Below are 72089 nucleotides of genomic sequence, written 5' to 3'. Positions count from 1 at the left end.
ACACCTGGTTCCAATCCCATGTTGTGTATTTAACCCTCTGTTTCATCCCTCATATCCTTGTCGGTGATTGTTTGATTGTATGTTTGTGCAAGTTATGTGTTGGTGCGCGACGGGTTTTGTACCCACTTTGATTATTTTTATATATATTTTTTGGGGGTGTTTTGTTAACTTTTATTAAAACGACCAATTTCATTCTCCTAAGCCTGACTTCCCTGCCACCTACACGTACCCATTACACTGATAACTAAAATAACAGTGCAGATGGCACTATTTTGCTAAGTGCAGAGATGTATTATAAGTAATGAACATGTATGGGACTTCAGAAATACTACATATTGTGGTGCAGCAAAACAAAAAATCTATATACCTTGAAATCCAGAGGTTGTGAGTTCATATCCCAGGTATGAAATAATTAACTTTCAGTTTGAAGTGATCATGTCAAATGCGATCATATTTCAGCTAATGAAACATGGGACCAACACTACATGTTGCGTTTATATTTTTGTTTTGTGTACTTAGTTTAGTGTAATAATGAATGGGGGTGAGGATAGTGAAAATCATACATGTAAAACATTTGCTAATTTGTGAAATATTGTCATACCTTTTATTCACTTGCTGATCTCCATTGGCTACCTGTCCCTCAAAGGAAGTTGTTTAAAATTCTCCTTGTTTACGAGGCTCTTAATGGCATTGAACCAGCCTACCTGTCAGACCTACTCTCCCCTATGAACCTCCACACACCCTAAGTTCCAGCAATACCAAACTGTTCCATGCCCCCAGGACCTGGCTCCTAACAGCAGTTGGGAACCAGACTAAGGGCTGGAATACAGGACCCAGATTAAGACTTGTGCTAGAATAGAACATATTCTCAATGGAGAATCTCCATTGACAGTGTGGTTTAGTTCAGGAGTAGACTCTGGGTCCAGGAAACCGTCCCTTTGTCAGAGACTTGGATTGGTTTCACGGACCTATTTATTTATTGTACATGGTGCACAATACATAGCAAACAAACTCCTGCTAAAATGTTAGAGAGTGTCAGTAACCAAAAGGTTGCTGGTTTGAATCCCTGAGCCAACTAAGTGAGAATTCTGTTGATGTTCCCTTAGGCACTTAATCCTGATTACTCTGGATAAGAGTGTCTGCTAAATGACTAAAATGTGAAAATTATGTCACATACTTCTACAGTGTAGAGTACCAGGCTACATTGTTTTAACAAAAGCCACAGCCCTTGCAGAGCAAGGGAAACAACTACTTCCTTGGTCTCAGAGAGGGTAACGTCTCCGATTGAACGCAAGTGTTATGCAGGTGAATGAGGACCCAAAAGCGACTTGGCGAAAACAGAGTCTTTAATCCAGTTTAAGGAAATAGCAATACTCCTAGACAAATCGGAGCGGTAAATAAAGCATAAGAAACAATTTCACTCGTAATCACGAGAACTGACTGGAGACTCGATAATGAACTGCAGGTTGCCTCGGGAAGGCACTTGACCGTAGCAGACTCAGACACCTGCTCACCACGCAGCATCTGAGGGAAACACGACACGACAGGGCGATACAAAGACACAGCACGGTGAACAGTATACAAGGATCCGACAGGGCAGAAACGGAAAACAAGGGGAGAAATAGGGACTCTAATCAGGGGAAAAGATAGGGAACAGGTGTGGGAAGACTAAATGATTGATTAGGGGAATAGGAACAGCTGGGAGCAGGAACGGAACGATAGAGAGAAGAGAGAGAGAGGGAGAGAGAAAAAGGGGAACGAACCTAAAAAGACCAGCAGGGGGAAAACGAACAGAAGGAAAAGCAAAATGACAAGACAATATAAGACAAAACATGACAGCAAGTGTGAAACGCACACTAGCTAGCCATTTCACATCGTCTAGACATGCCCTGTTTAATATACTATTCTTTATGAATTACTGTATTAAGTAATTTAGCAGACGCTCCTATCCAGAGTGAGCAATTAGGATTAAGTGCCTTGCTGAAGGGCACATCAACAGATTTTCACCTAACTGGTTTAGGGATTAAAACCAGTAACCTTTCCGTTACTGGCCTTAAGCTCTTAACCACTAGGCTACCGGCCCCATGGAGGGCATGTGTTACAAAATGGTATCTGTTTTTCTCTATATGGTTTCCTTGACAGAGAATATCAAATTTTCCCCAGGTATTGGGGACTATTTGCATATCACACCATGTCAGGCACTTTTTTTTTCATCTCACAAATATAAGAATCAAGTGAGGAGCTGAGTTTCAGGAGTTCATCATGGATTAGAAATGAGCTGTCTAAACAGTACATGAATTTTATCAATATATTTTGCATTTTAATGCAATAAATAATGAGTGCAGAATAGAAAGTATAATATTGTTTGATTTAGGCTATGAATTATTTTATCCGGAGAATGAAAAGCCATCTACATTGGTGAGTACAGCAAAGGGAAACTTTATCACGATAACATGAACAGGTCAAGGTTATCAATTTAGGTTGTCTGGTCTTTGTGATTTCATTGTTTTAACTTATATTGAATTTACAGTACTATAGAGGATTTGCTCCTCTTCTTCAAACATTGACAGCACATCTTTACCAACTCCCAGGACCATGGAAAACTCTACTCACTATGAGGTCTTTAGGCTTGCTGCATACGGTGATATCGGACAATTGAAATATTTCTACTTTACTGTAGTGACTGTTTTATATCTTGTTATCATTCTTGCCAATGCTTTGCTTATTGGAGTTATCTGCATTGAAAGAAGCCTTCATGAACCCATGTATATGTTTCTATGTGCTTTGTTTGTTAATCAGTTGTATGGGAGCACTGGTTTGTTTCCTGCTCTCATGTTTTACTTGCTGTCTGACACACATGATATTTCCCTTCTTTATTGTTATCTCCAGATTTATGTGTTGTACACATATGCTATAACAGAATTTAGTAATTTATCAGTTATGTCCTATGACAGGTACATCTCTATTTGTTATCCTCTACAGTATAATAATATTATGACACCTAAAACCATTTGTGGCTTAATTCTACTGCCCCAAGTGTATTCTTTTTTCCTCAATGCCATCGTTATCTCCCTGAGTTTGCGACTGCAATTTTGTGGTAATGTTCTAGACAGAGTGTATTGTGACAACTACTCAGTAGTCAAGCTTGCCTGTTCAAATACTACACTGAATAACATATGGGGTCTTGTTGGCACTGTGCTTTCTTTTTCTTGTACTATATTTCCTACCATATACTCATATGTAAGAATTCTACAGATATGTTTAAAGTCTTCTAAAGAGACGAAACAGAAAGCATTTAACACCTGTACACCACATTTAGCCTCTTTGCTGAACTTCTTATTTGGCTGTTTATTTTTGATTCTACAAGGCAGATATGAAACTGCAGATCTTCCACCTATACTTCGCACTATTTTATTAGTTTATTTTCCAATATGTCCACCACTTTTCAATCCTATTATGTATGGCATTAGGATGGTTAATATCAGGCAGGCTTGTAAGAAGTTACTAGGCAGTTACCTTAAAACATAACCTGGTTGTAATTTTTTTGTAACTTTTAATTCTGTGTTTTATTACTTGTAATTGCTATTATTGACGGTATAGATATGTGTCATTTTGGAATAATTTCTCTGTAGCCCAAATATTATTGTAAAGTTTATAATGTATTTTAACAGAATGTTGTGTCATATTAGCTAGTTAACTGCATAACTATAGAGCATCAAGGGGAGTGGCCCTCCCTACCTTCAAGCTGTGCTCAAATAGATGCTAAGTGGGATCCTTGGGATGACCCTACACCCCAACCCGTTATGCCTCTTCTGGTCTCTTGGCCCTGGTCTCTTGGCCCAACGTACATAAACATTTCTGCAATATATATGTAACATTTGCGTACGTTATTCTAGCAGTAATGGCTTATGACAGGTATGTCTCCATTTTTAGGCCATTTCAATATCATAGCATTATGACTCCTTCTAAAGTGAATATGTAGTTAGCCTTGGTATACTTTACTCCCATAAATATTTTCAAATGTGTATCACTTCAAGGCTCCCTTTGTGCAGGAACAGCAGTTGTTAAACTCTCTCGTGTTGAAAGTGCGCTGATCAACCTGTGTGATATATGTATCATATCAAGTCTAGTGGTTTTACCTTTGGTGTTAGTTGTGCTCTCATATGGAAAGATATTGTTTGCTTGAAAGCCTCAAAGGAGTCACGAACGAAGGCTTTTAATGTGTGTTCTCCCCACTAGAACATATTCATCAACTTCTCTGCAAACCATCCTTTTTTGCTGTTGTTTACAACAGGCGCAGAGGTTAATGTATTAATATCAGTACAGTTCATTATTTTCCCACCACTGGTACACCCTATCATATATGGTATTAGGACCAAGAAGATCAGGACATGTATTACAAAAATTATAAGAAGAAAAATCTTTCCGAACTCTTGATTTTCCTCATCGAAAATCTGAACCTAAACTGGTACCAATTATGACTTTAGATATTACAGCAGCAGGGCAGGGTTGATGGTTTGAATCCCAGGTCTGACAGGATCATCTGCCAGAACTGAATGCTTATACATTTGTTTTGATCATCAACCTAATCTCTTGTTTCTCCTTTGTATTGCATACTATTTCTGTCAATTCTTCTGAATTTCTTTTAAATGTATTTTACTGTTGTAAAGTCAAATGAGTGATGCTGCTAGAAGAACAATGTTCTTTTAGCATGTCAGTGGACATGTACGTGTGTTTCAGGGGGTTGGGGACAGAGTAAAAGGATATAAGGATACAATAAGTTCTGTTTCCACAAATGGGCAAGAAAGTATTCTTCTAGACATGACGGATTTAGCAGATATTCTGAAGAAATGTGAATTACAAGTGAAAAACACAAATAATATCCTGTAAAATATTAAGGATGAATCCATTTTCTTGATCAAACAGTTGCATTTTTTCTTGCCAATTAAAATAATTTCAATGCATTTTTGAAAGAGCTTCATGCACAATGAGGAAGATCAGCCCAATCCCCCACTCAGCTACACTTAATCTAAAGACACCTCAGTCTGTCCCAATGGAGTACCACATAATACCCATGAAACCTGGCAGTCAAATAGGGAAATGGTTCCATAGGGGATTTTTTCGAAACAATTGGAACCATTTCTCTGTTTGATGGCTTGGTTTTATGGGTATTATGACACCTCCACTATGGGTCTCTATATGGAGTCTGTAGGATCACTGGAAGTTAAATTGAGGCCATTTCCAGTATGAAGTAGTCCATTTTCTTCTACTACTTCTATGAGTTTTCAAACATACTGGAAGGGTGCATACTGCCACCTAGAGAGTGTTGTTTGAACAGGTATGAAGCCAATGTTGGCGATTTACTGACACCAGCGGGTTATGGAATGTTTGCTCACAAGTATAATTCATTAGCTGATCCCTCATTGTGCCCTTTATGGAATTATGTGATCCTTCCTTAAACCATATGAAGTCCCACCCAGTTACTACTCTAGTGACTTTTGGCCACGCAAGTCCTCCGTCTATCTCTACGCTTGCAACTTTTTAGAATGACCACTGAGCTAAAGGAATGACCCATCTGGCATTTGCCCTAATTACTGGGCCGGTCTGATAAAGCTTAATTCTTAAAAATACAGTTCCAGTCAAAAGTTTGGACACACCTACTCATTCCAGGGTTTTTCTTTATTTGTTCTATTTTCTACATTGTATAATAATTGTGAAGATAGGGTTATATGAAATAATACATATGGAATCATGTGTTATCCAAAAAAAGTGTTAAACAAATCAGAATATATTTTATATTTGAGATTCTTCTAAGTAGCCACCCTTTTCTTTGAAAACAGCTTTGCACACACGTGGCATTCTCTCAACCAGATTCATGAGGTAGTCACCTGGAATGCATCTCAATTAACAGGTGTGCCTTGTTAAAAGTTAATTTGTGAAATGTCTTTCCTTCTTAATGCATTTGAGCCAATCAGTTGTGACAAGTTAGGGGTGGTATACAGAAGATTACCCTATTTGAGTAAAGACCAAGTCAATTCTGAAAAATGTCAAGAACTTTGAATGTTTATTCAAGTGCTGTGGAAAAACCCATCAAGCGCTATAATGAAACTGGCTCTCATTTGGACCGCCACTAGAAAGGAAGACCAAGAGTTACCGCTACTACAGAAGATAAGTTCATTAGAGTTACCAGCCTCAGAAATTGAAGCCCAAATAACTGCTTCACAGAGTTCAAGTAACAGACACATTTCAACATCAACTGTTCAGAGGAGACTGCGAGAATCAGGACTTCATTGTTGAGTTGCTGCAAAGAAACCACAACTAAAGGACACCAATAAGAAGAAGAGATGCCGGAGAAGAATGGCAGGGGAGAGGATGGCTGACATTTTAAATGCTCTTAACCAACTGTGATATTTTATTTGTTTTTTCTTGCGTTGTTTTGAACTTTAAAAAAAACTTATTTTGTACATACCGTTCCTGCTATTGGCTCTAATGACCAAAAATAACATCTGGACATCAGAACAGTGATTACTCACCACGAGTTGGAAGAGTTCCTTTAACGAGTCCCACGTGAAGGATATACTGCTTTCCCAATCAATCATTGAAAAATATAATCGGTGCCCTGTGAGCAAGATTAAACTACCAACAGGACATTAATATCTGTAATATCTTATGTTTCACCGAGTCGTGGCTGAACGACGACATGAAGAACATACAGTTGGTGGGTTTTACACTGTATCAGCAGGATAGAACAGCAGCCTCTAGTAAGATAAGGGGTGGCGGTCTATGTATATTTGTAAACAACAGCTGGTGCACGACATCTAAGGAAGTATCAAGGTTTTGTTTGCCTGAGGTAGAATATCTCATGATAAGCTGTAGACCACACTATCTACCTAGAGAGTTTTCATTTCTATTTTTCGTAGCTGTCTACATACCACCACAGACCGATGCTGCCACTTCTAGTGGCTGGGGACTAACTTCTGATGCACCCATCCCGTTAGCGGGATCATTTCGTCAACATCCGCTGAATTGCAGAGCGCCAAAAACTAGAAATATTTCATTTTCATAAAATCACAAGTGCAATATAGCAAAACACAGTTACACAGTTTAGCTTGTTAATCCACCTGGCGTGTCAGTTTTCAAAAAAGCTTTTTGGCGAAAGCATACCAAGTGTTTATGTAAGGACATCTCTCTCAGCAGACAAAACATTACAAACAGCTAGCAGCCAAGTAGATTGGTCACGAAAGTCAGAAAAGCAATAAAATGAATCACTTACCTTTGATGATCTTCGGCTGTTTTTGTTCAGAAATCCACACGCTCGAGCGGTCACGACGGGTCAGACGAAAATTCCAAATAGTATCTGTAAAGTTCGTAGAAACTTGTGTGAAATGCTTTTTATAATCAATCCTTAGGTTGTTTTTACAATATATAATCGATAATATTTCACCCGGACTGTAGCTTCTTCAATAGGAGAGAGAGGGAAAATGTCTGCTCCAAGCTGTTGCGCATTCAAAACGCTGCTGGCACCCAGCCATCCAATGACGCGATGTGATCTTTCTCGCTCATTTTTCAAAATAAAAGCCTGAAACTATGTCTAAAGACTGTTCACAACATGTGGAACCCATAGAAAAATGAATCTGGTTGGTTGATATCTCTTTAAATGGAGCGAAAGCAGGCAATGGAACAGAGAGCTTTCGGGAAAAACAGCACTTCCGGGTTGGATTTTCCTCAGGTTTCCGCCTACAATATCAGTTCTGTTATACTCATAGACGATATTTTGACAGTTTTGGAAACTTTAGAGTGTTTTCTATCCTAATCTAACAATTATATGCATATTCTAGATTCTGGGCCTGAGAAATAGGCAGTTTCATTTGGGTACATTTTTTATCCAAACATCAAAATACTGCCCCCTACAATCAGCAGGTTAATGCAGGGAAACTTAAATCTGTTTTACCAAATCTCTACCAGCATGTTAAGTGTGCAAACACAGGGAAAAAAACTCTAGACCACCTTTACTCCACACACAGAGACATGTATAAAGCTCTCCCTCACCCTCCATTTGGCAAATCTGACCATAATTATATCCTCCCGATTCCTGCTTACAAGCAAAGATTAAAGCAGGAAGCACCAGTGACTCGGTCAATAAAAAAAAATGGTTAGATGAAACAGATGCTAAGCTACAGGACAATTTTGCTAGCAGAGACTATATGTTCCGGGATTCTTCCGATGTCATTCAGGAGTACACCACATCAGTCACTGGCTTCGTCAATAAATGCATCGATGACGTTGTCCCCACAGTGACTGTACGTACATACCCCAACCAGAAGCCATGGATTACAGGCAACATCCGCACTGAGCTAAAGGGTAGAGCGGCAGCTTTCAAGGAGCGGGACTCTAACCCAGAAGCTTATAAGAAATCCCGCTATGCCCTCCGACGAACCATCAAACAGGCAAAGCGTCAATACAAGATCAAATCGTATTATGCTGACTCTGACGTTCGTCGGATGTGGCAGGGCTTGCAAACTATTACAGACTACAAAGGGAAGCACAGCCGAGAGCTACCCAGTAGGAGCTCAGATGAAAAAATGTAATTACCAATGTTTCGACAGCCAAGTTGTCTTCATCAGGGTATAGCCACAAACACTGCAGGATGACTCGTTTATGTAGTGTCAAAAGACACAGGAGTCTGTAATCATGGCCAAGAGTGGCCTAATATCATTGGTTAATTATCAAATATTAAAATGTCATACAAAGAACAGCATACAAACAACAAATGGATAAATAAATTATCAAGGTCACCCCTCTCCTAGGGAGGGTGACATGTTCGACACCAAATGGTGCTACGATGCTCTGAGATACGTACTTTTAATTCGCGCTTTGTTTTACCTACATAATTTTTACCACAAGGACAAGTTATAAGATGAATAACTGCCTTAGTGGAGCACGTAATAACACCTTTTATTGGGATTGATTTCCCTGTTTGAGGGTGTTTGAAGGATCTACATTTATAAGTGCCATTGCATTGAGCACAGCCATTACATTTGTAATTTCCAATCCAGTAGGGCGCAAATAGACGTTGTTCAGGAATATCTTGGGGTGGTAAATCAGATTGTACCAATTGGTCTCTGAGATTTCTGCCCCGGGGAATACGACCAAGGGAAGGTCCGAAAACACATTACCGAGACTATCATCGGATTTTAGGATGTGCCAATGTTTGTGAACAATTCCCTTACTTTGTTCAGAGCACTTTGAATAGCGGGTAGTTAGAACACAAGAATGCGTCTTTTTGCGAGACTGACCTTGAAAAAGGTCATGTCTCGTTTTGTTTTGAATTTTCTCAATGGCAATATTAATCTGATCATTCTTGTAGCCCCTCTCATTGAACTTTCTTTGCGTCTCAGCCATATTTCTGTCGAAATTTGATTGTTTTTTGCAAATTCTTTTGATTCGACAGAATTGGATGTAGGGCAAACATTTTTTCAAGGGAAGTGGGTGACAACTATCAGCCCTCAACAAACTTTCACGATCAGTAGGCTTCCTGTAAAGATCAGTGTGTAGAGCATTATATTCACACAAGATCAGAAGATCAAGAAAACTGATTTGATAATGTGTCAGATTGCAAAGTAAATCTCAAATGATCAGAACAGGAGTTAAGAAAAGCATGGAACGCCTGGAGCTGTTTTGCATCACCCCTCCATAGAACAAAAATATCATCAATATACCGTTTCCAAATAATGTGAGGCAAGAAAACATTTTTTGAGAGGATTGAAAATAGACTGTTTCTCCATGTAATCCACATGCATATTAGCATAGTTTAGGATCCATGGGGGATCCCATAGCAGTACCTTTCGTCTGAATGAAGAAATAATTTAGAAACATGAAATAGTTATGCGTGAGAACGATTTCAGCCACTGTTCATTAGGGTCACGTTGCAGAAGAAAATGTTCCATAGCTTCAATACCGCCCCTGAGTGGAATATTTGTGTATAACGACTCAACATCAAAAGTAACTAACAAGGTATTATCAGGGAGAGGATCAAGAGATTCAATGATAGAGATCATACTGCTGGTGTCCTTTACAAAGGAGGGGAGCTGTTCTGCGAGTGGTCTAATAAAAAAGTCAACAAAAGTAGATAGAGGGGCCATTACTGCATCAATGCCCTCTACAATAGGGGCTGTTCCTGCATCAATGCCCGCTACAATAGGGGCCGTTACTGCATCAATGCCCGCTACAATAGGGGCCGTTACTGCATCAATGCCCGCTACAATAGGGGCCGTTACTGCATCAATGCCCGCTACAATAGGGGCTGTTACTGCATCAATGCCCGCTACATCAATGGAGGCCATTACTGCATCAATGCCCGCTACAATAGGGGCCGTTACTGCATCAATGCCCGCTACAATAGGGGCCGTTACTGCATCAATGCCCGCTACAATAGGGGCCGTTACTGCATCAATGCCCGCTACAATAGGGGCCGTTACTGCATCAATGCCCGCTACAATAGGGGCCGTTACTGCATCAATGCCCGCTACAATAGGGGCCGTTACCGCATCAATGCCCGCTACAATAAGGGCCGTTACTGCATCAATGCCCGCTACAATAGGGGCCGTTACTGCATCAATGCCCGCTACAATAGGGGCCGTTACTGCATCAATGCCCGCTACAATAGGGGCCGTTACTGCATCAATGCCCGCTACAATAGGGGCCGTTACTGCATCAATGCCCGCTACAATAGGGGCCGTTACTGCATCAATGCCCGCTACAATAGGGGCCGTTACTGCATCAATGCCCGCTACAATAGGGGCCGTTACTGCATCAATGCCCGCTACAATAGGGGCCGTTACTGCATCAATGCCCGCTACAATAGGGGCCGTTACTGCATCAATGCCCGCTACAATAGGGGCTGTTACTGCATCAATGCCCGCTACAATAGGGTGCCCTGGGGGTTGTGTAACATTCTTGTGTAATTTCGACAAAGTATAGAAAGTGGCAATTTTAGGGTGTTTGAATCGCCAAAACATCATGTTCTTTTTTGGTCATCTGACCAGAACTTAAATACCCATCTAGGACAGTAAAGATAGTATTCTGAAATCAGGAAGTGGGGTCACTTCTGAGTTTCTTGTATAAGGTGTTGTCAAGCAGCTGTCTATGACACTCATGTACACAATGAATCTTCTCCTTTCCCCCTTCTGATGACCAGGTGGCGAATCGCATCTGTGCATGTCTGGCAGACATATCAGTGTGGATGACGGATCACCACCTCAAGCTGAACCTCGGCAAGACGGAGCTGCTCTTCCTCCCGGGGAAGGACTGCCCGTTCCATGATCTCGCCATCACGGTTGACAACTCCATTGTGTCCTCCTCCCAGAGCGCTAAGAACCTTGGCGTGATCCTGGACAACACCCTGTCGTTCTCAACTAACATCAAGGCGGTGGCCCGTTCCTGTAGGTTCATGCTCTACAAAATCTGCAGAGTACGACCCTGCCTCACACAGGAAGCGGCGCAGGTCCTAATCCAGGCACTTGTCATCTCCCGTCTGGATTACTGCAACTCGCTGTTGGCTGGGCTCCCTGCCTGTGCCATTAAAACCCTACAACTCATCCAGAACGCCGCAGCCCGTCTGGTGTTCAACCTTCCCAAGTTCTCTCACGTCACCCCGCTCCTCCGCTCTCTCCACTGGCTTCCAGTTGAAGCTCGCATCCACTACAAGACCATGGTGCTTGCCTACGGAGCTGTGAGGGGAACGGCACCTCAGTACCTCCAGGCTCTGATCAGGCCCTACACCCAAACAAGGGCACTGCGTTCATCCACCTCTGGCCTGCTCGCCTCCCTACCACTGAGGAAGTACAGCTCCCGCTCAGCCCAGTCAAAACTGTTCGCTGCTCTGGCCCCCCAATGGTGGAACAAACTCCCTCACGACGCCAGGACAGCGGAGTCAATCACCACCTTCCGGAGACACCTGAAACCCCACCTCTTTAAGGAATACCTAGGATAGGATAAGTAATCCCTCTCACCCCCCCCCCTTTAAGATTTAGATGCACTATTGTAAAGTGACTGTTCCACTGGATGTCATAAGGTGAATGCACCAATTTGTAAGTCGCTCTGGATAAGAGCGTCTGCTAAATGACTTAAATGTAAATGTAAATGTACATAAACTGTCCTATCCATGAGTACAAACCACCCTTATCAGCATTACGAATAAGGACTGACGTCTCGGATTGTAAATCAAGCAAAGCTTGTTTTTCATCCTTAGGTAAATTATGGAAAGATTTGGACCCATGTTTATTCTTAAGGAGAACAAGTCTGCAATATGTCTCGATAGAGTGATTGCGATTGGCTGGAGGTATAAAATAACTCTTGCTTCTAAAATGAGTAGGAGTATGTGCAGGAAAGCAACCTACTGGTTCAATAGAAGTGTCAGAATTAGGGGAGCTAAAGTATTCCCTTCAACGGATATTTCTAAAGAACTTAAACATGTCTACCTTAACATCAAAATCATTGCACTGGGTTGTAGGCACAAAAGATAACCCTTTATTAAGCAAGGAGACATGGGCAGGGCTAAATATTGTGGCAAAGAAGGGGGTCAAGTGATAAGTGGCAGATATGTGAGAGCAGAACTAATAAACGGGCTCTGCCCGATCACTAAAATGGCCACCCCTGTCAGAACTACAGATCACAAAATGGCCGACCGCCAAAACTACAAGTCCCAGAAGCGAGGGGAACCCTCAGAAGGTGGAGCCGACTCACAGATAAAGGGTCAAGACAAACCAGGAAGAGGAAGAGAGGGTGCTGGAAGGATCTATGAACAATAGAGAAAGAGACTATAGAGATTGGCTGGATTTACCGTGTATGAGACATGGTCCTGTGTAGCTCAGTTGGTAGAGCATGGCGCTTGTAACGCCAGGGTAGTGGGTTTGATCCCCGGGACCACCCATACGTAGAATGTATGCACACATGACTGTAAGTCGCTTTGGATAAAAGCGTCTGCTAAATGGCATATATTATTATTATTATTATTATTATTATTATGAGCTGGATTGTGTTGGACTTACCTGTTGGCGTTTGGACCTGGACCTACCGACAACCCGATTCGTGTACCGAACCCTGCTATCCTTGACCTCGCCTACGGCCTGGTTGGACCAGGACGGAGAAACAAACAAACAGGTACTGTCCTGTTCGAAAGAACTCTCATACTTGGGTGATTTGGTGACAGTTTACCACTTAGTTTGTGACAAACGCTCCTAACCTTGAAGAGGTTTGCCACACGTGGTGGAGGATGCAGGCATGGACTAACATACCACTGGTTAGGTAGAAGAAGAAAAAAAAATGTTCAGTTAGCACTCCAAAGGGGAGTCAGTTTTTTTTCTGTTGTTTTGGCTTTGTTTGGTTAGGACAGTTTTTCAGGAAAATGAGTATGGAGGGAGCCATACAGGCCCTGTTACAAGCGGCGGCCGCCCAACAAGAGGCAACTAGAGCTCAACAAATAGCTCATCAGGATGCAATGCGAATGTATCAGGACACGTTACAGGTCCAGCACCGCACCAACCAGCTGCTCAGAGAAGAGCAAGATAGAAACACCCGGGAGTTAAGAGAAGGCCTAAAGGGGCTAGCGGACCAAATTGGGGCTCAATTACCAGCTGCAAATACCCAGAGGAGGGCCAATCATTTTCTTCAAAAAATGACAGCGCAGGATGATGTGGAAGCATATCTTACCACCTTCGAAAGGACGGCAGAGAGGGAGAAGTTGCCGAAAGAAGAATGGGCAGGGCTTCTGGCACCATACCTGGCAGGGGACGCTCAAAAAGCAAATTTCGACCTGGAGTTGAAAGATGCACAGGATTACGATAAACTAAAGGGAGAGATCCTGACTAGACTGGGAGTGACCGATACCGTGAGGGCACACCGCTTCCACCAGTGGTCCTACCGACCGGGACAACCCCCACGAACACAGATGTTCGACTTGATTCACCTGGCACGGAAATGGTTGCGACCAGAGACCCAGTCATCCGCCGAGATCGTCGAGACCATCGTTCTCAACCAGTTTCAGCGAGGTCTACCCCAAGAAGTGAGACAATGGGTTGGCCAGAACGAGGTACTTTCCGCCGACCATCTCGTGGGCCTGGTTGAACGGTATTGTACAGCAGGAACAGCTGAGCAGGCACAGGAGGAAAGATTCCCGTTCCCCAGGCATGGGCGAACCATCGGACAGGGTAAGGCTGTCCCAACATATAGAGGGGGAAGAGAGCAGTGTGGGGCCATGAGGAAAGAATCCGAATCAGGCCGAGACACTAAGGGAAAAAACGGAAACCGGGAATGGGTGTCGGGGGGGTCTCCCCCCCGAACCCATATTATCTGTTAAAATTGTAATCAACCAGGACATATTGCAGCCTACTGCCCTATTAAAGAAGAGCCAATGCAATGTAACCTTGGTGAAAATTAAGATTATATACGGTATGCATGTCCTGTTGTAACCACTGTACTTGAAAGATCAAGAAACAATCATATGTGCAGGGTGAAGGTTGAAGGGAAAGAGGTTGAAGCACTGCTGGATTCCGGCAGTATGCTAACCCTGGTCGTTGCAGGCCTAGTGCCGACTCATAAACTGGATACAAGACAGGATATCAGTGTTACATGCATTCATGGGGATACCCGTCTGTACCCCACGGCCTTAGTGAGCATACAAACAGAGGACGGTCTGCTGGATTTTGAGGTCGGCGTGGTCCCAAAGATGCCATATGATGTAATATTGGGTAGAGACTTTCCTAACTTTGCGAAGTTAGGCCACAAGAATGGCATATTTGAGAAGCCAACAACCCTGACCAAGCAAGAAGAAGCATGGGGCCTTCAACCAAAGCCAAGAAAAGAGGTCTCCCAGGGGACAACATCACAGGTGCTAGTAGGGGAGGAGGAGGATGAAGTGGCAAACCTCGCTGATAACGAACAGCCCGGTACTAATGGGGCTGGGGTCGATCTGAATCCAGAGGACGACGATCTAGAACCAGCAGACCTGGCAGAGTCCTTGACTAATTTTGGGACGGCTCAAAACCAGGATCCAACCCTGCAACAAGCAAGAGCAGATGTGCAGGTCGTAGATGGTACTCCCATAAATGGTGGGATGATGCCTAATAGTTTTCCCCACTTCATCATGAAAAGGGGTTTGGTGTACAGAGTCTCGAAAATAGGGGTTGATGTGGTGGAACAGTTGTTGGTTCCCACTCGGTACCGGAGGACAGTACTGGATCTAGCTCATGGGCACATTCTGGGTGGACACCTTGGTATCGATAAAACCCGAGACCGGATTGTAAGGAGGTTTTACTGGCCAGGAATTCAAGCTGAAGTGGCTCGGCATTGTGGAGAGTGCCCGGAGTGCCAGTTAACAGCTCCCCGACCAGCTTTTAGAAGCCCGTTAGTGCCACTCCCCATAATCGAAACGCCATTTGAGAGGATAGCGATGGATTTAGTGGGCCCACTGCCCAAATCCGCCAGAGGGCACCAATACATTCTGGTCATTCTAGATTATGTCACTCGCTACCCAGAAGCCATTTCCCTTCGGACGATGACTTCCAAAAATATTGCAAAGGAATTAGTGCTCTTGTTAACCAGGGTAGGGGTTCCAAAGGAGATCCTTACCGACCAGGGGACCCCCTTTATGTCCCGCCTTATGGCGGACCTTTGTAAACTGTGGCAGGTGAAACAGTTGAGGACATCGGTTTACCATCCTCAGACGGACGGGCTGGTTGAGAGATTCAACCGAACCCGAAGTCAATGCTCAGGAAGGTAATCGATAAGGATGTGAAAAACTGGGATTGCATGTTGCCGTATCTGATGTTTGCCATTAGAGAGGTTCCTCAAGCCTCGCTGGGGTTTTCTCCCTTTGAGCTGGTATGTGGGAGGCATCCCCGGGGAATCTTAGACATCGCCCGGGAAACCTGGGAGCACCAATCCACCCCGTATACTAGTGTCATAGAGCATGTCACGGCAATGCAAGACAGGATAGCCACAGTCATGCCCATCGTCAGAGAGCACATGAGACAAACACAAGAACACCAGAGGCACACTTATAACCGGCAGGCTACCCTGAGGGAATTTCAACCGGGAGATAAGGTGTTAGTGCTGATCCCCACAGTAGAGTGTAAACTACTAGCCACATGGAAAGGGCCATATGAAGTACTGGAGAGAATAGGAGAAGTCAATTATCGGATCCGACAGCCAGGTCGACGGCCCCAGGAACAGATTTATCACATAAACCTGTTAAAAGCATGGAGAGAGAGAGAAACACTAATGGTCACATACCCCACACACATTCAGGAGACAGCCGAAGTAAATATGTCACCCACTCTGTCCCCAGCGCAAGTACAGGAAGTAAAGACCCTGATCCAGAAAAACAGAGATGTGTTTTCAGAGGTACCTGGCCGAACTGAGGTTACGGCTCATGATATTGTTTCCCTACCAGGGAGAAAAGTGAGTATGAGGCCATATCGGGTACCCGAGGCTCGACGGGCCGCGATTAGAGCAGAGACTGAGAAAATGTTGACAGCTGGAGTGGTCGAAGAGTCACATAGTGAGTGGTCTAGCCCAATTGTGATGGTCTCCAAGCCCGATGGGTCGTTGCGGTTCTGTAACGACTTTCAGAAAGGTAAATGAAATCTCGAAGTTTGATGCCTACCCCATGCCCCGAGTAGATGAACTACTGGAGAAAATTGGTCATGCTCGGTACATTACGACCCTTGATCTGACAAAAGGGTACTGGCAAATTCCTCTGACCACAGGGCCAAAGAAAAGACAGCCTTTGCAACACCTGACGGTTTGTTTCAATACACCGTCATGCCATTCGGCTTACACGGGGCCCCAGCCACCTTTCAACGGCTCATGGACAAAGTCCTAAAACCGCACAAAGCATAGGCCGCAGCTTATTTAGATGACGTGGGGATCTACAGCCCAGATTGAGAATCCCACTTACCCCGGGTACAGGCAGTGTTAGATGCCCTTAGAAAGGCAGGGCTCACGGCAAACCCTGCCAAGTGTTATGTGGGGTTAGAGGAAACAGAGTATCTGGGATACACTGTGGGAAGAGGGTTAATCAAACCCCAACATAAGAAGGTGAAGGCAATTAGAGAATGGCCGAAACCAGTAAATAAGAAGCAGGTCCGAGCCTTCCTAGGGCTGACCGGTTACTACCGGAAGTTCATCCCAAGTTATGCCACAGTGGCCGCCCCACTTACCGACATGACTAGAGCCAGAGGGCCAAACATGGTCAAATGGGATGAAAGGGCCACCAAAGCATTTAGGACATTACAGGAGGCTCTCTGCTGTAACCCAGTGCTGGTGGTACCAGACTTCGAGAAAGAGTTTGTGGTTCAGACGGATGCCTCAGAGGTCGGCTTGGGAGCAGTGCTATCCCAAGAGATAGAAGGGGTGGAACACCCCATCCTGTTTTTAAGCAGGAAGCTGGAACCACGGGAAACCAACTACTCAGTCGTTGAGAAAGAGGCGCTGGCAGTAAAGTGGGCTCTAGAAAGCCTGAAGTACTACCTGCTGGGGCGCCACTTCACCCTCATCAGTGACCATGCCCCACTCACCTGGATGCATAGGGCTAAAGAGAAGAACGCTCGGGTGATGCGGTGGTTTTTGAGTCTCCAACCGTTTCATTTTGACTTGAAACACAGAGCAGGGAAGGAAATGGGAAACGTGGATGGGTTATCCCGCATGCACGCATATTTTGCTGCGGTAGCCCAACCTAGGGGGTCGGATCTAGGGGGAGAGATATGTGGCAAAGAAGGGGGTCGAGTGATAAGTGGCAGATATGTGAGAGCAGAACTAATAAACGGGCTCTGCCCGATCACTAAAATGGCCACCCCTGTCAGAACTACAGATCACAAAATGGCCGACCGCCAAAACTACAAGTCCCAGAAGCAAGGGGAACCCTCAGAAGGTGGAGCCGACTCACAGATAAAGGGTCAAGAAAAACCAGGAAGAGGAAGAGAGGGTGCTGGAAGGATCTATGAACAATAGAGAAAGAGACTATAGAGATTGGCTGGATTTACCGTGTATGAGCTGGATTGTTTTGGACTTACCTGTTGGCGTTTGGACCTGGACCTACCGAGAACCCGATTCGTGTACCGAACCCTGCTATCCTTGACCTCGCCTACGGCCTGGTTGGACCAGGACGGAGAAACAAACAAACAGGTACTGTCCTGTTCGAAAGAACTCTCATACTTGGGTGATTTGGTGACAGTTTACCACTTAGTTTGTGACAAACGCTCCTAACCTTGAAGAGGTTTGCCACAATATCTTGCTTGATAAATTAAAGACACTCAGTCCCGTGAGTTCTGGGACCGTGTGAACGGTCTCCTCTGCCTCTGATAGACGTTTCTTCTTTCCCCTTCGGGTGCGGCATATCATCGATGCGCGTGCCTGCGGCCACTTCCGCCTTTCCGCCTGTCCAGTCTCTCGTTGAATAAAAAACTACCCCTGGAAGCCGATGAGGCGCTGGTTGTAGAGCGTTGATCAGACAAGGGTGGATCGAAGTAAGCGGCATCCCTCCAGCGTCTGTCATGGAGAGGGGGAGCAGGACCTCTTTTGTCAGGGTTTCTCCAGAAGTCGACTTTACCATCGGCCTTGTCTTTTTTGTCTTGGTTGAATTTCTTGATTTTACGTTCCTTTATTTCTGTAGACAACTTGTCCTGGAGCGCTGTGACACGAGCCTACCAGACCAGCTCAATTACTTCTATGCTCGCTTTGAGGCAAGTAGCACTGAAACATGCATGAGAGTATCCTCTGTTCTGGACGACTGTGTGATCATGTTCTCCACAGCCGATGTGAGTAAGACCTTTAAACAGGTCCACATTCACAGGGCAGTAGTGTCAGATGAATTACCAGGACATGTACTCTGAGCATGCGCTGACCAACTGGCAAGTGTATACACTGACATTTTCAACCTCCCTGTCTGAGTCTGTAATACCAACATGTCTCAAGCATACCACCATCGTCCCTGTGCAAAAGAACACGAAGCTAACCTGCCTAAATGACTACCGACCTGTAGTACTCATGTCTGTAGCCATGAAATGCTTTGAAAGGCTGGTCATGCCTCACAACAACACCATTATCACAGAAACCGTAGACCCACTCCAATTTTTATACAAACCTAACATATACACAGATGATATAATCTCTATTGCATTCCACACTGCCCTTTCCCATCTGGACAAAAGGAACACCTATGTAAGAATGTTGTTCATTGACTACAGCTCAACGTTCAACACCATAGTGCCCTCAAAGCTCATCACTAAGCTAAGGACTATGGGACTAAACACTTCCCTCTGCAACTGGATCTTCCTGACGGACCGGCCCCAGGGTTAAGGGTAGGTAACAACACATCCGCCACTCTGATCCTCAACACGGGGAACCCTCAGGGGTGCTTGCTCAGTCACTTCCTGTACTCCCTGTTCACTCATGACTGCACGGTCAGGAACGACTCCAACACCGTCATCAAGTCTGCCGATACCGGTAGTAGGCCTGATCACCGACAACGATGAAGCAGCCTCGAGGGAGGAGGTCAGAGACCTGGCCGTGTGGTGCCAGGACAACAACCTCCCTCAACGTGATCAAGACTAAGGAGATGATGATTGTGGACTACAAGAAAAAGAGGACCGAACATGCCCCCATTCTCATCGACAGGGCTGTAGTGGAGAAGGTTGAGAGCTTCAAGTACCTTGGTGTCCACATCACCAACAAGTAACATGGTCCTAGCACACCAAGACACCCGTGAAGAGGGCAAGACAAAACCTATTCCCCTCAGGGGACTGAAAAGATTTGGCATGTGTCCTCAGATCCTCAAAAGGATCTACAACTGCACCATCAATAGCCTCCTGACTGGTTACATCACTGCCTGGTATGGCAACTGCTCGGCCTCTGACCGCAAGGCAATACAAAGGGTAGTGGGTATGGCCCAGTACATCACTTGGGCCAAGCTTCCTGCCATCGAGGACCTCTATACCAGGCGGTGTCAGAGGAAGGCCCTAAAAATTGTCAAAGACTCCAGCCACCCTAGTCATAGACTGTTCTCTCTGCCTCCGACCGCAAGGCACTACAAAGGGTAGTGTGTACGGCCCAGTACATCACTTGGGCCAAGCTTCCTGCCATCGAGGACCTCTATACCAGGTGGTGTCAGAGGAAGGCCTAAAAATTGTCAAAGACTCCAGCCCCCCTAGTCATAGACTGTTCTCTCTGCTACTGCACTGCAAGCGGTAACGGAGCGCCAAGTCCAGGTCCAAAAGGCTTCTTCACTGCTTCTTCCCCCAAGCCATAATACTCCTGAACAGCTTATCAAAGGGCTACCCAGACCCCTCTTTTACGCTGCTGCTACTCTGTTTATTACCTATGCATAGTCAATGTAACTCTCCCTACATGTACATTTTACCTCAATTACCTCGACTAATCGGTCCCCCCGCAAATTGACTCTGTACCAGCTAGACATGCCCTGTTTAATATACTATTCTCTATGAATTGTTGTATTTCTATAGAATTTAAGAAAGGATTTGAACTCCTTGAAATTGTATCTGTTTTTCTCAATATGGTTTCCTTGACTCTGAAACGATAAAATTTTCCCCAGGTATTGGTGCTTATTTGCATATCACACCATGACACCCCCCCCAAGTATAATAATCAAGTGAGGAGCTGAGTTTAAGCAGTTCAACATGGATTAGAAATGGTCGGTATAAATTTAGTACTTGGCATACATTAAATGTAATAATTTTATTTAGCATTTTAATGTAATAAGTAATACGAGTGCAAGATACAAAGTGTAATATTGTTTGATTTAGGCTATGAATTATGTTATCAGGAGAATGAAAAAGCACCTATATTGGTGAGTATAGATGTGGGAAAATCTATCACAGTAAGAAGAACAGGTCAATGAATGTTCCATTTAGGTTGTCTGGTCCTTGTGATTTCATTGTTTCAATTTATATTTAAGCTACAGTACTATAGAGGATTATCTACTTTTCATCTAAATTTGACAACACACCTTTACCATCTACCAGGACCATGGAAAACTCTACTCACTTTAAGGTCTTCAAGCTTGCTGCATACGGTGATATCGGACAAATGAAGTATTTCTACTTTGCTGTAGTAACTGTTTTATATTTTGTCATCATTCTTGTCAATGCTTTACTTATTGGAGTTATCTGCATTGAAAGAAGCCTTCATGAACCCATGTATCTGTTTCTATGTGCTTTGTTTGTTAATCAGTTGTATGGGAGCACTGGTTTGTTTCCTGCTCTCATGTTTTACTTGCTGTCTGACACACATGATATTTCCCTTCTTTATTGTTATCTCCAGATTTATGTGTTGTACACATACGGTTTAACGGAATTTTGCAATTTATCAGTTATGCCATATGACAGGTACATTTGTATTTGTTATCCTCTACAGTATAACAATATTATGACACCTAAAATAGTTTTGGGCTTAATTCTGCTGTCCTGGGTGTATTCTTTTTTCCTCAATGCCATCGTTATCTCCCTGAGTTTGCGACTGCAATTTTGTGGTAATGTTCTAGACAGAGTGTATTGTGACAACTACTCAGTCGTCAAGCTTGCCTGTTCAAATACTACACTGAATAACATATGGGGTCTTGTTGGCACTGTGCTTTCTTTTTCTTGTACTATATTTCCTACCATATACTCATATGTAATAATTCTACACATTTGTTTAAAGTCTTCAAAAGAGACAAAACAGAAAGCATTTAACACCTGTTTGCCACATATAGCCTCTTTGCTGAACTTCTCCTCTGGCTGGTTATTTGTGATTCTACAAGGCAGATATGATACTGCACATCTTCCACCTATACTTCGCACTATTTTATTAGTTTATTTTCTAATATGTCCACCACTTTTCAATCCTATTATGTATGGTGTTAGGATGACTAAAATCAGGCAGGCTTGTAAAAAGGTATTGAGGCTTTGACCTAAAACATAATCTGATTGTAATTTTTTTGGTAATAATTAATTGTGTGTTGCTGCTTCTTTTTACTTCTTTAGACTGTACAAATACATTGTAATTTGGCAAATTATTTAAGAAATCGTATCTTTTATTATTTATTTTTACCTAGAGTGTTGTCATTTTAGGTATCTGATATTTTATAATTAACCAATTAAATAAGGTGACCCCCAAGCCTCTGTTTTAAAACATTTCTGGTTTTCTACATTTTTCAATATTAGGGCGAAAATGTATTTTCTGCTGGCAGATGTTTGGGTTTGTTAATAAATAGACTGAGTGAATAGAATAAAACGAGTTGCTACTTGCTCGTCAAAAACTCAACATATAGTGCCAATGGTGAATGTTTATCAACTCACATTTGATTTGTCACAAACACGTGTTTATCAGATGTTATTGCGGGTGTAGTGAAATGCTTGTGTTTCTAGCTCCAACAGTGCAGCAATATCTAACCAGTAACATCTAACAATTTCACAACAAATGCCTAATAAACACAAATTTAAGTAAAGTACTGGAATTAAGAATATATAAACATATGGACAAGCAATGTCAGAGCGGCATAGACTGAGATACAGTAGATAGTACAGAATACAGTATACACATCTGAGATGAGTAATGCAAGATATGTAAACATTATTAAAGTGACATTATTAATTAAAGTGACTAGTGTTCCGTTTATTAAAGTGGCCAATGATTTCAAGTCTGTGTATGTAGGCTGTAGCCTCTCTGTGCTAGTGAAGGCTATTTAACTGTCTGATGTCCTTGAGATAGAATCTGTTTTTCAGTCTCTCGGTTCCAGCTTTGAAGCACCTGTACCGACTTTGCCTTCTGGATGATAGCTGGGTGAACAGGCAGAGGCTTGGGTGGTTGTTGTCCTTGATGATCTTTTTGGTATTCATGTGACATTGGGTGCTGTAGGTGTCCTGGAGGGCAGATAGTTTGCCCCCAGTTATACATTGTGCAGACCGCACCACCCTCTGGAGAGACATTTACATTTACATTTAAGTCATTTAGCAGACGCTCTTATCCAGAGCGACTTACAAATTGGTGCATTCACCTTATGACATCCAGTGGGACAGTCACTTAACAATAGTGCATCTAAAACTTAGGGGGGGTGGGGTGAGAGGGATTACTTAACCTATCCTAGGTATTCCTTAAAGAGGTGGGGTTTCAGGTGTCTCCGGAAGGTGGTGATTGACTCCGCTGTCCTGGCGTCGTGAGGGAGTTTGTTCCACCATTGGGGGGCCAGGGCAGCGAACAGTTTTGACTGGGCTGAGCGGGAGCTGTACTTCCTCAGTGGTAGGGAGGCGAGCAGGCCAGAGGTGGATGAACGCAGTGCCCTTGTTTGGGTGTAGGGCCTGATCAGAGCCTGGAGGTACTGAGGTGCCGTTCCCCTCACAGCTCCGTAGGCAAGCACCATGGTCTTGTAGCGGATGCGAGCTTCAACTGGAAGCCAGTGGAGAGAACGGAGGAGCGGGGTGACGTGAGAGAACTTGGGAAGGTTGAACACCAGACGGGCTGCGGCGTTCTGGATGAGTTGAAGGGGTTTAATGGCACAGGCAGGGAGCCCAGCCAACAGCGAGTTGCAGTAATCCAGACGGGAGATGACAAGTGCCTGGATTAGGACCTGCGCCGCTTCCTGTGTGAGGCAGGGTCGTACTCTGCGGATGTTGTAGAGCATGAACCTACAGGAACGGGCCACCGCCTTGATGTTAGTAGAGAACGACAGGGTGTTGTCCAGGATCACGCCAAGGTTCTTGGCGCTCTGGGAGGAGGACACAATGGAGTTGTCGACCGTGATGGCGAGATCATGGAACGGGCAGTCCTTCCCCGGGAGGAAGAGCAGCTCCGTCTTGCCGAGGTTCAGCTTGAGGTGGTGATCCGTCATCCACACTGATATGTCTGCCAGACATGCAGAGATGCGATTCGCCACCTGGTCATCAGAAGGGGGAAAGGAGAAGATTAATTGTGTGTCGTCTGCATAGCAATGATAAGAGAGACCATGTGAGGTTATGACAGAGCCAAGTGACTTGGTGTATAGCGAGAATAGGAGAGGGCCAAGAACAGAGCCCTGGGGGACACCAGTGGTGAGAGCGCGTGGTGAGGAGACAGATTCTCGCCACGCCACCTGGTAGGAGCGACCTGTCAGGTAGGACGCAATCCAAGCGTGGCCGCGCCGGAGATGCCCAACTCGGAGAGGGTGGAGAGGAGGATCTGATGGTTCACAGTATCGAAGGCAGCCGATAGGTCTAGAAGGATGAGAGCAGAGGAGAGAGAGTTAGCTTTAGCAGTGCGGAGCGCCTCCGTGATACAGAGGAGAGCAGTCTCAGTTGAATGACTAGTCTTGAAACCTGACTGATTTGGATCAAGAAGGTCATTCAGAGAGAGATAGCGGGAGAGCTGGCCAAGGACGGCACGTTCAAGAGTTTTGGAGAGAAAAGAAAGAAGGGATACTGGTCTGTAATTGTTGACATCGGAGGGATCGAGTGTAGGTTTTTTCAGAAGGGGTGCAACTCTCGCTCTCTTGAAGACGGAAGGGACGTAGCCAACGGTCAGGGATGAGTTGATGAGCGAGGTGAGGTAAGGGAGAAGGTCTCCGGAAATGGTCTGGAGAAGAGAGGAGGGGATAGGGTCAAGCGGGCAGGTTGTTGGGCGGCCGGCCGTCACAAGACGCGAGATTTCATCTGGAGAGAGAGGGAGAAAGAGGTCAGAGCACAGGGTAGGGCAGTGTGAGCAGAACCAGCGGTGTCGTTTGACTTAGCAAACGAGGATCGGATGTCGTCGACCTTCTTTTCAAAATGGTTGACGAAGTCATCTGCAGAGAGGGAGGAGGGGGGAGGGGCGGAGGATTCAGGAGGGAGGAGAAGGTGGCAAAGAGCTTCCTAGGGTTAGAGGCAGATGCTTGGAATTTAGCGTGGTAGAAAGTGGCTTTAGCAGCAGAGACAGAGGAGGAAAATGTAGAGAGGAGGGAGTGAAAGGATGCCAGGTCCGCAGGGAGGCGAGTTTTCCTCCATTTCCGCTCGGCTGCCCGGAGCCCTGTTCTGTGAGCTCGCAATGAGTCATCGAGCCACGGAGCGGGAGGGGAGGACCGAGCCGGCCTGGAGGATAGGGGACATAGAGAGTCAAGGGATGCAGAGAGGGAGGAGAGGAGGGTTGAGGAGGCAGAATCAGGAGATAGGTGGGAGAAGGTTTGAGCGGAGGGAAGAGATGATAGGATGGAAGAGGAGAGAGTAGCGGGGGAGAGAGAGCGAAGGTTGGGACGGCGCGATACCATCCGAGTAGGGGCAGTGTGGGAGGTGTTGGATGAGAGCGAGAGGGAAAAGGATACAAGGCAGTGGTCGGAGACTTGGAGGGGAGTTGCAGTGAGGTTAGTGGAAGAACAGCATCTAGTAAAGATGAGGTCGAGCGTATTGCCTGCCTTGTGAGTAGGGGGGAAGGTGAGAGGGTGAGGTCAAAAGAGGAGAGGAGTGGAAAGAAGGAGGCAGAGAGGAAAGAGTCAAAGGTAGACGTGGGGAGGTTAAAGTCGCCCAGAACTGTGAGAGGTGAGCCGTCCTCAGGAAAGGAGCTTATCAAGGCATCAAGCTCATTGATGAACTCTCCGAGGGAACCTGGAGGGCGATAAATGATAAGGATGTTAAGCTTGAAAGGGCTAGTAACTGTGACAGCATGGAATTCAAAGGAGGCTATAGACAGATGGGTAAGGGGAGAAAGAGAGAATGACCACTTGGGAGAGATGAGGATCCCGGTGCCACCACCCTGCTGACCAGACGCTCTCGGGGTGTGCGAGAACACGTGGGCGGACGAAGAGAGAGCAGTAGGAGTAGCAGTGTTGTCTGTGGTGATCCATGTTTCCGTCAGTGCCAAGAAGTCGAGGGACTGGAGGGAGGCATAGGCTGAGATGAACTCTGCCTTGTTGACCGCAGATTGGCAGTTCCAGAGGCTACCGGAGACCTGGAACTCCACGTGGGTCGTGCGCGCTGGGACCACCAGAGTAGGGTGGCCGCGGCCACGCGGTGTGGAGCGTTTGTATGGTCTGTGCAGAGAGGAGAGAACAGGGATAAACAGACACGTAGTTGACAGGCTACAGAAGAGGCTACGCTAATGCAAAGGAGATTGGAATGACAAGTGGACTAAACGTCTCGAATGTTCAGAAAGTTAAGCTACATAGCAAGAATCTTATTGACTAAAATGATTAAAATGATACAGTACTGCTGAAGTAGGCCAGCACTTCTGGGCAGTGCAGTTGCCGAACCAGGCGGTGATGCAGGCCGACAGGATGCTTCTTGTGCCTTCTTCGCAAACTGTCTGTGTGGGTGGACCATTTCAGTTTGTCGCTGATGTGTACGCAGAGGAACTTAATATGTTCCACCTTCTCCACCGGTGTCCCGTCGATGTAGATCGGGGAGTGCTCCCTCTGCTATTTCCTGAAGTCCACGACCATCTCCTTTATTTTGTTGATGTTGAGTGTGAGGTTATTTTCCTGACACCACCAGGTTGTTTTTACAATATATAATCGATGATATTTCACCCGGACTGTAGCTTCTTCAATAGGAGAGAGAGAGAAAATGTCTGCTCCAAGCTGTTGCACATTCAAAACGCTGCTGGCACCCAGCCAACCAATGACGCGATGTGACCTTTCTCGCTCATTTTTCAAAATAAAAGCCTGAAACTATGTCTAAAGACTGTTCACAACATGTGGAACCCATAGGAAAATTAATCTGGTTGGTTGATATCTCTCAAAATGGAGCGAATGTTATGCGGGTGAATGAGGACCCAAAAGCGACTTGGCGAAAACAGAGTCTTTATTCCAGTAAAGGAAATATGCAATACTCCTAGACAAATCGGAGCGGTAAACAAAGCATAAAAAACAATTCCACTCGTAATGACGAGGACAGACTGGAGACTCGACCATAAACTGTAGGTTGCCTCGGGAAGGCACTGACCGTAGCAGACTCGGACACCTGCTCACCACGCAGCATCTGAGGGAAACACGACACGACAGGGCGAGACAAAGACACAGCACGGTGAACAATATACAAGGATCCGACAGGACAGAAACGGAAAACAAGGGGAGAAATAGGGACTCTAATCAGAGGAAAAGATAGGGAACAGGTGTGGAACGACTAAATGATTGATTAGGGGAATAGGAACAGCTGGGAGCAGGAACGGAACGATAGAGAGAAGAGAGAGAGGGAGGGAGAGAGAAAAAAGGGAACGAACCTAAAAAGACCAGCAGGGGGAAAACGAACAGAAGGGAAAGCAAAATGACAAGACAATATAAGACAAAACATGACAGTACCCCCCCCACTCACCGAGCGCCTCCTGGCGCACTCGAGGAGGAATCCTGGCGGCAACGGAGGAAATCATCAATCAGCGAACGGTCCAGCACGTCCCGAGACGGAACCCAACTCCTCTCCTCAGGACCGTAACCCTCCCAATCCACTAAGTATTGGTGACCCCGTCCCCGAGAACGCATGTCCATGATCCTACGTACCTTGTAAATAGGTGCGCTCTCGACAAGGACGGGAGGGGGGGAGGTGCGAACGGGGGGTGCGAAGAAAGGGCTTGACACAGGAGACATGGAAGACAGGATGGATGCGACGAAGATGTCGCGGAAGAAGCAGTCGCACAGCGACAGGATTGACGACCTGGGAGACACGGAACGGACCAATGAACCGCGGAGTCAACTTACGAGAAGCTGTCGTAAGAGGAAGGTTGCGAGTGGAAAGCCACACTCTCTGGCCGCAACAATACCAAGGACTCTTAATCCTACGTTTATTGGCGGCTCTCACAGTCTGTGCCCTGTAACGGCAAAGTGCAGACCTCACCCTCCTCCAGGTGTGCTCACAACGTTGGACAAACGCTTGAGCGGAGGGAACGCTGGACTCGGCAAGCTGGGATGAGAACAGAGGAGGCTGGTAAACCAGAGTACTCTGAAACGGAGATAACCCGGTAGCAGACGAAGGAAGCGAGTTGTGAGCGTATTCTGCCCAGGGGAGCTGTTCTGCCCAAGACGCAGGGTTTCTGAAAGAAAGGCTGCGTAGTATGCGACCAATCGTATGATTGGCCCTCTCTGCTTGACCGTTAGACTGGGGATGAAACCCGGAAGAGAGACTGACGGACGCACCAATCAAACGACAGAACTCCCTCCAAAACTGTGACGTGAATTGCGGGCCTCTGTCTGAAACGGCGTCTAACGGGAGGCCATGAATTCTGAACACATTCTCGATGATGATTTGTGCCGTCTCCTTAGCGGAAGGAAGTTTAGCGAGGGGAATGAAATGTGCCGCCTTAGAGAACCTATCGACAACCGTAAGAATCACAGTCTTCCCCGCAGACAAAGGCAGACCGGTAATGAAGTCTAGGGCGATGTGAGACCATGGTCGAGAAGGAATGGGAAGCGGTCTGAGACGACCGGCAGGAGGAGAGTTACCTGACTTAGTCTGCGCGCAGTCCGAACAAGCAGCCACGAAACGGCGCGTGTCACGCTCCTGAGTAGGCCACCAAAAGCGCTGGCGAATAGAAGCAAGAGTACCTCGAACGCCGGGATGACCAGCTAACTTGGCAGAGTGAGCCCACTGAAGAACAGCCAGACGAGTAGAAACAGGAACGAAAAGAAGGTTACTAGGACAAGCGCGCGGCGACGCAGTGTGCGTGAGTGCTTGCTTAACCTGTCTTTCAATTCCCCAGACTGTCAACCCGACAACACGCCCATAAGGAAGAATCCCCTCGGGATCAGTAGAAGCCACAGAAGAACTAAAAAGACGGGATAAGGCATCAGGCTTGGTGTTCTTACTACCCGGACGGTAAGAAATCACAAACTCGAAACGAGCGGAAAACAACGCCCAACGAGCTTGACGAGCATTAAGTCGTTTGGCAGAACGGATGTACTCAAGGTTCTTATGGTCTGTCCAAACGACAAAAGGAACGGTCGCCCCCTCCAACCACTGTCGCCATTCGCCTAGGGCTAAGCGGATGGCGAGCAGTTCGCGGTTACCCACATCATAGTTGCGTTCAGATGGCGACAGGCGATGAGAAAAATAAGCGCAAGGATGAACCTTATCGTCAGACTGGAAGCGCTGGGATAGAATGGCTCCCACGCCTACCTCTGAAGCGTCAACCTCGACAATGAATTGTCTAGTGACGTCAGGAGTAACGAGGATAGGAGCGGACGTAAAACGTTCTTTTAGAAGATCAAAAGCTCCCTGGGCGGAACCGGACCACTTAAAACACGTCTTGACAGAAGTAAGAGCTGTGAGAGGGGCAGAAACTTGACCGAAATTACGAATGAAACGCCGATAGAAATTAGCGAAACCTAGAAAGCGCTGCAACTCGACACGTGACCTTGGAACGGGCCACTCACTGACAGCTTGGACCTTAGCGGAATCCATCTGAATGCCTTCAGCGGAAATAACAGAACCGAGAAAAGTAACGGAGGAGACATGAAAAGAGCACTTCTCAGCCTTCACGTAGAGACAATTCTCTAAAAGGCGCTGGAGTACACGTCGAACGTGCTGAACATGAATCTCGAGTGACGGTGAAAAAATCAGGATATCGTCAAGGTAGACAAAAACAAAGATGTTCAGCATGTCTCTCAGAACATCATTAACTAATGCCTGAAAAACAGCTGGGGCATTGGCGAGACCAAACGGCAGAACCCGGTACTCAAAATGCCCTAACGGAGTGTTAAACGCCGTTTTCCACTCGTCCCCCTCTCTGATGCGCACGAGATGGTAAGCGTTACGAAGGTCCAACTTAGTAAAGCACCTGGCTCCCTGCAGAATCTCGAAGGCTGATGACATAAGGGGAAGCGGATAACGATTCTTAACCGTTATGTCATTCAGCCCTCGATAATCCACGCAGGGGCGCAGAGTACCGTCCTTCTTCTTAACAAAAAAAAACCCCGCCCCGGCCGGAGAGGAAGAAGGCACAACGGTACCGGCGTCAAGAGACACAGACAAATAATCCTCGAGAGCCTTACGTTCGGGAGCCGACAGAGAGTATAGTCTACCCCGAGGAGGAGTGGTCCCCGGAAGGAGATCAATACTACAATCATACGACCGGTGAGGAGGAAGGGAGTTGGCTCGGGACCGACTGAAGACCGTGCGCAGATCATGATATTCCTCCGGCACTCCTGTCAAATCGCCAGGTTCCTCCTGAGAAGTGGGGACAGAAGAAACGGGAGGGAGAGCAGACATTAAACACTTCACATGACAAGAAACGTTCCAGGATAGGATAGAATTACTAGACCAATTAATAGAAGGATTATGACATACTAGCCAGGGATGACCCAAAAAAACAGGTGTAAAAGGTGAACGAAAAATCAAAAAAGAAATAGTTTCACTGTGGTTACCAGATACTGTGAGGGTTAAAGGTAGTGTCTCATATCTGATACTGGGAAGATGACTACCATCTAAGGCGAACATGGGCGTAGGCTTGTCTAACTGTCTGAAAGGAATGTCATGTTTCCGAGCCCATGCTTCGTCCATAAAACAACCCTCAGCCCCAGAGTCTATCAAGGCACTGCATGTAGCACCCGAACCGGTCCAGCTTAGATGGACCGACATAGTAGTACAGGATCTAGATGGAGAGACCTGAGTAGTAGCGCTCACCAGTAGCCCTCCGCTTACTGATGAGCTCTGGCTTTTACTGGACATGAATTGACAAAATGTCCAGCAAGTCCGCAATAGAGGCACAGGCGGTTGGTGATCCTCCGTTCCCTCTCCTTAGTCGAGATGCGAATACCTCCCAGCTGCATGGGCTCAGTCTCTGAGCCAGAGGAGGGAGATGGTTGCGATGCGGAGCAGGGAAACACCGTTAACGCGAGCTCTCTTCCACGAGCTTGGTGACGAAGATCTACCCGTCGTTCTATGCGGATGGCGAGAGCAATCAAAGAGTCCACACTGGTAGGAACCTCCCGGGAGAGAATCTCATCTTTAACCACTGCGTGGAGTCCCTCCAGAAAACGAGCGAGCAGCGCCGGCTCGTTCCAGTCACTAGAGGCAGCAAGAGTGCGAAACTCTATAGAGTAATCCGTTATGGATCGATCACCTTGGCATAGGGAAGCCAGGGCCCTAGAAGCCTCCCTACCAAAAACTGAACGGTCAAAAACCCGAATCATCTCCTCTTTAAAGTTCTGGTGATTGTTAGAACAATCAGCCCTTGCCTCCCAGATAGCTGTGCCCCACTCTCGAGCCCGGCCAGTAAGGAGTGATATGACGTAAGCAACCCGAGCTCTCTCTCTAGAGTATGTGTTGGTTTGGAGAGAGAACACAATATCACACTGGGTGAGAAAGGAGCGGCACTCCGTGGGCTGCCCGGAGTAACAAGGTGGGTTATTAACCCTAGGTTCCGGAGGCTCGGCAGAACAGGAAGTAACAGGTGGCACGAGACGAAGACTCTGGAACTGTCCAGAGAGGTCGGAAACCTGAGCGGCCAGGTTCTCCACGGCATGACGAGCAGCAGACAATTCCTGCTCGTGTCTGCCGAGCATGGCTCCTTGGATCTCGACGGCAGTGTTACGAGCGTCTGTAGTCGCTGGGTCCATTCTTTGGTCGGATCCTTCTGTTATGCGGGTGAATGAGGACCCAAAAGCGACTTGGCGAAAACAGAGTCTTTATTCCAGTAAAGGAAATATGCAATACTCCTAGACAAATCGGAGCGGTAAACAAAGCATAAAAAACAATTCCACTCGTAATGACGAGGACAGACTGGAGACTCGACCATAAACTGTAGGTTGCCTCGGGAAGGCACTGACCGTAGCAGACTCGGACACCTGCTCACCACGCAGCATCTGAGGGAAACACGACACGACAGGGTGAGACAAAGACACAGCACGGTGAACAATATACAAGGATCCGACAGGACAGAAACGGAAAACAAGGGGAGAAATAGGGACTCTAATCAGAGGAAAAGATAGGGAACAGGTGTGGAACGACTAAATGATTGATTAGGGGAATAGGAACAGCTGGGAGCAGGAACGGAACGATAGAGAGAAGAGAGAGAGGGAGGGAGAGAGAAAAAAGGGAACGAACCTAAAAAGACCAGCAGGGGGAAAACGAACAGAAGGGAAAGCAAAATGACAAGACAATATAAGACAAAACATGACAGCGAAGGCAGGCAATGGAACAGAGAGCTTTCAGGAAAAACAGCACTTCCGGGTTGGATTTTCCTCAGGTTTCCGCCTGCAATATCAGTTCTGTTATACTCACAGACAATATTTTGACAGTTTGGGAAACTTTAGAGTGTTTTCTATCCTAATCTATTTTAATTATATGCATATTCTAGATTCTGGGCCTGAGAAATAGGCAGTTTCATTTGGGTACGTTTTTTATCCAAACATCAAAATACTGCCCCCTACACTCAGCAGGTTAATGCAGGGAAACTTAAATCTGTTTTTACCAAATCTCTACCAGCATGTTAAGTGTGCAAACACAGGGAAAAAAACTCTAGACCACCTTTACTCCATACACAGAGACACGTATAAAGCTCTCCCTCACCCTCCATTTGGCAAATCTGACCATAATTATATCCTCCCGATACCTGCTTACAAGCAAAGATTAAAGCATGAAGCAACAGACTCGGTCAATAAAAAAAATGGTCAGATGAAACAGATGCTAAGCGACAGGACAATTTTGCTAGCAGAGACTATATGTTCCGGGATTCTTCCGATGGCTTTGAGGAGTACACCACATCAGTCACTGGCTTCGTCAATAAATGCATCGATGACGTTGTCCCCACAGTGACTGTACGTACATACCCCAACCAGAAGCCATGGATTACAGGCAACATCCGCACTGAGCTAAAGGGTAGAGCGGCAGCTTTCAAGGAGCGGGACTCTAACCCAGAAGCTTATAAGAAATCCCGCTATGCCCTCCGACGAACCATCAAACAGGCAAAGCATCAATACAAGATCAAATCGTATTATGCTGACTCTGACGTTCGTCGGATGTGGCAGGGCTTGCAAACTATTACAGACTACAAAGGGAAGCACAGCCGAGAGCTACCCAGTAGGAGCTCAGATGAAAAAATGTAATTACCAATGTTTCGACAGCCAAGTTGTCTTCATCAGGGTATAGCCACAAACACTGCAGGATGACTCGTTTATGTAGTGTCAAAAGACACAGGAGTCTGTAATCATGGCCAAGAGTGGCCTAATATCATTGGTTAATTATCAAATATTAAAATGTCATACAAAGAACAGCATACAAACAACAAATGGATAAATAAATTATCAAGGTCACCCCTCTCCTAGGGAGGGTGACATGTTCGACACCAAATGGTGCTACGATGCTCTGAGATACGTACTTTTAATTCGCGCTTTGTTTTACCTACATAATTTTTACCACAAGGACAAGTTATAAGATGAATAACTGCCTTAGTGGAGCACGTAATAACACCTTTTATTGGGATTGATTTCCCTGTTTGAGGGTGTTTGAAGGATCTACATTTATAAGTGCCATTGCATTGAGCACAGCCATTACATTTGTAATTTCCAATCCAGTAGGGGCGCAAATAGACGTTGTTCAGGAATATCTTGGGGTGGTAAATCAGATTGTACCAATTGGTCTCTGAGATTTCTGCCCCGCGGGAATACGACCAAGGGAAGGTCCGAAAACACATTACCGAGACTATCATCGGATTTTAGGATGTGCCAATGTTTGTGAACAATTCCCTTACTTTGTTCAGAGCACTTTGAATAGCGGGTAGTTAGAACACAAGAATGCGTCTTTTTGCGAGACTGACCTTGAAAAAGGTCATGTCTCGTTTTGTTTTGAATTTTCTCAATGGCAATATTAATCTGATCATTCTTGTAGCCCCTCTCATTGAACTTTCTTTGCGTCTCAGCCATATTTCTGTCGAAATTTGATTGTTTTTTGCAAATTCTTTTGATTCGACAGAATTGGATGTAGGGCAAACATTTTTTCAAGGGAAGTGGGTGACAACTATCAGCCCTCAACAAACTTTCACGATCAGTAGGCTTCCTGTAAAGATCAGTGTGTAGAGCATTATATTCACACAAGATCAGAAGATCAAGAAAACTGATTTGATAATGTGTCAGATTGCAAAGTAAATCTCAAATGATCAGAACAGGAGTTAAGAAAAGCATGGAACGCCTGGAGCTGTTTTGCATCACCCCTCCATAGAACAAAAATATCATCAATATACCGTTTCCAAATAATGTGAGGCAAGAAAACATTTTTTGAGAGGATTGAAAATAGACTGTTTCTCCATGTAATCCACATGCATATTAGCATAGTTTAGGATCCATGGGGGATCCCATAGCAGTACCTTTCGTCTGAATGAAGAAATAATTTAGAAACATGAAATAGTTATGCGTGAGAACGATTTCAGCCACTGTTCATTAGGGTCACGTTGCAGAAGAAAATGTTCCATAGCTTCAATACCGCCCCTGAGTGGAATATTTGTGTATAACGACTCAACATCAAAAGTAACTAACAAGGTATTATCAGGGAGAGGATCAAGAGATTCAATGATAGAGATCATACTGCTGGTGTCCTTTACAAAGGAGGGGAGCTGTTCTGCGAGTGGTCTAATAAAAAAGTCAACAAAAGTAGATAGAGGGGCCATTACTGCATCAATGCCCTCTACAATAGGGGCTGTTCCTGCATCAATGCCCGCTACAATAGGGGCCGTTACTGCATCAATGCCCGCTACAATAGGGGCCGTTACTGCATCAATGCCCGCTACAATAGGGGCCGTTACTGCATCAATGCCCGCTACAATAGGGGCCGTTACTGCATCAATGCCCGCTACAATAGGGGCTGTTACTGCATCAATGCCCGCTACAATGGAGGCCGTTACTGCATCAATGCCCGCTACAATGGAGGCCGTTACTGCATCAATGCCCGCTACAATAGGGGCCGTTACTGCATCAATGCCCGCTACAATAGGGGCCGTTACTGCATCAATGCCCGCTACAATAGGGGCCGTTACTGCATCAATGCCCGCTACAATAGGGGTGGTTACTGCATCAATGCCCGCTACAATAGGGGCCGTTACTGCATCAATACCCGCTACAATAGGGGCCGTTACTGCATCAATGCCCGCTACAATAGGGGCCGTTACTGCATCAATGCCCGCTACAATAGGGGCCGTTACTGCATCAATGCCCGCTACAATAGGGGCCGTTACTGCATCAATGCCCGCTACAATAGGGGCCGTTACTGCATCAATGCCCGCTACAATAGGGGCCGTTACTGCATCAATGCCCGCTACAATAGGGGCCGTTACTGCATCAATGCCCGCTACAATAGGGGCCGTTACTGCATCAATGCCCGCTACAATAGGGGCCGTTACTGCATCAATGCCCGCTACAATAGGGGCTGTTACTGCATCAATGCCCGCTACAATAGGGGCCGTTACTGCATCAATGCCCGCTACAATAGGGGCCGTTACTGCATCAATGCCCGCTACAATAGGGGCTGTTACTGCATCAATGCCCGCTACAATAGGGTGCCCTGGGGGTTGTGTAACATTCTTGTGTAATTTCGACAAAGTATAGAAAGTGGCAATTTTAGGGTGTTTGAATCGCCAAAACATCATGTTCTTTTTTGGTCATCTGACCAGAACTTAAATACCCATCTAGGACAGTAAAGATAGTATTCTGAAATCAGGAAGTGGGGTCACTTCTGAGTTTCTTGTATAAAGTGTTGTCAAGCAGCTGTCTATGACACTCATGTACACAATGAATCTTCTCCTTTCCCCCTTCTGATGACCAGGTGGCGAATCGCATCTCTGCATGTCTGGCAGACATATCAGTGTGGATGACGGATCACCACCTCAAGCTGAACCTCGGCAAGACGGAGCTGCTCTTCCTCCCGGGGAAGGACTGCCCGTTCCATGATCTCGCCATCACGGTTGACAACTCCATTGTGTCCTCCTCCCAGAGCGCTAAGAACCTTGGCGTGATCCTGGACAACACCCTGTCATTCTCAACTAACATCAAGGCGGTGGCCCGTTCCTGTAGGTTCATGCTCTACAAAATCCGCAGAGTACGACCCTGCCTCACACAGGAAGCGGCGCAGGTCCTAATCCAGGCACTTGTCATCTCCCGTCTGGATTACTGCAACTCGCTGTTGGCTGGGCTCCCTGCCTGTGCCATTAAAACCCTACAACTCATCCAGAATGCCGCAGCCCGTCTGGTGTTCAACCTTCCCAAGTTCTCTCACGTCACCCCGCTCCTCCGCTCTCTCCACTGGCTTCCAGTTGAAGCTCGCATCCGCTACAAGACCATGGTGCTTGCCTACGGAGCTGTGAGGGGAACGGCACCTCAGTACCTCCAGGCTCTGATCAGGCCCTACACCCAAACAAGGGCACTGCGTTCATCCACCTCTGGCCTGCTCGCCTCCCTACCACTGAGGAAGTACAGCTCCCGCTCAGCCCAGTCAAAACTGTTCGCTGCTCTGGCCCCCCCAATGGTGGAACAAACTCCCTCACGACGCCAGGACAGCGGAGTCAATCACCACCTTCCGGAGACACCTGAAACCCCACCTCTTTAAGGAATACCTAGGATAGGATAAGTAATCCCTCTCACCCCCCCTCCCCCTTTAAGATTTAGATGCACTATTGTAAAGTGACTGTTCCACTGGATGTCATAAGGTGAATGCACCAATTTGTAAGTCGCTCTGGATAAGAGCGTCTGCTAAATGACTTAAATGTAAATGTAAATGTACATAAACTGTCCTATCCATGAGTACAAACCACCCTTATCAGCATTACGAATAAGGACTGACGTCTCGGATTGTAAATCAAGCAAAGCTTGTTTTTCATCCTTAGGTAAATTATGGAAAGATTTGGACCCGTGTTTATTCTTAAGGAGAACAAGTCTGCAATATGTCTCGATAGAGTGATTGCGATTGGCTGGAGGTATAAAATAACTCTTGCTTCTAAAATGAGTAGGAGTATGTGCAGGAAAGCAACCTACTGGTTCAATAGAAGTGTCAGAATTAGGGGAGCTAAAGTATTCCCTTCAACGGATATTTCTAAAGAACTTAAACATGTCTACCTTAACATCAAAATCATTGCACTGGGTTGTAGGCACAAAAGATAACCCTTTATTAAGCAAGGAGACATGGGCAGGGCTAAATATTGTGGCAAAGAAGGGGGTCGAGTGATAAGTGGCAGATATGTGAGAGCAGAACTAATAAACGGGCTCTGCCCGATCACTAAAATGGCCACCCCTGTCAGAACTACAGATCACAAAATGGCCGACCGCCAAAACTACAAGTCCCAGAAGCGAGGGGAACCCTCAGAAGGTGGAGCCGACTCACAGATAAAGGGTCAAGACAAACCAGGAAGAGGAAGAGAGGGTGCTTGGACCTGGACCTACCGACAACCCGATTCGTGTACTGAACCCTGCTATCCTTGACCTCGCCTACGGCCTGGTTGGACCAGGACGGAGAAACAAACAAACAGGTACTGTCCTGTTCGAAAGAACTCTCATACTTGGGTGATTTGGTGACAGTTTACCACTTAGTTTGTGACAAACGCTCCTAACCTTGAAGAGGTTTGCCACACGTGGTGGAGGATGCAGGCATGGACTAACATACCACTGGTTAGGTAGAAGAAGAAAAAAAATGTTCAGTTAGCACTCCAAAGGGGAGTCAGTTTTTTTTCTGTTGTTTTGGCTTTGTTTGGTTAGGACAGTTTTTCAGGAAAATGAGTATGGAGGGAGCCATACAGGCCCTGTTACAAGCGGCGGCCGCCCAACAAGAGGCAACTAGAGCTCAACAAATAGCTCATCAGGATGCAATGCGAATGTATCAGGACACGTTACAGGTCCAGCACCGCACCAACCAGCTGCTCAGAGAAGAGCAAGATAGAAACACCCGGGAGTTAAGAGAAGGCCTAAAGGGGCTAGCGGACCAAATTGGGGCTCAATTACCAGCTGCAAATACCCAGAGGAGGGCCAATCATTTTCTTCAAAAAATGACAGCGCAGGATGATGTGGAAGCATATCTTACCACCTTCGAAAGGACGGCAGAGAGGGAGAAGTTGCCGAAAGAAGAATGGGCAGGGCTTCTGGCACCATACCTGGCAGGGGACGCTCAAAAAGCAAATTTCGACCTGGAGTTGAAAGATGCACAGGATTACGATAAACTAAAGGGAGAGATCCTGACTAGACTGGGAGTGACCGATACCGTGAGGGCACACCGCTTCCACCAGTGGTCCTACCGACCGGGACAACCCCCACGAACACAGATGTTCGACTTGATTCACCTGGCACGGAAATGGTTGCGACCAGAGACCCAGTCATCCGCCGAGATCGTCGAGACCATCGTTCTCAACCAGTTTCAGTGAGGTCTACCCCAAGAAGTGAGACAATGGGTTGGCCAGAACGAGGTACTTTCCGCCGACCATCTCGTGGGCCTGGTTGAACGGTATTGTACAGCAGGAACAGCTGAGCAGGCACAGGAGGAAAGATTCCCGTTCCCCAGGCATGGGCGAACCATCGGACAGGGTAAGGCTGTCCCAACATATAGAGGGGGAAGAGAGCAGTGTGGGGCCATGAGGAAAGAATCCGAATCAGGCCGAGACACTAAGGGAAAAACGGAAACCGGGAATGGGTGTCGGGGGTCTCCCCCGAACCCATATTATCTGTTAAAATTGTAATCAACCAGGACATATTGCAGCCTACTGCCCTATTAAAGAAGAGCCAATGCAATGTAACCTTGGTGAAAATTAAGATTATATACGGTATGCATGTCCTGTTGTAACCACTGTACTTGAAAGATCAAGAAACAATCATATGTGCAGGGTGAAGGTTGAAGGGAAAGAGGTTGAAGCACTGCTGGATTCCGGCAGTATGCTAACCCTGGTCGTTGCAGGCCTAGTGCCGACTCATAAACTGGATACAAGACAGGATATCAGTGTTACATGCATTCATGGGGATACCCGTCTGTACCCCACGGCCTTAGTGAGCATACAAACAGAGGACGGTCTGCTGGATTTTGAGGTCGGCGTGGTCCCAAAGATGCCATATGATGTAATATTGGGTAGAGACTTTCCTAACTTTGCGAAGTTAGGCCACAAGAATGGCATATTTGAGAAGCCAACAACCCTGACCAAGCAAGAAGAAGCATGGGGCCTTCAACCAAAGCCAAGAAAAGAGGTCTCCCAGGGGACAACATCACAGGTGCTAGTAGGGGAGGAGGAGGATGAAGTGGCAAACCTCGCTGATAACGAACAGCCCGGTACTAATGGGGCTGGGGTCGATCTGAATCCAGAGGACGACGATCTAGAACCAGCAGACCTGGCAGAGTCCTTGACTAATTTTGGGACGGCTCAAAACCAGGATCCAACCCTGCAACAAGCCAGAGCAGATGTGCAGGTCGTAGATGGTACTCCCATAAATGGTGGGATGATGCCTAATAGTTTTCCCCACTTCATCATGAAAAGGGGTTTGGTGTACAGAGTCTTGAAAATAGGGGTTGATGTGGTGGAACAGTTGTTGGTTCCCACTCGGTACCGGAGGACAGTACTGGATCTAGCTCATGGGCACATTCTGGGTGGACACCTTGGTATCGATAAAACCCGAGACCGGATTGTAAGGAGGTTTTACTGGCCAGGAATTCAAGCTGAAGTGGCTCGGCATTGTGGAGAGTGCCCGGAGTGCCAGTTAACAGCTCCCGACCAGCTTTTAGAAGCCCGTTAGTGCCACTCCCCATAATCGAAACGCCATTTGAGAGGATAGCGATGGATTTAGTGGGCCCACTGCCCAAATCCGCCAGAGGGCACCAATACATTCTGGTCATTCTAGATTATGTCACTCGCTACCCAGAAGCCATTTCCCTTCGGACGATGACTTCCAAAAATATTGCAAAGGAATTAGTGCTCTTGTTAACCAGGGTAGGGGTTCCAAAGGAGATCCTTACCGACCAGGGGACCCCTTTATGTCCCGCCTTATGGCGGACCTTTGTAAACTGTGGCAGGTGAAACAGTTGAGGACATCGGTTTACCATCCTCAGACGGACGGGCTGGTTGAGAGATTCAACCGAACCCGAAGTCAATGCTCAGGAAGGTAATCGATAAGGATGGGAAAAACTGGGATTGCATGTTGCCGTATCTGATGTTTGCCATTAGAGAGGTTCCTCAAGCCTCGCTGGGGTTTTCTCCCTTTGAGCTGGTATGTGGGAGGCATCCCCGGGGAATCTTAGACATCGCCCGGGAAACCTGGGAGCACCAATCCACCCCGTATACTAGTGTCATAGAGCATGTCACGGCAATGCAAGACAGGATAGCCACAGTCATGCCCATCGTCAGAGAGCACATGAGACAAACACAAGAACACCAGAGGCACACTTATAACCGGCAGGCTACCCTGAGGGAATTTCAACCGGGAGATAAGGTGTTAGTGCTGATCCCCACAGTAGAGTGTAAACTACTAGCCACATGGAAAGGGCCATATGAAGTACTGGAGAGAATAGGAGAAGTCAATTATTGGATCCGACAGCCAGGTAGACGGCCCCAGGAACAGATTTATCACATAAACCTGTTAAAAGCATGGAGAGAGAGAGAAACACTAATGGTCACATACCCCACACACATTCAGGAGACAGCCGAAGTAAATATGTCACCCACTCTGTCCCCAGCGCAAGTACAGGAAGTAAAGACCCTGATCCAGAAAAACAGAGATGTGTTTTCAGAGGTACCTGGCCGAACTGAGGTTACGGCTCATGATATTGTTTCCCTACCAGGGAGAAAAGTGAGTATGAGGCCATATCGGGTACCCGAGGCTCGACGGGCCGCGATTAGAGCAGAGACTGAGAAAATGTTGACAGCTGGAGTGGTCGAAGAGTCACATAGTGAGTGGTCTAGCCCAATTGTGATGGTCTCCAAGACCGATGGGTCGTTGCGGTTCTGTAACGACTTTCAGAAAGGTAAATGAAATCTCGAAGTTTGATGCCTACCCTATGCCCCGAGTAGATGAACTACTGGAGAAAATTGGTCATGCTCGGTACATTACGACCCTTGATCTGACAAAAGGGTACTGGCAAATTCCTCTGACCACAGGGCCAAAGAAAAGACAGCCTTTGCAACACCTGACGGTTTGTTTCAATACACCGTCATGCCATTCGGCTTACACGGGGCCCCAGCCACCTTTCAACGGCTCATGGACAAAGTCCTAAAACCGCACAAAGCATAGGCCGCAGCTTATTTAGATGACGTGGGGATCTACAGCCCAGATTGAGAATCCCACTTACCCCGGGTACAGGCAGTGTTAGATGCCCTTAGAAAGGCAGGGCTCACGGCAAACCCTGCCAAGTGTTATGTGGGGTTAGAGGAAACAGAGTATCTGGGATACACTGTGGGAAGAGGGTTAATCAAACCCCAACATAAGAAGGTGAAGGCAATTAGAGAATGGCCGAAACCAGTAAATAAGAAGCAGGTCCGAGCCTTCCTAGGGCTGACCGGTTACTACCGGAAGTTCATCCCAAGTTATGCCACAGTGGCCGCCCCACTTACCGACATGACTAGAGCCAGAGGGCCAAACATGGTCAAATGGGATGAAAGGGCCACCAAAGCATTTAGGACATTACAGGAGGCTCTCTGCTGTAACCCAGTGCTGGTGGTACCAGACTTCGAGAAAGAGTTTGTGGTTCAGACGGATGCCTCAGAGGTCGGCTTGGGAGCAGTGCTATCCCAAGAGATAGAAGGGGTGGAACACCCCATCCTGTTTTTAAGCAGGAAGCTGGAACCACGGGAAACCAACTACTCAGTCGTTGAGAAAGAGGCGCTGGCAGTAAAGTGGGCTCTAGAAAGCCTGAAGTACTACCTGCTGGGGCGCCACTTCACCCTCATCAGTGACCATGCCCCACTCACCTGGATGCATAGGGCTAAAGAGAAGAACGCTCGGGTGATGCGGTGGTTTTTGAGTCTCCAACCGTTTCATTTTGACTTGAAACACAGAGCAGGGAAGGAAATGGGAAACGTGGATGGGTTATCCCGCATGCACGCATATTTTGCTGCGGTAGCCCAACCTAGGGGGTCGGATCTAGGGGAGAGATATGTGGCAAAGAAGGGGTCGAGTGATAAGTGGCAGATATGTGAGAGCAGAACTAATAAACGGGCTCTGCCCGATCACTAAAATGGCCACCCCTGTCAGAACTACAGATCACAAAATGGCCGACCGCCAAAACTACAAGTCCCAGAAGCAAGGGGAACCCTCAGAAGGTGGAGCCGACTCACAGATAAAGGGTCAAGAAAAACCAGGAAGAGGAAGAGAGGGTGCTGGAAGGATCTATGAACAATAGAGAAAGAGACTATAGAGATTGGCTGGATTTACCGTGTATCAGCTGGATTGTTTTGGACTTACCTGTTGGCGTTTGGACCTGGACCTACCGAGAACCCGATTCGTGTACCGAACCCTGCTATCCTTGACCTCGCATACGGCCTGGTTGGACCAGGACGGAGAAACAAACAAACAGGTACTGTCCTGTTCGAAAGAACTCTCATACTTGGGTGATTTGGTGACAGTTTACCACTTAGTTTGTGACAAACGCTCCTAACCTTGAAGAGGTTTGCCACAATATCTTGCTTGATAAATTAAAGACACTCAGTCCCGTGAGTTCTGGGACCGTGTGAACGGTCTCCTCTGCCTCTGATAGACGTTTCTTCTTACCCCTTCGGGTGCGGCATCTCATCGATGCGCGTGCCTGCGGCCACTTCCGCCTTTCCGCCTGTCCAGTCTCTCGTTGAATAAAAAACTACCCCTGGAAGCCGATGAGGCGCTGGTTGTAGAGCGTTGATCAGACAAGGGTGGATCGAAGTAAGCGGCATCCCTCCTGCGTCTGTCATGGAGAGGGGGAGCAGGACCTCTTTTGTCAGGGTTTCTCCAGAAGTCGACTTTACCATCGGCCTTGTCTTTTTTGTCTTGGTTGAATTTCTTGATTTTACGTTCCTTTATTTCTGTAGACAACTTGTCCTGGAGCGCTGTGACACGAGCCTACCAGACCAGCTCAATTACTTCTATGCTCGCTTTGAGGCAAGTAGCACTGAAACATGCATGAGAGTATCCTCTGTTCTGGACGACTGTGTGATCATGTTCTCCACAGCCGATGTGAGTAAGACCTTTAAACAGGTCCACATTCACAGGGCAGTAGTGTCAGATGAATTACCAGGACATGTACTCTGAGCATGCGCTGACCAACTGGCAAGTGTATACACTGACATTTTCAACCTCCCTGTCTGAGTCTGTAATACCAACATGTCTCAAGCATACCACCATCGTCCCTGTGCAAAAGAACACGAAGCTAACCTGCCTAAATGACTACCGACCTGTAGTACTCATGTCTGTAGCCATGAAATGCTTTGAAAGGCTGGTCATGCCTCACAACAACACCATTATCACAGAAACCGTAGACCCACTCCAATTTTTATACAAACCTAACATATACACAGATGATATAATCTCTATTGCATTCCACACTGCCCTTTCCCATCTGGACAAAAGGAACACCTATGTAAGAATGTTGTTCATTGACTACAGCTCAACGTTCAACACCATAGTGCCCTCAAAGCTCATCACTAAGCTAAGGACTATGGGACTAAACACTTCCCTCTGCAACTGGATCTTCCTGACGGACCGGCCCCAGGGGTTAAGGGTAGGTAACAACACATCCGCCACTCTGATCCTCAACACGGGGAACCCTCAGGGGTGCTTGCTCAGTCACTTCCTGTACTCCCTGTTCACTCATGACTGCACGGTCAGGAACGACTCCAACACCGTCATCAAGTCTGCCGATACCGGTAGTAGGCCTGATCACCGACAACGATGAAGCAGCCTCGAGGGAGGAGGTCAGAGACCTGGCCGTGTGGTGCCAGGACAACAACCTCTCCCTCAACGTGATCAAGACTAAGGAGATGATGATTGTGGACTACAAGAAAAAGAGGACCGAACATGCCCCCATTCTCATCGACAGGGCTGTAGTGGAGAAGGTTGAGAGCTTCAAGTACCTTGGTGTCCACATCACCAACAAGTAACATGGTCCTAGCACACCAAGACACCCGTGAAGAGGGCAAGACAAAACCTATTCCCCCTCAGGGGACTGAAAAGATTTGGCATGTGTCCTCAGATCCTCAAAAGGATCTACAACTGCACCATCAATAGCCTCCTGACTGGTTACATCACTGCCTGGTATGGCAACTGCTCGGCCTCTGACCGCAAGGCAATACAAAGGGTAGTGGGTATGGCCCAGTACATCACTTGGGCCAAGCTTCCTGCCATCGAGGACCTCTATACCAGGCGGTGTCAGAGGAAGGCCCTAAAAATTGTCAAAGACTCCAGCCACCCTAGTCATAGACTGTTCTCTCTGCCTCCGACCGCAAGGCACTACAAAGGGTAGTGTGTACGGCCCAGTACATCACTTGGGCCAAGCTTCCTGCCATCGAGGACCTCTATACCAGGTGGTGTCAGAGGAAGGCCTAAAAATTGTCAAAGACTCCAGCCCCCCTAGTCATAGACTGTTCTCTCTGCTACTGCACTGCAAGCGGTAACGGAGCGCCAAGTCCAGGTCCAAAAGGCTTCTTCACTGCTTCTTCCCCCAAGCCATAATACTCCTGAACAGCTTATCAAAGGGCTACCCAGACCCCTCTTTTACGCTGCTGCTACTCTGTTTATTACCTATGCATAGTCAATGTAACTCTCCCTACATGTACATTTTACCTCAATTACCTCGACTAATCGGTCCCCCCGCAAATTGACTCTGTACCAGCTAGACATGCCCTGTTTAATATACTATTCTCTATGAATTGTTGTATTGCTATAGAATTTAAGAAAGGATTTGAACTCCTTGAAATTGTATCTGTTTTTCTCAATATGGTTTCCTTGACTCTGAAATGATCAAATTTTCCCCAGGTATTGGTGCTTATTTGCATATCACACCATGACACCCCCCCCCCACAAGTATAATAATCAAGTGAGGAGCTGAGTTTAAGCAGTTCAACATGGATTAGAAATGGTCGGTATAAATTTAGGACTTGGCATACATTAAATGTAATCATTTTATTTAGCATTTTAATGTAATAAGTAATACGAGTGCAAGATACAAAGTGTAATATTGTTTGATTTAGGCTATGAATTATGTTATCAGGAGAATGAAAAAGCACCTATATTGGTGAGTATAGATGTGGGAAAATCTATCACAGTAAGAATAACAGGTCAATGAATGTTCCATTTAGGTTGTCTGGTCCTTGTGATTTCATTGTTTCAATTTATATTTAAGCTACAGTACTATAGAGGATTATCTACTTTTCATCTAAATTTGACAACACACCTTTACCATCTACCAGGACCATGGAAAACTCTACTCACTTTAAGGTCTTCAAGCTTGCTGCATACGGTGATATCGGACAAATGAAGTATTTCTACTTTGCTGTAGTAACTGTTTTATATTTTGTCATCATTCTTGTCAATGCTTTACTTATTGGAGTTATCTGCATTGAAAGAAGCCTTCATGAACCCATGTATCTGTTTCTATGTGCTTTGTTTGTTAATCAGTTGTATGGGAGCACTGGTTTGTTTCCTGCTCTCATGTTTTACTTGCTGTCTGACACACATGATATTTCCCTTCTTTATTGTTATCTCCAGATTTATGTGTTGTACACATACGGTTTAACGGAATTTTGCAATTTATCAGTTATGTCATATGACAGGTACATTTGTATTTGTTATCCTCTACAGTATAACAATATTATGACACCTAAAATAGTTTTGGGCTTAATTCTGCTGTCCTGGGTGTATTCTTTTTTCCTCAATGCCATCGTTATCTCCCTGAGTTTGCGACTGCAATTTTGTGGTAATGTTCTAGACAGAGTGTATTGTGACAACTACTCAGTCGTCAAGCTTGCCTGTTCAAATACTACACTGAATAACATATGGGGTCTTGTTGGCACTGTGCTTTCTTTTTCTTGTACTATATTTCCTACCATATACTCATATGTAAAAATTCTACACATTTGTTTAAAGTCTTCAAAAGAGACGAAACAGAAAGCATTTAACACCTGTACACCACATATAGCCTCTTTGCTGAACTTCTCCTTTGGCTGTATATTTGTGATTCTGCAAGGCAGATATGATACTGCACATCTTCCACCTATACTTCGCACTATTTTATTAGTTTATTTTCTAATATGTCCACCACTTTTCAACCCTATTATGTATGGCGTTAGGATGGTTAATATCAGGCAGGCTTGTAAAAAGGTATTGAGGATTTGACCTAAAACATAATCTGATTGTTATTTTTTTGGTAATAATTAATTGTGTGTTGCTGCTTCTTTTTACTTCTTTAGACTGTACAAATACATTGTATTTTTGGCAAATTATTTAAGAAATCGTATCTTTTATTATTTATTTTTACCTAGAGTGTTGTCATTTTAGGTATCTGATATTTTATAATTAACCAATTAATTAAGGTGACCCCCAAGCCTCTGTTTTAAAACATTTCTGGTTTTCTACATTTTTCAATATTAGGGCGAAATGTATTTTCTGCTGGCAGATGTTTGGGTTTGTTAATAAATAGACTGAGTGAATAGAATAAAACGAGTTGCTACTTGCTCGTCAAAAACTCAACATATAGTGCCAATGGTGAATGTTTATCAACTCACATTTGATTTGTCACAAACACGTGTTTATCAGATGTTATTGCGGGTGTAGTGAAATGCTTGTGCTTCTAGTTCCGGCAGTGCAGCAATATCTAACCAGTAACATCTAACAATTTCACAACAAATGCCTAATACACACAAATGTAAGTACTGGAATTAAGAATATATAAATATATGGACAAGCAATGTCAGAGCGGAATAGACTGAGATACAGTAGATAGTACAGTATACACATCTGAGATGAGTAATGCAAGATATGTAAACATTGTTAAAGTGACATTATTAAAGTGACTAGTGTTCCGTTTATTAAAGTGGCCAATGATTTCAAGTCTGTGTATGTAGGCTGCAGCCTCTCTGTGCTAGTGATGGCTATTTAACTGTCTGATGTCCTTGAGATAGAATCTGTTTTTCAGTCTCTCGGTCCCAGCTTTGAAGCACCTGTACCGACTTTGCCTTCAGGATGATAGCTGGGTGAACAGGCAGTGGCTTGGGTGGTTGTTGTCCTTGATGATCTTTTTGGCATTCATGTGACATGGGATGCTGTAGGTGCCCTGGAGGGCAGGTAGTTTGCCCCCGGTTATACATTGTGTAGACCGCACCACCCTCAGGAGAGCCCTGCGGTTGTGGGCAGTGCAGTTGCCAAACCAGGCAGGGATGCAGGCCGACAGGATGCTCTTAATTGTGCATCTATAAAGGTTTGTGAGGGTTTTAGGTGACAGGCCAAATTTCTTCAGCCTCTTGAGGTTGCGCCTTCTTCGCCAAAATGTCTGTGTGGCTGGACCATTTCAGTTTGTCGGTGATGTGTACGCAGAGGAACTTAAAATGTTCCACCTTCTCCACTGGTGTCCCGTCAATGTAGATCGGGGGGTGCTCCCTCTGCTGTTTCCTGAAGTCCACGACCATCTCCTTTGTTTTGTTGATGTTGAGTGAGAGGTTATTTTCTTGACACTACACTCCCAGAGGCCTCGTCTCCTCGCTGTAGGCTAACTCATCGTTGTTGGTAATCAAGCCTACTACTGTTGTGTCGTCTACAATTTTGATTGAGTTGGAGGCGTGCATCTCCAAGCAGTCATGGGTGAACAGGGAGTACAGGAGGGGACTGAGCCCTTGTGGGGCCCAAGTGTTGAGGATCAGCGAAGTGGAAGTGTTGTTTCCTATCTTCACCACCTGGGGGTCGGCCCGTCGGGAACTCGAGGACCCAATTGCACAGGGCAGGGTTCAGACCCAGGGCTTCAAGCTTAATGATTAGCTTGGAGGTTACTATGGTGTTGAATGCTGAGCTATAGTCAATGAACAGCATTCTTACATATGTAGATATTCCTCTTGTCCAGATTGGATAGGGCAGAATGCACGGGCCGGGCCGTAAGCAAATTGGAGTGGGTCTAGGGTGACAGGTAAGGTGGAGGTGATATGATCCTTGACTAGTCTCTCAAAGCACTTCATGATGACAAGAGTGAGTGATACGGGCCGATAGTCATTTAGTTCAGCTACCTTTACATTTTTAGGAACAGGGACAATGGTGGCCATCTTGAAGCATGTGGGGAGAGCAGACTGGGATAGGGAGAGAGCACCCTTAAACAGTTTTCACATTTTGCTGCCTTAAATTTCAATCGAGATTTTCGCACACTTATCTACACAACCTAATCTACATTTTCAAGTGAAAAAAAACGATACATTTTCTGAAATTAATTTAAAAAACTGAAAACAAAGAAGTCTTTATACCTCTTGTAAGTCCAGGAGCAAATACTAATAATAAGTTTGAATCAGCCATATTACCATTATGGTCACCTTATTGCATGGATCAAAACATTATATAGATACACATTACATACACTACCAGTCAAAAGTTTGGACACACCTACTCATTCAAGGGTTTTTCTTTATTTTCACTATGTTCTACATTGTAGAATAATGTTGGTTATCTGGGGTTAGCGTTAGGGATAATGTTGGTTATCTGAAAGGCATTTACTGATCTTGGATAACTCTGATCTCTTTCACTGAAGTTTTGTTCTTATGGGACACGAGTGGATCAGAATCATCAGCATAGAAAAACGATTTACATTTGTTGAATGAGGTCCTTGTGCTTGCAAAAATAGCAGTTCTCATGATTTAAAAATATATCCCCGTGTCTGTCAGAACCCTCAGTTGGAAAGTACATTTCAAACAATGATTAAACCTCAGAACCAGCAATGAACCAGCTTTATGAGCATTTCTGGGACAATTTAAAGATGGACATGAACTGAACAAAAATATAAACGCAACATGCAACAATTTCAAAGATTTTACTGAATTACAGTTTGTGTAAAGTTACAGTTCAGTCAATTTAAGTTTAAGTCAATTTAAATAAATTCATTTGACCCTCATCTATGGATTTCACATGACTGGGAATACAGATATGCATTTGTTGGTCAAAGATATCTTAAGAAAAGGTAGGGGCATGAATCAGAAAGCCAGTCAGTATCTGGTGTGAACACCATTTGCATCATGTAGTGCAACACATCTCCTTCATATAGAGTTGATCAGACAGTGGAATGTTGTCCCACTCATCTTCAATGGCTGTGTGAAGTTGCTGGATATTGGCATGAACTGGAACATGCTGTCATACACGTTGATCAAGAGCACCCCAAGCATGCTCAATGGTTTACATGTCTGATGAGTATGGAAGAACGGGGACATTTTCAGCACCCAGGACTTGTACAGCGCATTTAGAAAGTATTCAGACCTCTTGACTTTTTCCACATTTTGTTGCGTTACAGCCTTATGCATGGGGCCATACATTATCATGCTGAAACAGGAGGTGATGTCGGCAGATGAATGGCACAACAATGGGCTTCAGGATCTTGTCACAGTATATCTATGCATTCAAATTGCCATCGATAAAATGCAATTGTGTATGTTGTCCGTGGCTTATGCGTGCCCATACTCACTGCACAATGCGTCACTCCCTGTTGAACACGGAATGAGGGGGAACTCAGTTTGTTGTTTTGGAAAATTTTGAAAGTCTATTGAAAAAGTTTAGTTACTAGATAGTTACCATTTGAGTTTAGATCCCGCGACACGGTTGGCATCAGTTCCTGGGACCACTACTATCTGTCTTGGTGTAGCAGCTAGCCTAGCTGCCTATCAAGCTAGCGTGGTTTTGTTGAGGTGCGTCACCTGAGTGGGTTGATTCACTGATGTGGTCATCCTGTCTGGGTTGGCGTCCCCCCTTGAGTTGTGCCATGGCGGAGATCTTGGTGGGCTATACTCAGCCTTGTCTCAGGATGGTAAGTTGGTGGTTGAAGATATCCCTCTAGTGGTGTGGGGGCTGTGCTTTGGCAAAGTGGGTGGGGTTATATCCTTCCTGTTTGGCCCTGTCCGGGGTGTCCTCGGATGGGGCCACAGTGTCTCCTGACACCTCCTGTCTCAGCCTCCAGTATTTATGCTGCAGTAGTTTATGTGTCGGGGGGCTAGGGTCAGTTTGTTATATCTGGAGTACTTCTCCTGTCCTATTCGGTGTCCTGTGTGAATCTAAGTGTGCGTTCTCTAATTCTCTCCTCTCTTTCTTTCTCTCTCTCGGAGGACCTGAGCCCTAGGACCATGCCCCAGGACTACCTGACATGATGACTCCTTGCTGTCCCCAGTCCACCTGGCCGTGCTGCTGCTCCAGTTTCAACTGTTCTGCCTTATTATTATTCGACCATGCTGGTCATTTATGAACATTTGAACATCTTGGCCATGTTCTGTTATAATCTCCACCCGGCACAGCCAGAAGAGGACAGGCCACCCCACATAGCCTGGTTCCTCTCTAGGTTTCTTCCTAGGTTTTGGCCTTTCTAGGGAGTTTTTCCTAGCCACCGTGCTTCTACACCTGCTTTGCTTGCTGTTTGGGGTTTTAGGCTGGGTTTCTGTACAGCACTTTGAGATATCAGCTGATGTACGTACGAAGGGCTATAAAAATACATTTGATTTGATTTTTATTTAGTTTAAACAGAAGGCGCTCTGAAATATGTGACAGTTGGCTTCTAAATGTGTTGGACAAAGTGGGTTTGGTGTCAGTATGTATCAGTTTGGTGTCAGAATGATATCGTATTGACTGATGGATGCTAACTTGATGGCTTACTTTTGTCCATTTGCAATAAGTTTAAACAGTGATGAACCATCACCAAATGCACAGGCTGAAATCAACACCAACAAGCGATGGAGAGGAACCACTGCACGGCCATCCCAAGTTCAACGGGCCAGTCAATTGGGCATTTCTGCAGTATATTAGACCATGTCTAATTCGTGATGGTAAATGCCCATTGTAAAACATTGCAAATGGACAGTACATTTCCAACATTTTTAATGAGGGATTTACCATCACCAAATGGACAGGCTGAAATCAACACCAACGGGCGATGGAGAGGAACCACAATCACTGCTCATCCGTCCCGAGTTCAACAAGCCAGTCAATTGGGCATTTCTGCTGCATATTAAACCGTGTCCAATTCGTGACGGTAAATGCCCATTGTAAGACATTGCAAATGGACAGCCATGCACCTGGTAATCTGAACGGGTTACCAGGAGCATTTAAAAAAAATTTTTTAATGCCTTTAGGAGGGTGCAAGGGGTCCATGGCTGGGTAGGGAGCACCCCCCACCCATGCCCATCCAATAGTGGACGCCCCTTGTCATTTTGGACATTTAAAAAATCCCACTTCTCTCTCATTGCACGAGCGATGGAGACAAACCACTGTCACTGCTCTTCCATCCCGAGTTCAATGAGTCAGTCAATTGGGCATTTCTGCAGTATATTAAACTATGTCCAATCCGTGATGGCAAATGCCCATTGACTGGGCACCCCTGGTCATTTTTCAAAGTCCCACTTCTCTCTCATTGCACCAAATTCTTACTTCCTATAACTTCCTATGATCAAACATGACAAATAGACCTTCTAGGTTGATTCAGGGCTTAACATAGTGATATATATATCATTTGGTCAGTGTAAATGCCATTTGGATATTTCTTATGCCATTTGGACATGGTTCACTGACTTTTGGGTTCGGAAACCAACTTCCTATGATCATATATTGCAAATGGACGTAACATCCTGATTTGGTACTTTCAATACTTATGTATGGCATTTGGACATTTCTTATGCCATTTGGCCATGGTTCACAGACTTTTGGGTTCGGAAGCCAACTTCCTATGATCATATATTGCAAATGGACAAACTCAATAAAATAAAACAAATCTATGTTCATACGGTTATTACATATGTATAATTGACCAAAACAAATCTATGGTGGAGCGCAGTTGCCATCTTTGGGATTTTTGGGGTATGACACTTGGCATTTGCCATGTTCCACTTTCCATATGGTTTGGATGAACTGCCGACCATTTGAGTGGTATTTGCGATTGTGTATATGGAACACCAAATGGCAATAAGTTGCCATTCATTTTTCTCCATTTCATGGGGGTCTTCCCTTATCTGCGACTTGCACTGTCTGGAACTGCGATGAGTAACAGCGTAACCTATGATTCTACCATGACAAAGACCAAATCCGGCGGGTGTACCATTGAGGACAGTGGTGTCTCTCTATCACAGGTGAAGGATCTTTTAAATGAACAAACAGAGTTCTATAAGCAGTTGTTACAACAATAAGACATTTTCTTCAAGTGTTGTGTCCAAATACTAGTGGAGTTAACTAATAAAATAATGTACGACCTGACCAGAGAGTTCCAAGACTTGAAGAACAATTTGCGATTCTCCCAGAGTCAGCTTGATAAGTTTAAACAGGAGAACGGCAAGATGACAGCAATATGTATGTGAATCCATGATAACAATGACAGAGAAATCTCGAGGGACAATCAAGGCGGAACAACACGGTTATGGACGGAATTGCAGAATCTCCACATGAGACCTAGATGGATTTTGAGGACAAAGTGAGGGAAATTATCTCGTAGAAACTGAAGATGGACCACAGGAAAATTAAAGTGGAGCGCACCCACAGAACTGGAAAATCCACCACCGGCCCGGATGAAAGGCCTAGGCCGATAGTGGTCAAGATCCTGTGTTTCAAGGATGAGGTAGCTGTTCTGGAAAGAGCCAAGAACTTGAGAGGAACGTACATCTTCCTCAATGAGGACTACCCTGAAGCTGTGCGCCAGAAGAGGAAAGAACTTATCCAAGCCATGAAGGCTGCCTGAGCGCGTGGGGACATTGCTTACATCTGCTATGACAGGCTCATTGTCCACCCTCCCTTCGAAAAGCCTGGGAAGGATGGGATGAGAGAGACAAGCCTATGGGTTTGTAGCTTCAACCCCGCAGCACACACACCAACGGATTAATGGACTGCTGAATGTATATGTTTTTCTATTGCTTTGTTTGCTATTTTCCACATCATGTCTATGTCTGATAAGCTACCCAGGAAAGGGCTGAAAATAGCCCGTATTAATATATGTAGCATTAGAAATAAGGTTCATGCGAACATCAGATAACATTCATATATTAGCCATTTCGGAGACTTACTCAGATAATTCATTTGATGATACAGAAGTAGCAATACAAGGATATAACATATATAGAAGAGACAGGAATGCTTATGGGGGCGGTGTTGCTATAAACATTCAGAGCCATATCCCTGTAATGCTCAGAGAAGATTTTATGTCAAGTGTTATTGAAGTGTTGTGGTTGCAGCTTCACCTGGCACATCTAAAGCCTTTTATTTTGGGTGTTGCTATATGCCACCAAGTGCTAAAGTAACATTCAGTGTCTAAATAATATGTGTGAAATATTTGATAGTGTATTGATAGGTCTACTTTCTTGGGATCTGAATATTGACTGGTTTCATCAAGCTGTCAACTCAAGAGGAAGCTTCTCACTGTAACCAGTGCCTGTAATCTGGTTCAGGTTATTCATCAACCTAGCAAGGTGTTTACAAACACTACAGGAACAAGATCATCCACATGTTTGATCACATTCTTACTAATACTGTAAAACTTTGTTCTAAAGCTGTATCCGTACCTATTGGATGCAATGATCACAATATGGTATATCCAAGAAAAGCCGAAATTCCAAAATCTGGGCCTACAATTGTGTATAAGAGATCATACAAATGATTTTGCTGCAACTCTTCTGAGAATGAAGTTAAAAAATATTTGTTGGTCTTATGTAATTAATAAGGAGCATCCAGATGCTGAACTTGATGAATTTATGAAATTGCTCCTTCTAATTATTGATAAACATGCACCTGTTATGTAACTGACTGTTAGAACTTTTAAGGCTCCATGGATTGATGAGGAATTTAAAAACTGTATGGTTGAAAGAGATGGGGGGGGATAAGTGGCTATTAAGTCTGGATGTACGCAAACGTTCAAAAGTTTGGGGTCACTTAGAAATGTTCTTGTTTTTTAAAAAGCAAATTTTTTTGTGCATTAAAATAACATCACATTGATCAGAAATACAGTGTATACATTGTTAATATTGTAAATGACTATTGTAGCTGGAAACGACTGATATTGAATGAAATATCTACATAGGCGTACAGAGGGCCATTATCAGCAACCATCACTCCTGTGTTCCAATGGCATGTTGTGTCAGCTAATCCAAGTTTATAATTTTTAAAGGCTAATTGGTCATTATAAATCCCTTTAGCAATTATGTTAGCACAGCTGAAAACTGTTGTCCTGATTAAAGAAGCAATAAAACTGGCCTTCTTTAGACTAGTTGAGTATCTGGAGCATCAGAATTTTTGGGTTTGAATACAGGCTCAAAAGGGCCAGAAACAAAGAACTTTCTTCTGAAACTCGTCAGTCTATTCTTGTCCTGAGAAATGAAGGCTATTCCATGCGAGAAATTGCCAAGAAACTGAAGATCTTGTACAAAGTTGTGTACTACTCCCTTCACAGAACAGAGCAAACGGACTCTAACCAGAATGGAAAAAGGAGTGGAAGGCCCCGGTTCCCAACTGAGCAAGAGGACGAGTACAGTCTCTAGTTTGAGAAACAGATTCCTCACAAGTCCTCCACTGGCAGCCTCATTAAATAGTACCTTCAAAACAAGTCTCAAGTCTCAACATCAACAGTGAAGAGGCGACTCCGGGATGCTGGCCTTTTAGGCAGAAATCCTCTGTCCAGTGTCTGTGTTCTTTTGCCCATCTTAATCTTGACTTTTCATTGGCCAGTCTGAGTTATGGATTGTTTTTGCAACTCTGGTAAATATTTTCTTAAACCTTCTGGAACTGCTGTAACGGTTTTCTTGAGGTGAAGGAGAGGCGGACCAAAAGGCAGCGTGGTTTCTATTCATGTTTTTTAATCAGACAACTAAACATGAACATAATACAAAACAACAAACGTGGAAAACCAAAACAGCCCTATCTGGTGCAAACACAGAGACAGAAACAGTCACCCACAAAACCCAACACCAAACAGGCTACCTAAATATGGTTCCCAATCAGAGACAATGACTAACACCTGCCTCTGATTGAGAACCATATCAGGCCAAACATAGAAATAGACAAACTAGACATGTAACATAGAATGCCCACTCAGATCACACCCTGACCAAACAAAACATAGAAACATACAAAGCAAACTATGGTCAGGGTGTGACAGTACCCCCTCCACAAGGTGCGGACTCCGGCCGCAAAACCTGAACCTATTGGGGAGGGTCTGGGTGGGCATCTGTCCGCGGTGGCGGCTCTGGTGCTGGACGTGGCCCCCACTTCACCATAGTCTTAGTCCGCCCCATTGTCCGCTTCCGTACTCTGTGTTGACCATTTATCAACCATATGAATGATCATTGATTATTTTCAAGGGGAACGTACTTTGAAGACTTGGAAATTAGTTACTTTGTTTTGATTAATAACGCATTCAGTTGAATATTTTTAAGGTTCCTCCCTAACTTTGAGTTTAATGATTTGTGAAATGTAATGTTTGATGCAGAATGTGATTCATGTTGAGTACTGTACTCTACTGTAGGTGGGTGCTGTTGCTGGTGGTTTTGGGTTGTCCTGCAATCAAAATAATGTTCAACTGACATTTGAATATAATAACACTAGTGTTTGTGCAGCACGGACTGAACGAGACACAGACAAACAAACAGATCTACAAAAATACTTTATAACCTTATTTGACCATCATGTGATAATGTACATTGAGTGCAATACCCAGATATTTGTCATCTACTCCTATGCTTTCTGTGAATTCAACAGCTTGACAGTGATGGCATATGACAGGCATATGACAGGTGTTGGCCATCTGTAAGCCATTACAATACAATATCATGACAACTCAAAGTGTGGACACTGCTTTATCGGACGTGGCTTTTCTCATTGCCAGAAAGTAGCATTGAGATGGGACTAACAGCTAGGTTGCCCCCTGTGGCTTCTACATCGATAAATTCTACTGCTTAAACTAGGAGTTCTTGAAACTGTCATGTGTTGACACCACTCTGAACAACCTCTATTGCTTCATTCTCACCTTTTCTCACGTCTCTCAAACAATAATGCTGATTTCCTATGTGGACATCATCAAAGCGTCTTTGCGTTTCAGGGAGAAGAGGAAAAATTTAATACAGACCTGTCTGCCTCATCTGATCACCCTGACTAACTTCAATATATCCGTCACCTTCGATGTGATGTTTGCTCGCTATGGCAGCAACACCAGCCTGCTGGCCCTGAGGAATATCATGGCGGTGGAGTTCTTAGTTGTGCCTCATTTGGTGAACCCTATAATGTATGTGATGAAACTTGCTGCCCTAAGTTAAATGCATTGGAGTGATGCACTTGTGTTAAATGACGTGGACACCGGAGTTAATGCCTTAACTTGACCTTAAACACTTCGGAATTTAACATTTGGAACAACTTTGAAATTTGAGAAACATGGATGAATGTCTTGTTCTGACGTGAGACTATGAGAGCTGGTAGTACCATACACTGTTCAAAGGCAATTCAATATGTTGTCTTGCCCATTCACCCCCTGAATGGCACACATATATAATCCATGTCTCAATTGTCTCGAGGCTTAAAAATCCTTTAACCTGTCTCCTCCCCTTCATCTAAACTGATTGAAGTGAATTTAACAAGTGACATCAATAAGGGATCTTTCACCTGGTCAGTCTGTCATGCTTTGTAAACTCAGTGTATGTTATGCAGGTGAATGAGGACCCAAAAGCGACTTGGCGAAAACAGAGTCTTTATTCCAGTAAAGGAAATAGGCAATACTCCTAGACAAATCGGAGCAGAAAACAAAACATAAAAAACTAATTCCACTCGTAGTGACGAGGACAGACTGGAGACTCGACCATAAACTGTAGGTTGCCTTGGGAAGGCACCGACCGTAGCAGACTCAGACACCTGCTCACACGCAGCATCTGAGGGAAACAAGACACGACAGGGCGAGACAAAGACACAGCACGGCGAACAATATACAAGGATCCGACAGGACAGAAACGGAAAACAAGGGGAGAAATAGGGACTCTAATCAGAGGACAAGATAGGGAACAGGTGTGGAAAGACTAAATGAGTGAGTAGGAGAATGAGGAACAGCTGGGAGCAGGAACGGAACGATAGAGAGAGGAGAGAGAGGGAGGGAGAGAGAGAGGGATAGAAAAAGGGAACGAACCTAATAAGACCAGCAGGGGGAAACGAACAGAAGGGAAAGCATAATGACAAGACAATATAAGACAAAACATGACAGTGTATGTCATGGAAAGAGCAAGTGTTACTAATGTTTAGTACATTCAGTGTTTATTCCCACACTATGAGGTTGGAATAATGCTGTGAAATTGTAAAAATGATGAAAATGCCCTTTTAGTGTAAAAGCAATTTTTTAAAGACTGCCTAAAATTTTAGCCAGTTTTGGTTGGATGGAGTTTTGGCCTACAGGCTATTTTGGTGGGATGGAGTTTTATTCCATCTGCTGACAACACCAGGCAAAAAATTAGAAAATAGACGAATCATTTTAAAAAGGGTTCCAAATCTCTCTGCCAGTAACAGCTAGTTTTCAGTTTTCCTCTCCCCATTCAGACCACACCCAGACAGTCCAAGTAAAATTCTTTATGGAGAAATTGCCCACTTGCTAAGAAGCAATTTTTGTTTGTTTTCAAATTAGGTGGTCAAACATAATCACAGTAACGTACTTAAATTGTTATCCAAAAATCATACGATATTGAAGATAAAAATGGCTGCATTTGACCTTTAAGTGAAAATAGCTGTTCATAGGCCTACTGTATATATCCTGCTCTTATACAGTCGGGAGAACAGGTATTTGATACACTACCGATTTTGCAGGTTTTTCTACTTACAAAGCATGTAGAGGTCTGTAATTTCTATCATAGGTACACTTCAACTGTGAGAGACGGAATCTAAAACAAAAATTGAGAAAATCAATTGTATGATTTTTAAGTAATTAATTAGCATTGTATTGCATGACATACGTATTTGATACATCAGAAAAGCATAACTTAATATTTGGTACAGAAACCTTTGTTTACAATTACAGAGATCATACGTTTCCTGTAGTTCTTGACCAGGTTTGCACACACTGCAGCAGGGATTTTGGCCCACTCCTCCATTCAGACCTTCTCCAGATCCTTCAGGTTTCGGGCCTGTCGCTGGGCAATACGGACTTTCAGCTATGATAATTTATCTATGATAAAAATGACAGACCTCTACATGCTTTGTAAGTAGAAAATCGGTGGCCAAAATCGGCAGTGTATCAAATACTTGTTCTCCCCACTGTATATGACTTAATAAGACATTTCCACTCTTGATGAATTGTTATCTTAGGAGGACTACTTATTAAAGTTAATTTCCCCTGGATTGTTGAAGCACTAACTTTTATATCGATCTTGTGTCTAATCATATCCCTGATAAACAGGCATGTTTGTATCTCAAAACAAATCAAATTACACTTGTCACATCTGCCGAATACAACAGGTGTAGACCTTACAGTGAAATGCTCACTTGTAAGCCCTTAACCAACAATGATTTAAGAAGTTAAGAAAAATAAGCGATAAGTAAAAAATATTTTTTTAAAGTAACAAATAATTAAACAGTAAAAGCAGTAAAGTAACAATAGCGAGGATATATACTGTGGGTACCGGTACAGAGTCAATGTGCGGGGGCACTGGTTAGTCGAGGTAAAATGTACATACATAGTTAAAGTGATTATGCATAGATAATAAACAGAGAGTAGCAGCAGCGTACAAGAGAGGTCTGGGTAGCCCTTTGATTAGCAGTTCAGGAGTATTATGGCTTGGAGGTAGAAGCAGTGAAGAAGCCTTTTGAACCTAGACTTGGCGCTCCGGAACCACTTGCCGTGCGGTAGCAGAGAGAACAGTCCATGACTAGGGTGGCTGAAGTCTTTGAAAATTTCCTCTGACACCGCCTGGTATAGATGTCCTGGATGGCAGGAAGCTTAGCCCCAGTGATGTACTGGGCCACACACACTACCCTCTGTAGTGCCTTGCGGTCTGAGGCCGAGCAGTGGCCATACCAGGCAGTGATGCAACCAGTCAGGATGCTCTCGATGGTGCAGCTGTAGAACCTTTTGAGGATCTGAGAACCCGTGCAAATCTTTTCAGTCTCCTGAGGGGGAATAGGTTTTGTCGTGCCTTCTTCATGACTGTCTTGGTATGCTTGGACCATGTTTGTTTGTTGGTGATGTGGACACCTAGGAACCTGAAGCTCTCAACCATCTCCACTACAGCCCTGTCGATGAGAATGGGGGCATGCTCGGTCCTCCTTTTCTTGTTGTCCACAATCATCTCCTTTGTCTTGATCACGTTGAGGGAGAGGTTGTTGTCCTGGCGGCAGGTCTCTGACCTCCTCCCTATAGACTGTCTCATTGTTGTCAGTGATCAGGCCTACCACTGCTGTGTCATCAGCAAACTTAATGATGGTGTTGGAGTCGTTCCTGACCAGTCATGAGTGAACAGGGAGTACAGGAGGTGCCTGAGCACGCACCCCTGTGGGGTCCCTGTGTTGAGGATCAGAGTGTCGGATGTGTTGTTACCTACCCTTACTACCTGGGGGTGGCCCGTCAGGAAGTCCAGGCGGCCCATCAGGAAGTCCAGGATCCAGTTGCATAGGTGTTTCGTCCCAGGGTCCTTAGCTTAGTGATGAGCTTTGAGGGCAATATGGTGTTGAACGCTGATTTGTAGTCAATGAATAGCATTGTTCCTTTTCGTCTGATTTGTAGAAACAGAATTTATTAGATCCTTACATCCTTTTTCTCTTTCTCCAACCCCCCTGAAACAGAAGACAAACTAAAAGAAAACCCACACCGCCTTTAGGTTAGGGAGTGAAAGTAAACATGGAGCAAACCAAACAAAAAAGACACGATAAAGGCTTTGTTTACCCCAAGCTTAAAGAGAGAGTTAAACATCGGTCTAGCTCTTCCAACATCTCTCACACCACTAGGAGCATTGGCTCTGCCAGCACAGGTGAAACTAATGAGGAGACAGGTGCAACACATCCTGGCCAACAAGGACGACTCCAATCAGTGCACATCCACACCCAAAAACCAACATCGAAATCAAAAACCAAAGCCTGTAACAATTACCATGCTTACTTGAGCACTATTATCCCAATATTAATCGGGATACGCAAGTATTCTGTTTTTGAGTTGATCCATATAGACATATGCTGTTTATAATTACCCGAAACAAGTTGTATCCCGGTTATGAGAAACCCAGATAATATGCCTGGGATATACGGATCTAAGATGTGATATTGTGGCATGTTGTAAGGGTTTTCCTCCTCTTCGTCTGAAGAGTGTCGCAAGGATCGGACCAAGATGCAGCGTGGTAAGTGTCCATAATGTATTTAATGAAGACAAAAATGAACACTTCAATTTACAAAAACAACAAATGTGAAAACCGAAAACCGAAAACAGTACCATGTGGTGAAAAGCACAGCCACGGAAACAATCACCCACAAACAAACAGTGATTGAGAATCATACTTAGGTAGCCTGGGTTTCAGAGACAACTAACGACACCTGCCTCTGATTGAGAACCATACTAAGCCGAACACAGAAAACAAACCTAGAAACACAAAACATGGAATGCCCACCCAACTCACGTCCTGACCAATCCAAATAACACAAATAATAGGGTCAGAATATGACAGTACCCCCCTCCCAAGGTGCGGACTCCGGCCGCAAAACCTGAACCTATAGGGGAGGGTCTGGGTGGGCATCTGTCCGCGGTGGCGGCTCTGGTGCTGGACGTGGACCCCACTCCATCATTGTCTTTGTCCACCTCCTTAGCGTCCTTTGAGTGGCGACCCTCGCCGCCGACCTTGGCCTAGGAACCCTAACAAGGGACCCCACTGGACTGAGGGGCAGCTCGGGACTGAGGTAGTTCAGGACTGAGGGATAGCTCAGGACTGAAGGGTAGCTCATGACGGAGGGGTAGCTCAGGCCTGAGGGGTAGCTCAGGAGAGGAGCCAGCAATAGGAGGGAACACGGCTAGCAAGGAAGCCCGAGAGGCAGCCCCAAAAATGTCTTGGGGGGGAAGCACACGGGGAGTGTGGCTAAGGCAGGTAGGAGCCCTGCGCCAACTCTCCGTGCTTACCGGAGAGCGAGAGGGACCGGGCAGGCACCGTGTTATGCGGTGGAGCGCATGGTGTCCCCGATGCATGTGCATAGCCCGGTGCGGTACATTCCAGCTCCTCTTATCGGCCGGGCTCGAGTGGGCATCGAGCCAGGTGCCATGAAGCCGGCTCTATGCATCTGGTCTCCAGTGCGTCTCCTCGGGCCGGCGTACATGGCACCAATATTACGCATGGTGTCCCTGGTTCGCCAGCACTGGCCTGGCTACGGGGAGCATTCAACCAGGTAAGGTTGGGCAGGCTCGGTGCTCAAGAGCTCCAGTGCGCCTGCACGGTCCGGTCTATCCGGTGCCACCTCCAGGCACCAGCCTTCCAGTGGCAGCCCCCCGCACCAGGCTGTCTCTCCGTCTTCTCCCTACAGGTGCTCCCGCCTGTCCAGAGCTTCCAGAGCCTTCCTCCTGCTCAGCACTTTCAGAGTCTCCCGTCTGTCCTGAGCCGCCAGAGCCTCCTGTCTGTCCTGAGCCGCCAGAGTCACAAGTCTGTCCTGAGCCACCAGAGCCACCAGTCTGTCCTGAGTCGCCAGAGCCGCCAGTCTGTCCTGAGCCGCCAGAGCCGCCAGTCTGTCCTGAGCCATCGGCTTGCCAGGAGCCGCCAGAGCTGTCAGCCAGCCAGGAGCCTCCAGAGCCGTCAGCCAGCCAGGAGCTTCCCGAGCCGTCAGCCAGCCAGGAGCTGCCAGAGCCGTCAGCCAGCCAGGAGCTGCCAGAGCCGTCCTTCACTCCGGAGCTGCCGGAGTCTCCCGCCTGTCCAGCGTTTCCCGCCTGTCCGGCGCTGCCGGAGTCTCCCACCTGTCCGGCGTTGCCGGAATCCTCCGTCCATTCGGGACCCATGGCTAGGGTCCCCAGTCGGAGGTCGGCGGCGAGGGTCGCCGCTCGTAAGAGGCCACGGGGGTGGTTGAGGAGGCGGACAAAAACTGTGGTGAAGCGGGGTCCACGTCCCACGCCAGAGCCGCCACCGCTGACAGACGCCCACCCAGACCCTCCCCTATAGGTTCAGGTATTGCAGCCGGAGTCCGCACCTTTGGAGGGGGGGGGGGGGTACTGTCACGTTCTGACCATAGTTCTGTTATTTTATTCTTTGTTTTAGTGTGGTCATAGCGTGAGTTGGGGTGGGCAGTCTGTTTGTTTTTCTATGTTGGTTTTTGTGTTCGGCCTAGTAAAAATCAAATCAAATCAAATCAAAGTATGGTTCTCAATCAGAGGCAGGTGTCGTTACTTGTCTCTGATTGAGAATCATACTTAGGTAGCCTGGGTTTCACTTTTGGTTTGTGGGTGTTTGTTTCCGTGTGAGTGTTTGGGCCACACGGTACTGTTTCGTTTTTTTGTTGTTGTTCACATCGTTTATTGTTTTGTATTTTTGTGTTCAGTTCGTTTTGAATAAATCATCATGAACACTTATTACGCTGCGCTTTGGTCCGATCCATCTTCCACCTCTGAATGCCGTTACAACTACAGACTCCCTGGTTCGAATCCAGGCTGTATCACAACCGGCTGTGATTGGGAGTCCCATAGGGAAGTGCACATTTGGCACAGCATCGTCCGGGTTTGGCCGGTGTAGGCCGTCATTGTAAATAAGAATTTGTTCTAAAGTGAAAATAGATGTTTTAGGCCTACTGTATATATCCTGTACTTATATTTCACTTAAGAAGACAATGCCAGTTATGTGGATAATTGTTATCTTAGGCCTACTACTGATTCAAGTTCATTTCCACCTATTGTTGAAGCATTAACTTTAACATTGATCTTGTGTCTAATCCTCTGACTGATAAAAAGTCATGTTTGTCTTTGGGGAGATTTACTCAAACATCAAGCCACCATAAAACACTGCCTTCCTCTCTCATAGGCCTGAATGTTCATTTTTCCCATTGACATAACTGCACGATTGAGGCAAAAAATTGCGAAGATCCAAATGTATTTTTCAAGTTAGAATTCTATGCATACTCCCTTGATCAAAGCATCCGTCCATACACAATACTAAGCACTTCATATTTGGCACAGTAAGGCCCAATCAATATAATGATCATAAACAAGCCTATTTAAGTTAGAATTGAATGATGAACTTTTCCCAAAACAGGGGAATTAGCTTTCCTATGTCCTCCTCACTGTTTGCACTCGAGACATGTGTACCACCTATGCTTCACTATTTTATAATATGCCCACCAATTTTCAATCCTATTATATATGGTGAGAGGCTGGCCAAAATAAGACATGCTTGTAAAAACATACTAGATCTGAACCCTGAAATTTGAATCTTCATGATTGCTTCATTGTGCCATTGAATTTAGTGGCTATTTGCTTATAGTTGTAATCACTGACCCTACACATGGCAATGGACTTTCACAGTTGCTCAAAGACTATTAAATGTTTGCATCAGGTTGCATTGTATTTAACCTTTACATGTCTCTTGCCATATCATCTTCATATTCAGCACAAAGGCAGTAATTCAATCAATTTCAGATGAAGTAGAATCACACTGTGGTTCACTTAGAATGTTACACTGTACCAGAGGTGTTCTCCATGTTAACACTGACACACCCCACAAACTTTTCCTCTCAGGGACATTATCATGGAATATTGGTGTGAAACAACACCTGTGCTTAAATTACAGTGTGTGCATATCTTGAAGAATTAGGCAGAAACAGACTGGCCAGGCAGTTAGGGCAAATGCCAGATGGGCTGGACAATCTTTAGCTCAGTGGCCGGTATAAAAAGTTTGAAAGCATAGAGATAGAGAACTCGTGTGGCCAAAATTCACTAGAGTAGTAACTGGGTGGGACTTCATATGGGTTAAGGAAGGATCACATAATTCCATGAAGGTCACCATGAGGGATCAGCCAATGAATCATACTTGTGGGCAAACTGCAGGTGGCAGTAAATCACCAACTTTACACCTGTTCAAACAACACTCTCCGAGTGGCATTATGCAACCTTTCAGATTGTTTGCCAACTCATAGAAGTAGTAGAAGAAGAAAATTGACAACTTCAAAATGTAGATGGCCTCAATGGCGCTGCCCGTACTCTCACCGACATCCTATTGTGACAGATACGCTGACATCTATGTTTGTAACACAAACTGAGGTGTCTTTAGATTAAGTGTATTTGAGTGGGGAATTGGGCTGAACTTCCTCATTTTACATGAAGCTATTTAAAAATGCATTTTAATTATTTACAATTACATGAACAATAACTGATGCAAAAATAGTTGTATTTATTTTAGGATGACGAAATTAATAAACTATTTGATCAAGAAAATGCATACATCCCTTTTTTTTACCGGAAATTATTTGTTTATTTTACTTTCTAATTCACATTTCTTCAAAATATCAAAAGGATCTACTAGATCCGTCATGTCTGGAAGAATACTTTACTGCCCATTTGTGGAAACAGAACTTATTGCATCCTTACATCCTTTTTCTCTTTCTCCAACCCCCCTGAAACACACATACATGCCCACTGACATGCTAAAGTGGAAGGATCAGCGACACAGCACCATCCCTTATTTGACTTTCCTATAGTAAAATAGGCTTAACAAAATGCATAATAATTCACAAAAAAAATGCAATAAAAAGGAGAAACAAGAGATTAGGTTGATGATAAAAACATCCAGTTCTTGTGATACCTGGGATTCAAACCGGCAACCCTTGCCCTGCTGCTGTACCATCTAAAGTCATAATTGGTACCAGTTTACGTTCAGATTTTACATGAGGAAAATCAAGAGAGTTAGAAAAGATTCTTGATCTTATAATTTTTGTAATACATGTTCTGATCTCCTTGGTCCTAATACCATATATGATAGGGTGTACCAGTGGTGGGAAAAGAATGGACTGTACTGCTATTAATACATTAACCTCCTTGCTAACTGTGCTGTGCCTGTTGTAAATAACAGAAAAATGATGGCTGTTGAGAAGTTGATGAAAGTGATCAAGTGGGGAGCACATGTATTAAAAGCCTTAGTTCGTGACTCCTTTGAGACTTTCAAGCAAACAAGTAATATTTTGATGTATGAGAGCACAACTAACACAAAAGGTGAAACCACTAGACTTGCTATCATACATATACCATACAGGTTACTCAGTGCACTTTCAACACAAGAGAGTTTAACAACTGATAGGTTATCACAAAAAAGCTTGTTGATATTGTAGCTGCACACAGGGAGCCTAGAAGTGATAAATATTTGAAAAGCAAGCATAGTTATGGGAATAAAATATACCAATGCTACCAACATCTTCACTTTAGAAGGGGTCATAATGCTATGATATTGCAATGGCTTACAAATTGAGACATACCTGTCATATGCCATCACTGCTAGAATAACGTAAGCACACGTTGCATATACACTGCTGAAAAACACCTGCAATAAACAACCTTTGTGAGAGATGTCCTTTATGTCATTAACAAGATTGTCCATGATCTTCGGACAGACGGATAAACACCCAATCAGTCCATTCACCGCCAAGTTGAAGAGAAATATGTACATGGGCTTGTGTAAGTGTGATTCTAAGTAGATGACAAGCATGAGACTGATGTTGGCAAATATTGTAATGAAGAAAAGCAAAAATGTGAAGAAAAAAGCTGCGTAGTTGAGTGGGCCTGGAGGTCCATACGCAGTGAAAATACAGTGCTATGCAACACAGTTTGGTTCATATTTCCTGAGGAAAAGACAATTATAATCAGAAGTTATCAGACATCATTTTACATATAATAAAATGCAGTACTAAAATAAACGTTTAGAAAATGTGCAAATGTCAAAATAGTTACCATCAGGTTAATACACTAGAGTTGGTGTGAATGAATTTGATGAAGATGAGAACATTCTAAAATGAACAGTCTTCCAAGTAAGATGTTGGCTGGCGTGATACATTTGAGCCTTTTTTATACCTTCACCATATCATAATTGACATGAGTATTTTTAGTATTTTCCAAATTAAAGCAATGTCTTCGAGAGATGTCACCCAATGGCATTAATTAAGGATGTATTTGTATCACTTCGTTTGAGATCAGGGAGGTGTTTGTGTTTGTTTGACTCTATTCCAATTATTTTGGTTCACTTAAATGGGCAATCTTACATTTTCAAACTTTTAAAAGAATCATATACACCCATTGATTCTTGAAAAATGTAACTTATGAATGCCTCATGGGCTGAGTCAACTGTCTTACCCCATAAGAACCCAAAATATAAGCTTGTTTCACTCCATTGTTTATAAACAATATAACTGAAAACAAACACTGTATAGCCTCAAAACATGGTTAAAACTATGATTTTGATATCATGGATGGTCAGTCCTTTTGCTTCTATGAATTTGGACGATATATACCACCGCCAACAACAGGTTGACTTTATTAGGGGTCTTAATGGTGTGGTACTGCAAGGGCTTACAAATAGAGTCAAACCGGTCACAGGCCATCACTGTTAGAATCAGATATGAATAGACTCTACTGAAAGAGATTGGATTAAACAGTCAAGCGAGATATCTTGGATTCCCACGAGGAGGTATCTGATGATCTTTGGACAGACTGAAGAACTTTCAATTACAGCCAAGTGGAACAAAAACATTTAGACTTGTTTCAATGGAGCTGACCATGAGAAACAGGAGTCACGTTCTGACCTTAGTTCTTTTGTTATGTCTTTGTTTTAGGTTGGTCAGGGCGTGAGTTGGGATGGGTTGTCTATGTTCGTTTTTCTATGTTGTGTTTTGCGTTTGGCCTGATATGGTTCTCAATCAGAGGCAGGTGTCGTTAGTTGTCTCTGATTGAGGATCATACTTTGGTAGCCTTTTCCCACCTGTGTTTGGTGGGTGATTGTTTTCTGTCTTTGTGTATGTCACCAGACAGGACGGTTTCGTTTCGTGTCATTCTCTTTGTCATTTTTGTTTTAGTGTTCTGTGTTTAATAAATTCATCATGAACACGTACCATGCTGCACATTGGTCCTCCGATCCTTCATACTCCTCAGACAAGGACGACGAACGATACAACAGGTTAAGAGACAAAGTTTAGACATACAGTGGGGCAAAAAAGTATTTAGTCAGCCACCAATTGTGCAAGTTCTCCCACTTAAAAATATGAGAGGCCTATAATGTTCATCATAGGTAGACTTCAACTATGACAGACAAAATGAGGGAAAAAATCCAGAAAATCACATTGTAGGATTTTTAATGAATTTATTTGCAAATGATGGTCGAAAATAAGTATTTGGTCACTTACACACAAGCAAGATTACTGGCTCTCACAGACCTGTAACTTCTTCTGTAACTTCTTCTTTAAGAGGCTCCTGTGTCCTCCACTCGTTACCTGTATTAATGGCACCTGTTTGAACTTGTTATCAGTATAAAATATACCTGTCCACAACCTCAAACAGTCACACCCCAAACTCCACTATGGCCAAGACCAAAGAGCTGTCAAAGGACACCAGAAACAAAATTGTAGACCTTCACCAGGCTAGGAAGACTGAATCTGCAATAGGTAAGCAGCTTGGTTTGAAGAAATCAACTGTGGGAGCAATTATTAGGCAATGGAAGACATAGAAGACCACTGATAATCTCCCTCGATCTGGGCCTCCACGCAAGATCTCACCCCGTGGGGTCAAAATGATAACAAGGACGGCGAGCAAAAATCCAAGAACCACACGGGGGGACCTAGTGAATGACCTGCAGAGAGCTGGGACCAAAGTAACAAAGTCTACCATCAGTAACACACTACGCCGCCAGGGACTCAAATCCTGCAGTGCCAGACGTGTCCCCCTGCTTAAGCCAGTACATGTCCAGGCCCGTCTGAAGTTTGCTAGAGAGCATTTGGATGATCCAGAAGAAGTTTGGGAGAATGTCATATGGTCAGATGATACCAAAATATAACTTTCTGGTAAAAACTCAACTCGTCGTGTTTGGAGGACAAAGAATGCGGAGTTGCATCCAAAGAACACCATACCTACTGTGAAGCATGGAGGTGGAAACATCATGCTTTGGGGCTGTTTTTCTGCAAAGGGACCAGGATGACTGATCCGTGTAAAGGAAAGAATGAATGGGGCCATGTATCGTGAGATTTTGAGTGAAAACCTCTTTCCATCAGCAAGGGCATTGAAGATGAAATGTGGCTGGGTGTGTGAAAACCTTGTGAAGACTTACAGAAAACGTTTGACCTCTGTCATTGCCCACAAAGGGTATATAACAAAGTATTGAGAAACTTTTGTTATTGACCAAATACTTATTTTCCACCATGATTTGCAAATAAATTCATAAAAATCCTACAATGTGATTTTCTGGATTTTTTTTTCTTCTGATTTTGTCTGTCATAGTTGAAGTGTACCTATGTTGAAAATTACAGGCCTCTCTCATCTTTTTTAAGTGGTATAACTTGCACAATTGGTGGCTGACTAAATACTTTTTTGCCCCACTGTACATCAAACAGAAATATACAGTTGAAGTCTGAATTTTACATACACCTTAACCAAATACATTTAAACTCAGTTTTTCACAATTCCTGACATTTAATCATAGTAAAAGATTCCCTGTGAGTTCGAATCACCACTTTATTTCAAGAATGTGAAATGTTAGAAGTAGAGAGAATTATTTATTTCAGCTTTTATTTCTTTCATCACATTCCCAGTGGGTCAGAAGTTTGCATACACTCAATTAGTATTTGGCCCATTCCTCCTGACAGAGCTGGTGTAATTGAGTTGGGTATGTAGGCCTCCTTGCTCGCACACGCTTTTTCAGTTCTGCCCTCAAATTTTCTATAGGCTTGAGGTCAGGGCTTTGTGATGGCCACTCTAATACCTTGACTTTGTTGTCCTTAAGCCATTTTGCCACAACTTTGGAAGTATGCTTAGGGACATTGTCCATTTGGAAGACCCATTTGGGACCATGCTTTAACTTCCTGACTGATGTCTTGAGATGTTGCTTCAAACATAATCACAGTAACGTACTTAAATTGTTATCCAAAAATCATACGATATTGAGATAAAAATGGCTGCATTTGACCTTTAAGTGAAAATAGCTGTTCATAGGCCTACTGTATATATCCTGCTCTTATACAGTCGGGAGAACAGGTATTTGATACACTGCCGATTTTGCAGGTTTTTCTACTTACAAAGCATGTAGAGGTCTGTAATTTTTATCATAGGTACACTTCAACTGTGAGAGACGGAATCTTTAAAAAATCGGGAAAATCAATTGTATGATTTTTAAGTAATTAATTTGCATTTTATTGCATGACATAAGTATTTGATCACCAACCAACCAGTAAGAATTCCGGCTCTTACAGACCTTTTAGTTTTTCTTTAAGAAGCCCTCCTGTTCTCCACTCATTACCTGTATTAACTACACCTGTTTGAAAGACACCTCTCCACACACTCAATCAAACAGACTCCAACCTCTCCACAATGGCCAAGACCAGAGAGCTGTGTAAGGACATCAGGGATAAAATTGTAGACCTGCACAAGGCTGGGATGGGCTACAGGACAATAGGCAAGCAGCTTGGTGAGAACAACTGTTGGCGCAACAACTGTTGGCGCAATTATTAGAAAATGGAAGAAGTTCAAGATGAGGACGGACAATCACCCTCGGTCTGGGGCTCCATGCAACATCTCACCTCGTGGGGCATCAATGATCATGAGGAAGGTGAGGGATCAGCCCAGAACTACATGGCAGGACCTGGTCAATGACCTGAAGAAAGCTGGGACCACAGTCTCAAAGAAATTGATTGTTGAAGCACTAACTTTTATATCGATCTTGTGTCTAATCATATCCCTGATAAACAGGCATGTTTGTGTCATGCAGGTGATAGAGGACCCAAAAGCGACTTAACAGAAACAGAGTTTATTCAAATCCAAACAGGGAGTAACAGAAATCCTCTAGTCTGTAGAGGGGAATAACAAGAGAAGCGGCCACAGACTGCAGGTCGCTTCGGGTAGGCGCAGGCCGTAGTAGACAGAGACACCTGCTCACACGCAGCATCTGATGAAGGCAAAAAAACACGACAGGACAGGGCGAAACACAATCACAGCATGGTGAATACAAAACAAGGAACCGACGGGACAGGAACGGAACACAAAGGAATAAATAGGGACTCTAATCAGGGGAAAGGATTGGGAACAGGTGTGGGAAGACTAAATGATGATTAGGGGAATAGGAACAGCTGGGAGCAGGAACGATAGAGAGAGGAGAGAGAGGAGGGGGAGAGAGAGGGATAGAAAAAGGGAACGAACCTAATAAGACCAGCAGGGGGAAACGAACAGAAGGAAAAGCAAAATGACAAGATGATATAAGAGAAAACATGACAGTACCCCCACTCACCGAGCGCCTCCTGGCGCTCTCGAGGAGGAACACTGGCGGCAACGGAGGAAATCATAGATCAAACGGTCCAGCACGTCCCGAGAAAGAACCCAACTCCTCTCCTCAGGACCGTAACGAAAACGATAAAAAGGGAAACTAGGGTACTACTCTAAAAAAAAAATGAGAACTAGGGACAGACTGAGACACAGCAAGGGCAGGAACAAGAACAGGAGAGATGCGATGGCAGGGAACAGACTGAGACCCAGCAAGACCAGGAGCAGAAGCAGAAAAAATCACCAGACTTCTTCTGCGCGCAGTCTGAACACGCAGCACGAAACGGCGCGTGTCACGCTCCTGAGTCGGCCACCAAAAGCGCTGGCTAATAGACGCAAGAGTGCCTCGAACACCGGGATGACCAGCTAACTTGGCAGAGTGAGCCCACTGAAGAACAGCCAGACGAGTGGAAACAGGAACGAAAAGGAGGTTACTAGGGACAAGCGCGCGGCGACGCAGTGTGCGTGAGTGCTTGCTTAACCTGTCTTTCAATTCCCAGACTGTCAACCCGACAACACGCCCATAAGGAAGAATCCCTCGAGATCAGTAGAAGCCACAGAAGAACTAAACAGACGGGATAAGGCATCAGGCTTGGTGTTCTTGCTACCCGGACGGTAAGAAATCACAAACTCGAAACGAGCGAAAACAACGCCCAACGAGCTTGACGGGCATTAAGTCGCTGGCAGAACGGATGTACTCAAGGTTCTTTATGGTCTGTCCAAACGACAAAAGGAACGGTCGCCCTCCAACCACTGTCGCCATTCGCCTAGGGCTGCGGATGGCGAGCAGTTCACGGTTACCCACATCATAGTTGCGCCAGATGGCGACAGGCGATGAGAAAATAAGCGCAAGGATGAACCTTATCGTCAGACTGGAAGCGCTGGGATAGAATGGCTCCCACGCCTACCTCTGAAGCGCCAACCTCGACAATGAATTGTCTAGTGACGTCAGAGTAACGAGGATAGGAGCGGACGTTAAAACGTTCTTTAGAAGATCGTGCCTCCCTGGGCGGAACCGACCACTTAAAACACGTCTTGACAGAAGTAAGAGCTGTGAGAGGGGCAGCAACTTGACCGAAATTACGAATGAAACGCCGATAGAAATTAGCGAAACCTAAAAAGCGCTGCAACTCGACACGTGACCTTGGAACGGGCCAATCACTGACAGCTTGACCTAGCGGAATCCATCTGAATGCCTTCAGCGGAAATAACGGAACCGAGAAAAGTAACGGAGGAGACATGAAAAGAGCACTTCAGCCTTTACGTAGAGACAATTCTCTAAAAGGCTGTAGAACACGCGAACGTGCTGAACATGAATCTCGAGTGACGGAGAAAAATCAGGATATCGTCAAGATAGACAAAAACAAAAATGTTCAGCATGTCTCTCAGAACATCATTAACTAATGCCTGAAAAACAGCTGGCGCATTGGCGAGACCGAACGGCAGAACCCGGTACTCAAAATGCCCTAACGGAGTGTTAAACGCCGTTTTCCACTCGTCCCCCTCTCTGATGCGCACGAGATGGTAAGCGTTACGAAGGTCCAACTTAGTAAAGCACCTGGCTCCCTGCAGAAT

General features: G+C 45.0%; 3 protein-coding genes and 2 pseudogenes across 3 annotated transcripts; 4 read left to right on the top strand and 1 right to left on the bottom strand.

The window, feature by feature from the left end:
* The first annotated feature begins 2595 nt into the window (after positions 1 to 2595).
* Positions 2596 to 3528, top strand: LOC124004908 (olfactory receptor 11A1-like). The gene has a single exon (XM_046313725.1). It carries the CDS (start codon positions 2596 to 2598, stop codon positions 3526 to 3528), a length of 933 nt encoding a protein of 310 aa, XP_046169681.1.
* A 17226-nt stretch (positions 3529 to 20754) lies between these two features.
* LOC124005083 (olfactory receptor 2A25-like) lies at positions 20755 to 22057 on the top strand. Its single transcript, XM_046314013.1, has one exon. The coding sequence runs from the start codon at positions 21043 to 21045 to the stop codon at positions 21961 to 21963; it is 921 nt and encodes a 306-aa protein (XP_046169969.1). The 5' UTR covers positions 20755 to 21042; the 3' UTR covers positions 21964 to 22057.
* Positions 22058 to 45309: 23252 nt separating this feature from the next.
* LOC124004851 (olfactory receptor 2A25-like) lies at positions 45310 to 46302 on the top strand. The gene has a single exon (XM_046313679.1). It carries the CDS (start codon positions 45311 to 45313, stop codon positions 46229 to 46231), a length of 921 nt encoding a protein of 306 aa, XP_046169635.1. The 5' UTR covers position 45310; the 3' UTR covers positions 46232 to 46302.
* Positions 46303 to 55727: 9425 nt separating this feature from the next.
* On the top strand, positions 55728 to 56346 carry LOC124004907 (annotated as a pseudogene).
* Positions 56347 to 64471: 8125 nt separating this feature from the next.
* LOC124004905 lies at positions 64472 to 66598 on the bottom strand (annotated as a pseudogene).
* Positions 66599 to 72089: the final 5491 nt, after the last annotated feature.

Source organism: Oncorhynchus gorbuscha, linkage group LG19, assembly GCF_021184085.1.
Source record: "Oncorhynchus gorbuscha isolate QuinsamMale2020 ecotype Even-year linkage group LG19, OgorEven_v1.0, whole genome shotgun sequence".
Lineage (NCBI taxonomy): Eukaryota > Metazoa > Chordata > Actinopteri > Salmoniformes > Salmonidae > Oncorhynchus > Oncorhynchus gorbuscha.
The sequence above is the reverse complement of the archived record's forward strand: the minus strand, read 5'-3'. Positions and strand labels throughout refer to the sequence as shown.

Bases quoted from the DNA above. Each gene is read 5' to 3' on its own strand.
- LOC124005083 (XM_046314013.1), top strand. From the start codon at position 21,043: ATGGAAAACTCTACTCACTTTAAGGTCTTCAAGCTTGCTGCATACGGT.
- LOC124004908 (XM_046313725.1), top strand. From the start codon at position 2,596: ATGGAAAACTCTACTCACTATGAGGTCTTTAGGCTTGCTGCATACGGT.
- LOC124004851 (XM_046313679.1), top strand. From the start codon at position 45,311: ATGGAAAACTCTACTCACTTTAAGGTCTTCAAGCTTGCTGCATACGGT.